We start from the raw sequence: 60,948 nt of genomic DNA, 5'->3' as shown, positions 1-60,948 counted from the left end.
ACATTGCCACCTAATTTTCCCTGGAAGGTGCTTTTCAATTATTTAGAAAAGCCTATGATCAAGAATATTTAGTTGTAGAGGTATATTCTTTTTGTCTACATTAGAATGTGGTATTAAATAATGTGCTGCTGTAAACTATTGAGTCCATCTCTTTATTACTGTGGTGACTTCCCAGGGGTGAAACAGTGAAGCCAGAAGGAAAATGCAGGCCTCAGACACCCCTGAAGTCAGGAAGAAAGGTACTAAAGAATTTGACAGAAAAACAGTAATATAATTTGCTGCTGCTTGTCATCAGCACCTCAGTCAGCTTGTCAGCTTGTAAGTCTGGATTGTTCTTTCATCCCAACAACAAAAGAATGTCACGAGGATTTCCTAAACATTGAAGAGTTCAGATGAAGGGAATCTCTTAAAAAAAATTATAGTACTCGAAAAAGCTTGAAAATAGAATGGTTCAAGCAAAAAACACATGCTCTTACTTACACACATACAAATGAAATAAAATAGCTCATGAGTGTTGGGCTTCAGACAAAAGTTTTGATTTTTTATTATAAGAACAGTGACATTTGAAATACTGAAAAATGTTGAAATAAAGCATAATTATAAAGACATCAAAATGTTTACAAGCAGATATAGAGAAAAAAGTAGAAGAAATCTGTAGTCCACCAATCTTGTGAGCTTTTCTTTATCTCTTTTTTTCTTTCTTTTTTGGATGACAGAGGTTATCTTCGATGCTAAGCAAAGGCCATGGACAACATCCTGGCCCCAATGAGGTCAATGAATGTTTTCCATTGGCTTTAGAGATAGCAGAACTTTGTTCATTACCCACATACTCATTACCACATCTTCTAAATCCTTGAACTTGCTGTATGTGTTCCTCCAGCAAGGCCATGTATTTTCTTGTTATGCATCTATTCCAAACCAGTTATTTTCCTGATAAAAGCCCTTTGGTCTGTTCAGTCCATTCATGAACTGCTAATATTTCACCTACACTGAGACACAAACACCAAGATGTACAGATCCTAGACAGTGGGCTGCTAAGTGGCATCAGTTAAGATTACCCCTCTCCTGCCTGTCTGAAACAGCCCTACTGTGCTAAATTTCAGGGCACACAGTACAGCTAACTACCCCAAAAATCACAGCACAAGAGAACTGCCCTTCAACATATAGTAGCTAAACTCTAAATACAAATACATTGCTGCAGTTAATTGCTTCTCTGAAGGGTACAGCTGATGTGGCAGCTATGCAACAGATGAAGGCCATCAGGGAAAAGTCTTGAGCTGCAAGTAAAGCTTAGACAAGCTGGGACTGGGGATCAGGGATGCAATGGCAGAAGCACAGAGCTCTCCTCTGGCTTCATGATGCAAACAGGAGTGCAGCTGTGGCAGTGTAATGCCACAGACATCCCTGGTTATTCACTGTCCTAGTGAAGAGTTTCACAGCATAAGCCCAAAGCCTACAAATGTGCACACATTTAACATGCATGTCCCCCACCATCTGCAAAGGCACAGAGTCAAATGCAGATGGAGATTTGAGAAAAACTACCTCATCCTTCGAGGCAGCACTTCTGGGATGGGTCTGGCACAGTCTCAGGACCATCTACCAGCTGTGGAAGGCCCCCCAGCTACCACCAAAGCTGCAGCTACTCTGGGGATAAAGGGCTTCTGCTTTTAGTGGTGTCAGTTCAGCATTATTTATAAACCACAGTATTCTATTGTAACACATTCTCCTCCATACTATGAGCCCTCTGACAAGGAAAACTACACACTCTTCAATAAATACTAAGCTGACTTAAAAATTTCATTCACAAATTTAGTTTATAGTAGAATATTCAAGTGACAAAATGATAAAAAAACTTCCAAACATTATATTAAGAAAAATTATTTTTAAAAGTTACCTCAATCTACTATAAGTACAAATGCAACATGCTTTGGACACACAGACTTTAAACTTTAGCCCACCATGAAATCCAAGGGGAAAAATGGGTTTAGACCATCTTTCCAAACAAGCTAAAAACCTCCTTTAGAATGTGCCTTGAGGAGCAAACTAGTTTAGATGTTCCCTGAGGAACAAACTAGTCTGATGTGGGGTAAAAAGTAAAAATATGGCAAGATAAAAGGCAAAGGTCTGACAATAGCAGCCACCAAGGATTTAAAAGAGTTAGGAGGTTGGAGAATAATCCATGTTATTCTCCCTTTTTTTCTGAAGAGTGCTTCCTTCTGTACATTACTAGCCTGTCGATGAGCGCCTCTGCAAAAGTGCCAGAGGAGACCAGACTAGCTGGTGGATCCTCCATGGGACCAAAGTACAACCACAGTCAGGTACAGCCTGACTATTTCTACAATGGCATAGAACACTACAAGTTGACAAACAACGTGACAGCAAAAAACTGAAAGGACTTAATGCAACCAGTCAAACCCCATTCAACATCTTCTGATCAAGGGCAGCAGCTTGCAATGAACAGCCACTCTTTGAAAAGCACCTCCTGTGCACAGCCTGCTCCCTCTCTCTGCTCTCACACACTCACGCTCTCTGGCTCGCTGCTCCTCTTCTCTTCCTCTCGCTGGGAGGTCTCCGGAGCCTCTCTTTGCCTGGGGCTCAGCGGCATCGCAGAAAGCAGAATCCTTGCAGCTCCTTGGCATGTCTGCCCCATCAGGTTGGCACTCTGGCAGCTACACAGCTCCCTCAAGTCTCTTTCTTCATTTTCTTCCTCTTCCTCCTCTCCTTTTTTCCAGGTACACCTGGCACACAAACAACAGGGACAATGCACAAACCTTCCACACGCAATTGTATCCCTGAGAACTGTTGGCTTTTTGCCTGATGAAGAGGATTTAAGGGTTCTTAGGTATGTTTTACAAGGGCCACCTATTTTCAAGGGTAATTCAAAATCATGGGGAGGACTCAAGGTTTTTAATGGGCTCTAACTCACTCATATTTGCTTCTGTTTCATGTTGAAAAGAGCTGTGCAAAAATTACGGTCACTATATGCAATAGTAGCTTTTTTTTTTTTTTTGCTCAGTTACTCTGAGAGGAACAGGAACAGGTATTTGTCAGAATAGCCTCTGAGTAATACAGAGCCTCTCAAAGAATTAAAATATGCAGCTAAAGGAGAAGCATTTCACATGTTAAATTAAAAATGCATTTGTGAACACTTCTTAGATTACACGTTATTCTGAAAATTCATCAGATGTGCAAAAACAATCACTTACCATTATTGGGTGAATTATTAACAATGTCCAAGGATTTTTCGAAGGAAGCACTGACTGCATCACTGCTATCTTTTGTAGATGTCAAGTCCCTGGGGCCTTCTTCCATTCTTGTTTGCAAACCTTGCTGGGGCTTAATTGAAACAATATGCTTCACTAAGCATATGAGTTAAACGAAGCATATGCAAGTACAAAATATGAGACAAAATGTCATTATTGTGGGGCTTTTAAAGAAACTGCAAGACAAATTATTTTTTACATGATTAGAATAGTTTGCCATGTTATCTACCTACCTCTTATTTATTTGTTTTAGAGGGGATTAAAGTGTTGAAATTGTCTTTCAGTGTTATTTCTCCCCTTGCTTTCCCCAGTGAACAGAAGAGCAGCAAGATATACTAAGATGGAAGTACTGTCATTGTGTAGTGACACTGAAGAGTAAGATGTGCCCAGTGACTGCTAAATTACTAGAGTCCACAGAAACTGTGGAGGGAGCACAACGAGTGTGATGAGCAACTTTGTGGATCTGGCTTCATATGTAATTTCATTTTTTATGTCCAAAAAGGACATAAAACAGTATGGCAGCACTCTGGGAACTGATAGGATGTCCTAATGATTATGTGGATTGTGGTCAGTGAGGTAGTTACAACCTTTCCCTTAAAATGAAAGCATCAGGAGATCTGGGAGCAAAATCATCTCAAGGATCATGAAAGACCACAGTGGGTGTGAGGGGAAGACAAATGCAAGCACTGGTCCAAAAGTCAGTCAACATTGTTCCTGTGCACTTCCCATCCCAAATGAACCGACATTCTCCACAGCCTTTCTCTGTTGCACTCTGAGACATTTTTCTCTCAATAAGCTTTTTAGTGCTAGAACAGTGGCCTTGTTTTATCTCCACTGACTTTTGGGAACCACCTTTTCATTACTGTTGATATCTCTGGGTGACCTTCAGCTACAGATGAAACACAGGCCAATTGTACACTAAATTTGGAGTGCATCTGGTTTTAATCATGGATGAAAAAATGTTTATGCAGATGCATTCCAAGTTTAGTGCACACCATTCTGTACTGCAAAAGCAAAGTATTTTGAAAATATGTTAGGGAATACCATGTTGCAAAACTCCACTGTTCACCATCCTCATAACTTCTTTTTATGGGAAGACAGGGAGAAAAGAGAAGAGAAAGACAGAAGACAGAGAGGAAGAAAAGTCCCCCTTAGGTCATCCTAACAGAGAAGAATTCCCCCATCTGCTAATGGAAAACCAAACACTACTGTTGGAATACAAAATACTCACATGCCTCAGTCCAGCTCCACCCTTTGCTTCCTTCACTTCCATTTTCTTCTTCTTCCGTTGTGTTTTGCTTTCAGATCCAGAAAGACAGAAACGAATGCCTGCCTTGCCTTTTGGCAAATCCTGAAATTGTCACAGATTTTTTTAAGAGGAGTCATGGGACAGCTAATTTTGTATTTTTCAGGAAAACTGATTACCTTCAGGAGTGTGTGCTGACAGTGTACAAGCAGGCCTGTCTCTCTGGAATGGGTACACACCTCAGCTGAACACGTATCTTTGCAAAAAGCTCAGCCTGCTCTTCCCACTGCTGCCCAAAGGGAACACTTACTTCCCTGGGCTTCTAGAAACCATTTAAACAGCAAGACTTCTGCTTCTACATCTCCACCCAAGATACCACTGTATCACTGTCACCAAACCCTCTTATCAGCAAACTTAAATAAATATGTCCTGGCTGCCTGAGATGCTGTGAAGGCCGTGCCAGCTCTGGACTCCAAACCTCTTGTAAGGCCTGGGTATTTGAGAAGGTCAGCAGCAATAGGGTGCAAACACCCACGGTTTGCTGCTTAGGACAGTGACACCAGGGGGATGATGAACTCCCAGAACCAGCCAGCTCTCCCTAGCCCATCTCATGCCTCCTGCAAGTGTGTTCCCCCAGCTCCAGCTGTCTCAGGTGAGGCAGGGACCGTGCCAAGCACTTCCTCCCAGCATGAGAAATCCCCCACAGCTGAAGGAGCCTGGCTCCAGGGCTGGACTGAATATCCCAGCGTGGATGAGTCTGACCCCAGTGGACCAGGTCTCCTTTGGCCATCAACAGCACTGCCTCACCTTCTTCTCATCCCTTGTCTGAGGCTCCTCGTCTCCAGTCCAGTTTCCCCACTCCTCTGTGGGGGCTTTCCAGTCAGAGTCCAGGTCAATCACAGAAGGGTCACCTATTAGGGCAAGCACACAAATGAGATATGTTCAAATCCATACTACTTCCCAGCCTCACATGAGTAGCACAAATGCTGCAAAATTACCTGATGTCTTCTTACTTGCTTATGTGATATTTGGATGTGCATGTATGCATGTCTTAAATGTATTAAAACATTTAAAAATTTATTTGAAAAATGTATAAAAGACATATACATTGACTGACAATTCACAGCACACTTCAGGACAGGAGAATAAGAAGGGCAGAAAGGCACATACAAAACCTAAATGTCTTCTAGCCTGCACTTCAAGGAAACAAGCTTTACAAAACTAATAGTGTGGCTTGTCAAATATTTCCTTTTAATTTTATGAAGAAGGATTGAGGCATATCCAGAAACACTGGCAGACACAGCAGGCTCTTCCATTCACTGCAACACACCATCCTCTGGGTGGTTATTCATATGGAAGAGTAATATTAACAAAGGATTTGTGCATTCATTATTGCTCTCATTGGTGTCTTCTTTCTCTACAAAAAATAGAACCAAGTACATTCTCAACTTCATCTTCCTTTTCTGTTTTCTTTTCTTGATTGTAAGCCAGAAAAGCACCATCCCAGCACTGATTTCCAAACCTCCTTAAGATACAACTCTAAATTGGCATGAAATAGGGAACATTTACTCTGCATCAATTCTGATAATTTCATGGGAACTGGGCAAAAAACTTTTCAAAATCTTTTAAGTTTCTCTATATTTCAGCATCTGGTACCTTTGAAAATCTGGCTGCAAGCCCTCAGCTGCCTCTCCACAAAGCACTGGCAAACTATCGTCAGTCAACAAGGCAAAACAGACCAGTTTAATTCCTTCACCCAAACTGAATGAGGTGCAAAAAAGCAGATAAATCAGCATAAAATGTTGAAAGGACTATTTGATTATTTTTTAGCAATTTGAATGTAACAATCTTAAGTCTTATCCTAACAGGAAGAATGGCTTAAAAACACAATATACGTTTAGAAACATAATAATAATTCTTAGTTGATTACTTTTCTTAAAAAAAAAAAAAATCCCAAACCGGATGGTAAAAACTTTTACTTGAAGCAGGGACAAAACCAAAAGCATGCTGGGAATGATAAAAGAAAACTGCCTCCAAAAAGTTGCTCCGACCAGTTTGCTGCCAAATGTTATAAACATGATTATAAACATTTTTCAAGCTTCTCAGTTTAAAATCCATGCCCTCTATATAGACAATATGTCTTTCATTCTTCAAAAAGGAAAGGAATAAGTAATTTTGAATGCATTCCTCAATAAAATTCCAGTCCAAAACAGAATTCAGCATCCTGAGCTTCAAGGCAGCAGCTCTGCTGATGTATATTCGCATGGGTGTGCAAGCAAAACAGACCATAACTTAACACATGGAAAGCCACAACTGTTGTTTTCACCTTTTTAACTTCTGGTATCTCAAAAAGTGCATTCATGTATATACTTCTAAACATGAAAATAGTTTTGATGGCAAACTGCCTGCGATGGGCCTATGTTAATGCTTCACTCTTGTCACACGTGGGCATGAAAGTGCCAGACAGTGGTGACTCTGCCTCATCTCAGAAATACTCTTCCCAAAGTATTATGTCCCAGGGGTGTTCAAAATCAACTCACTCTAAAATTAAGGGCAATATAAGATTGTTTAAAATTTGCTGGATTTGATGGGGAAATCAGATTAAATGTATTTATCCCAAAGCTCTGATTAAATGTACTTATCTCAAAGCTCTGACTTAAAATCTCTTCCTTTGTGTAGCATATTTCCCTTCAGTGACATCTCCCACAGTGTCTTTAAACTTTGAATACTCCCTATATTTTTAAATCTGATTCTCCTTGGGTCATCAATTATCTCACAGGCTAAAACTGATCAGTAATTTCTGTGAACATAAATACTAAAAGGAATGTGCCGTGCAGCAGCATGTCCCCTGCTCCCCATGTGGGTTTAGCCCCAACAGAGGTGATATCTCTCTCAGCACCAACACAGACCAACGTCTTGGCAATTCCTGCTGTTTATTTTTACAAAAGCAATGCTGTTGAATGTCATTTTCCAGCTAAGTTCTTGCTTGCAACACACCTCAGTCCTCCAGCAAACTGCACCCAGACAAAGTTGTACTCTTGTGTTGGCAGCAAACATTTGCAGGGTGCATTTCAAGGCCAAGGTGGTTTCCATGTACCCCATGTAATGAAAACACTTTTAGATCATGAAAAGCACAACATTGAAGGTGCCTTCAGAAATCAGGGAGGCTGCAAGCACCTCTGCAGGCAGAAAGTCCATCCCAGCACCAATTACCTGCATGTCCCCTGAATGTCCCCAATTACCTGAAGGTCCTTTGTCTCAGTCTCTCTCCTGTGTAAGGAGGAGCGGACAGGGAGCAGATGGCTGAGCCCTGGGGGGTGTTGGGAGCAGGCAAACAGGGCCCCACAGCAGCAGGATCTGGCCAAAAGGGACAGTCAGAAACTTCTCTGTGCCTGCTGATAGATAGGGTGGAGTACAGTACTGTACAGGCTGAACCTGATTATTTGGCCTGGAAAATTAAACCGGAAAGTACTGCAGTGAAACTCAGCCTGTATCACCAAGAAGGGGATTAAAAATTTTCTAATCTGGAGTTGTACATTTGGATTCTAATCTACCAGCATCTCTCTTGGCATGCTGTTGCAAAATATGGGCAGCAGAAACTTAAGGGAGGTTTATCTGAGAGGGCAAACCCCTCAGTAGGCTGCATATTGTCCATGGCAGCAAGCTTTTCTGTGGCTGCTGTAGAAAACCCATCTCTTTGCAAAGGGCAGTTTACTGTGTTATGAACACAATCCTAACCCAAATCCTGGCCAAGACATCACTCGTAGACTAAGTGTAATACATTCAGTTGAAATGGGTAGATAATTTCCAGTCTAAAGCTTGAATTTCTGTGTTACAGGTCAATAGCTGGGTGGAAGAATCCTTTATTTGGCACCTTCCTTCAGCATAATTCAGCAGAGGCAAAATATCAAATAAACCTCAGACTGAAGATTTCTTTTAGTGGAATAAAGCTACTGATTCCCAGAAAACAAAGGAATTACAACTGATTGTAACTCTGGGACAGAAGGAAGACTGGGAGTCAGGAGACGCAGAACTTTTCTTAAGGTTATGGGGAAATTTTGCTTTGGCAATCAAGAAGGATTCATTGGGAGAATGCCAAGACGCAGATAAAAAATTATTCTCGTGGTCATGAGCTGTTGCATTTGCAAAGCAGAATGTGGATTTTCTGAGATTGCACTGCGCTGTTGCCAAAGCACAGGTCCACTGCACTTGGAAACAGATGCATGGGATAAAATTAGTATTCCCTTGCCTTGGAACCAGAAACAAATGCTCTAAACCAGCCCAGCCCTCACTGTGTGGGTTACATGTTTTGCAACTGCAAAACCAGCCACAGCTTGCAATGCATTCTGTGGGACAGCAAAGCTCAAGTACATAAATGTCACCAAAGGGGCAGTGGCAGATGTGTGGCATAGATACACAAAGGGATTATTAGGAAGCACAGAAAAGTAAAGCTTCCAAGGCAGAGGCAGGAGGATCAGGAAAAACCCTGTAGAAGAAGCAAGAAAGGCACCTGGTGCAAGCAGAGCACTTCCTGGGCTCAAAAATGACATGAATTATGTCAGGACCAGAAGAGGTTCAGCTCCCTTTCTTTCTCTTTGTTAAAGGAATTAAAACTATGCAAACACTAATGATGAGTAGGGAAAAAAGATGATGAACAAAGCTTCCCACTTTGGGACCCTCTTCCCTCATGGCAGCGTCCTGGCCACCTCATCCTGCTGGTGGGACTGCTGGGACTGCAGCCATCAGTGCTGACCATGTGGCTTCAACTCCAAGACACTGAATGCCCCCAGCCTAACAAGGGCTTAGCGTTTGAATATGCAGAGAAAATGACTGACAACAGAATGAGAATTTCGGAATCAATGAAGTTGGAAGTGGCCTCTGGAGATTGTCTAGTCCTATCTCATGTCTCTCAGAGGGCTCAGCTACAGCAGGTTTCACAGGAATGCAGCAAAGTATTGAATATTTTGAAGGGTGGAAAGTCTGCAACCTCTCTGGGCAAACTGGTCTGCTGCCTGACCACTGTCCCCATACAAAAAAGCTTTCAGTTATGGGTAAGTGGAAATTCAATTCTTACCCATTTGCCTGTTCCCCACTCTCCAGGTCATGACTCCATCAGGTGTTCATACACTGGCATGGCTGGACCTTCTCCAGTCAAACACTGACTGTCTTGTACTGGACGCCCAGAAATAGACACAGGACTCCAGATATGACAATAACTGAGAATTAATCACTGGCAAGCGTGTATCATTAATGAATGTGACAGGAATCACAAACAAACAGGAGTGTCTTGTTTGGAAACCAGCCTGATTGAGAGTCTTTTAAATATTCCAAAAGTGACCGCCCAGTTCCCTTTACCACTAACTCCCTCTCTCCCTCTGTGTATATATACTTTCAGTTGTGCCAACACTTAAATCTCAAGCCTTTTGTAAGTGAGGGTGTTATTATTGCTGGTACTTCAGAAAAAGATAACCCGATGTGGAGCAGGGAGCAGGCCAAGGCAGCTCCACCAGCCAGACCAGAGGCAGGAGTCCAGCATCCAGCTCCTTTGGCTGTACCAGCCCAGCACAGAACACAGAGACTCATTACATGTACTGCTCTGGATTCAATAAAATGACCCCAGGTCATGTTTAGGCTATGAATGGCTTTTTTTTTTTTTTTTTTTTTTTTTTAGTTTCCAGGTCTGCAAGAGCTAACAGGCCATGTTTAACTGTCTAAGAGCTCATTTTGCTTGCAGCGCCAACCTTAATGCCAACCATTACCTCATCTAAATTCAAGGAATACATGTTCTTGACACACCCCTCCCCTGCATCAATAGCAAGGCTGATGATTCAAAGGAAAAAAAATACCAGGACAAAACAGCAAGCTGTAAGACAGACTGAATCCTCTAAAATCTTCTGCTCTGATGTTTGCAGAAGCAAGCTGCTGAATTTGCTCCTATCATTCTACTCTCAGACAGATATGGAGCTCCAAAAGCTTAGCTTTGCAAGTGCAGATCAAGGCCAGAGTGTGCCAAGTCTGACATGTGCTAAATGTAGTGCAAGGGAATGCTGCTGAAGAGCTGCCCACACTGCCTCCCTCCATCCCACGTGGGCACGACAGCGCTCCAAAGTTGGAAAGAGCCAGGCACGCTTTGCAGCAACGCAGGAGTAAAGAAACAGAGCACCAAGGGAAGGGAAGGCTCAGGGTTGGAGGTTTTGTTTTTATTCTTTTTAAAGCAAACTGTTTTATTTATAAAATCATGGCCAAAATAATGCATCTGCTGCAGAGCTTCAGTTACTGCTGGGCAGAGAAGCAAGACAACCACAATCTTTTCTCCTTAATGCATTCCACCTCTCTGGGTTCTCCTGCAGTTAAGCAATCAGAGCAGCTAGAGCACAGAGAGGTTTGCTCAGCTCATCAGCCATCATTCCTGCAAGAGCAGAGAAAGGCTTCTCAACAACAGGGGTATATATAAATACTTCACTTGATCCTGACCAAAAGGTCAGGAGAAAAGGTCATCTAATACCCACACTGTTCATGCCAAATTATTCCAGCAACTCAGGACCCATGCTTGTCTTTCTTTTAAAACTAAAAAACACCCATAACCAGTCAAAAAAGACTGAAATCCTGACTGCCACAATGCACTGGAGTTGTATTCTGCATCTGGATTCAGGGCATTTCCAAGGAAATTTAAAGTTTTGGCAAAGGTACATGGAGCTTGAAAAGCACCCTGTCCTCCCATGGCTCTCCCCCAGCCACCCCACTGATCTCCGGCTGCAGCTGCCTGGAAAAGGCTCACTCAGCTCCACCTTCCCACACAGCCATGGGAGGGAGGGAGGCAAACACAATGCTTCAGTTATGAAAACCAAACAGCTTTGAACTTGTTTCATAAATTCAGTAATCTGAGTTGACTGCTAACACATGGGGCTTTTTGAAACGCAGAGCCCATGCTGCTGCCTGTGGCTCAGGAAGTCCCTGCCCCGCTCTCTGCAGGCTGTGGGGAGGGATTGCCCTGTGCTTGCCCTGTGCTTGCCCTGTTCTGTGCTTATCTGCCCGCAGCTGATAGCAGTGCACTGCTGGAGAGCCTGCAGACAGCCCCCTACAGCTGCTGCTGCTGCCCAGAGCTCTAGTTACACTCTGCACCACTATGTAAGCACAAAAACAGACTGTACCTACTGCATTATTTGTTTTTCTTCTGAGGGAAAACAAATAAAATGTACTTTCTTGCCCTTCTCAAGGATTCCACATGGACAACTGCTGCCCTGAAGACTGAGCTCACAGCAGCTCTGGGCACCTGCTCAAAACCAGACCCACACGGGATTTCTCCCTGACCAGCAAATGAGCCATATGAAGTGGATCCTGATGTCTGAGGCTTAGGGAATGGACTGAAGAGAGTTCCTGAATTGGTGCACTTGTCTGTCTACAGAAAAAGGGCAAAGAGACGTACCCTGCCCCTGCCACGCATCATCTGCTGGGAGGAAAGTCGAGCTGCCATGCCAACAGCATCTGGAAGGACTGTCCTCAGATGATTTACTCTTCACATTATCTGCACACAGGAAAGCATCTTCATTACAAAATTAAATCAAAAAAATCCCAAATCCCAAACTTAAAAGCTAATGACATAGGTATATTCACATTATTAAAACCAATTAATCATGCCTCTGTCTGCTCACTATGTCACAATGCCTGGATGTTATGTAATTTAAGCCACACATTAATCTACGCTTCTCATCACTGTGGGTTTATTAACAAAGGCCGGACGAGGACACTACATGCATAAGTTATTAAAAGCAACTCACTCAGGAATGGCTAAACTAACAACATTCCTAAAAGTAAACTGCTGGCACATCTCTGTTGGGGGACCTAAGGAGAGAGCTGCAGTTCCTGCAGAGCAAAAGCCGCATCCAGAGTATCCAGCTCCAACTCCCACCACCTTCAGTGAGAAGGCTTCTGCTCAAGCTAACAGAAATCCATAATTACCAAATTAATTGCTCCATGAAAGAGCACAGGTAAGAGAACTGCTGGAGGAAAAAGTTCCTTTGATGATTACTTTCAGTAACTAAAGCAACAGTAGGATTCACATGCCTCCCTGAATGACTCCCCTTAGCCCCTTTCTAAGACCTGTACATAACAGACTTAGGGTATTCTTCACATCTTTCATAAATCACAGCTTTTCCACATCTCTGACTTTTCCTTTCTTCCTTTCACCTAATGCACTCTGAGGTTTGTGTTGTGTATCAGTTTGGGGTTTTTGCTGCATAAATGCAGATATTAAAAAGTATTTCTCCTTGTTGAGTACTTATACATTAGGAACAGCTTGAATCCCCTGACAAAGTGTTGGAAGACAGATGGTTAAATATGGCATGTGTTATATTAATTGCCTTATCTGGCTTCAGAAGCTGATTTCAGCATTCTGATTAACATCACATGCTCTGTTTTGTGCACAGATATCTATATGTATCTATGCTTGTCTTTAGCATCTCTAACAGATTCAGGACCAGACTCTGCATTAATCATACAGCTAAACTTTCAGTCAAATATGAGTTTCTGTTAGGCAGGGAATGTATGAACCAGGGGTGCTTGCAGTCAATCAGTGAAAACTGACAGGTGCAAAGATGCAAAGTGAAAGCCAGAAATGAGGCTTAGCTCAGTGCAAAACGAGGAGATGCTCCATCCTTCTCAAGGCCACACATGGAGAGGCTCCGGCAGGAAATCCCTCACTGTGCTGGATGAGAAGCTGCTGGCTAGGCAGCCTCTAACACAGCCTGTCCAAGCTGGACATTCACTCCCTCCCTTGGTCTGAAATTCTCTGAATTTGTTGGTTATCAGAGCACAACAGAAACATTCTGTGTGAGTCAACCTAACAGAAAGAACCTGCAGGGGAGGCAGTATTTTTTTTTTTTTAATTTATTCCAAGATGAGCACACGAGTTTGGAAAGTGCTCAATAAAAGGTTCTGATGTCGCTCCCTAAAACTCTGATGTGCTGGATTGCAGATGCAAGCAAGTTCTGCAAGGGAGAGTGACTAATGAGATGTGGCTCCAGGGGAGAAGACCCATGTGTGATCAGTGACAGCCCTTTTCAGCCAAGCAGCTAAGAAAGTGACATAAGAATTCAGACAGAAGTACAACGAGAGGCCACTCACCTAAATCCCTGGAGAGATCTGACAATGTCCCAAAGGTCACAGGACAGGATTTTACATCTGCAATATCCCATGTTCCTGAATTTAAAATGCAAACAAACAGTAACCCAAAATCTGATGTCATGTTACCTCATGCTCCCAAGCTTATTACATCCCTTCCATGTTCTCTTAATTCCAGGCCTACATCCACTGCTGTTGCTGGACAAGCATCAAGCAAGGAGAAATCACCTTTATGGACAGAGAGAGTCCAGCCCCATCACCATGTATACCTTCTCAGACTTTTAATGTGCATGTCACACCAGCGTGGCACTTCTCTGGACTTAAATTCTTCACTCATCTGAACTGATACCCTTTATGCACTGCTGGCAAAGTTGTCATCATGTATTGGAAATGGCCTTTTGAAAGCATTAGAGTAAAAATGGTACTAATGCCCTCCCCCATCAACCCTGTAGTTTGCAAGAAAAGGACTCTAGCAGAGAAGGTAACTCACATGAGGGCAACCTAAGAGCATTTTCTGAATCATCAGAGTACTGGATTAATGCTACTGAAGGTGAGTCATCATGCGGCCTTATTAAATTCAGCCACCATGCTCAATCAATCACTGAGAATGTAGTCAAAATCAAATGCTTTTGATTTAGGAATACCCTGCCTTTTCCTTTTTTGAAACACACAGATATACCCTGCAGCCTAACTCTGGCCAGGTGTGAGCATCCTCAGAAGGCAAGACTTTGGTTGTAAAAGACACAAATAGTACCTGTGGGTAGAAAACAGCTTGCACCCAGCAGGTAGTCTACAACACAAGGAATTTCTGCCATAAAGAATCCTCTTTTCACATTGCTGGGAAATAAATGACACCTAGCAGGGTCCAAGGGGGGGTGGACAACACTATGTATGCAGGATGAATATTGGTGGGGCTGCACTTTGATGAGGACACAGCAATTTGTGAAGCTTCCCCTCAGCAATATTTGAATGTCAGCACTCACCTACATTGGAGAAAACATCGTCTTCTGACCTGGAGGGTGCCAATTCTGCCCGTAGGGCTCCTGAGCCCTTCAGCACAGTCCCACACTCTGCCTTGGCAAAGAAAGCACCTTTTCCACCACCACCAGTGTCCTCTGTGAGTGGCCACACCGCTCCCTTCTCGTCCCAGTCAAAGGCTGGCTCAGCTGCTGAGCTACCCAGAGATGCTCTGCCGGGGTCTTCTCGGGAATAAACATTACCACAGGATCATCGTTACAACAGGATCATCATTATTTTTCATTACAAGGAAGAGTTGTTCAGGAGAGAAAACAGAACAAAGCCTGATCTAAACCCATCAGACTATTTCCAACTGAAATTATTTACAGACATGGTGGCAGTGAAACGCAGCTCCTGGGATGGGGCACTGAAGTGGAAAACAAGAAGGCCAGTGTGAGAAGGATGGTGCCACAGCAGCCTTGGGCATCCCTCCCTGGAGAGGAGGCTCAGGGCCTCCAGGGTTCTGCTGGGGGTCCACAGCAGTGAAGGGAGAGAAAGAGAAGAGCTGGACCTCCAAGAAAAAAGAAAGCAAACCTCTTGGATGTTGGTCATTCAAGACTGCTAGAGAAATCAGTGCAGGCATATGAATATTTTAAAAAATGACTGTTATCTCCAACAGTTTTGTTCCAAAGGACTCCTCAAGTGTTTCATGACTCCAGCCTTCAGAATAGCAAAGCATTTTCTGAAGCTCTGGTGAGGAGGAGACCACTGCTGACACCAACTCCACCTTCATATACCTTAATGATGATGCTGCTCTTTCTCCCCTGCCAGGGAACAGCAGCCAGCAGTCATCAGGGTTAGGGCTTCTTCCTAGATCACATCTCACTACCCTGTAAATGCCCATGCCAGCACGATCCAGGGTTCATGCACAGACTGCAGGACTGCACCAAAGACTTCTGGTGCTTCAAATGAGACTTGGAGCTCCCTTTCCTGGGTTAGCAAAGCCTTTAACACCTGCATGACCTTAGGGTTAATCCCTGTGGGGTTCTGCATGTGGAGCTGGCACCACTGATGACAACAGGTCAACTTACATGAAGAAGGAAATATGGACCCATTTACTGGAGAGAAACTGGTGACCTCAGCACCTCTAGCCTTTAAAGACCCTTGATAAACCAAGAGTCAAAAATCTAAACTCTTGATATTTAACTCTATATAATCCAAAAGATAGATAAAGTGGTCTCAAGGTTTCTGTATATTTTTCTATTGAAAATGTTCTCTTACCCTTCAATAGAGTACCTGAGAGCACTTTAAAAGCCTTACTGCAGACAGTGCACTAACTCACACATATCCAGCTAAATTTCCTAATCCAGCTATGTCTCTCCAATATCCAAACCCCTATCTTAGCTTCTAAATTACTCTAATATTATAAACCTAAAGGTTATTTTGATCATTTTATCACATATAATGAATATACTTCCAAATGTTTTAATTCCATGATCTGCTTTCATATAGTGGTTATTACATATAACCACTATGATTTCTGCTGTATGATTAGCAGAGATGTATATAGGCATAAGCGCACAGCAGACACCTTGAAATCCCCAGAAAAAAAATGTGGAGTGAGCACAAACTGTAATTTCATTTTAACTCATTAGGAAAAGAGCCTATTCCTATTATAGTTCTTTAGTCTGGACAATCCTGGACTAAAGAACCTGTTTGGAACTGAGAAAATTATTCATGTTTTTACACATCCATTATCAAAAAACCTTTGTCAAGCCATGCAAAATGAACAAGCCCACGTGACACCAAGCCTTTAGCAGATCTATGCTCTAACAGACATCTGCTTTCAAAGTCCTGTGGGTAATGCTGTGTGCTCTGCTGTGTGTTTTAATGAGAGCACAGAGTAAAAGGCAAGCTCCCAAGTAAAAGCTCCCAAAGCTGTCTTTTCTTAAGTAAATAGCCTCAGTGAGTGCATGGATTTTGCTCCCAAATGATGAATAGAGCAAAGAGACACTGGGCTGTGGGGAGGGGTAACAAGCCCAGCCAGATCAGGTGTGCAAATTGAGCCTGTACATTTACCTTTTTGTTTCAGCCTTTCCTTCCTTAAGTGTCTCTTTTCACGGCTGCTGATCTTGGTCTGCCAAACTCCTATAACAGAGAGCAATGTCCATTTTTAAGCTATCAAACAACTTTCTTCATTGCCTTTACTGCTTAGCACCAAGGTAAACAACAATCTGAAAGTTTCTGATGCTGGCTGTAAGAGAACATCAGACCTTGTGCAGCATGTCCCCTGTGTGCAGCCTTTGTTTCCTCTGCAGAGATGTATTATGTAAGAAATCCCCATCACAGACCTGTCTGTGCACATATTCTTCTGTCCTGTGTGTAAGCCTGATGTGACACCCATTCCCTTGGGGGAGATGCCACAGCAAAGCATCAACCACCTTATATATCTGACAGGGGGGAGAAGTTAATGAAAATCTTAACCATTAAATAAGGCTTCAATTTACTGAGTTCCTCTATCCCTAGACTTGTTCTGCAATGTGGACACCCTCTCCTACTCAGCTGCTTTACACACACATTCATCCACACCCGTGGGGCCACATCCTGTCTCCATCCATGCTCTCCATGATCCAAGAAGTCAGAGGAGGTGCTGGCAAAAATGGTAAATGAAGGGGAAAACACAGCCCCTGGAACTGACCAAGACACTTCCTTTCTCTGAAGCATCCCTGAAAAACACATAAAACAATTCAGCTGGCTCATCCATTCAAAAAATTACAGATCTGTTTGCAGAAAGCCTCTGCTGTGTTCCCTTCTCCCCCAGCAGCCTCACGGGCCCCAGGAAGGACTCTGGTCCAACAGCAGCAAGGACTTCACCACCACACTAATCACATTGCAATCTTTTAAGCCCAGAAAAGCTTAGAATTTGTTGTTTTCAGTGCAACCCTTGGTGGGGGGGAGGCAGAGAAGGGCTCATGGGATGCAATGGATTTTCCAGTGAAATTCTAGCTGCCTGAGCCTTGCTGGCCTCTGCCAGATTTCTTTGCAGATCTGCTTGCAAGCAAAGGTCTTGGCTCTGCTCACAAGCGTGCTACAAGTTGGCTGTGAATTGCCCCAGCACCTTTACCAGCCTTAGTCATGGGCACAACAGTGTGCTGCTCCATCTGTGTATCAGCAGGGCAGAGGCCACAGGATTAGGGGAAGTACTCTGCTGACCACAGGGCCTCTGACCACTTCAGGGATCCTTCCTCACCTGCAGATTTGCCCTCCCTGTGTACACAGTCGAGACTTGGGGGAGTGTGGCAGGAAAGCACATGGCTCCTGTCAGAGACTGAAATTTTATGGCTTAAACATCTTTATGAAGGACTTTTGCCCATTACAGAAAAAGAGCATAATGAAGCTGCACCACCGAAGGCCACCCTGGATGGGCCTCCTGACTGAAACCCTGGACTGCGAGTTAAGCCCATAAGGCAACTTGAGATAAGGAAAGTCACACTATTGTTCAAAGCATCTGGAAGAGCACCCACAGCCCAGCACAGCACCTGCTCCGAGGTGGAGCCACAGCCCCAGGTTTATCAGCTGCCAAGCTCACACAGACCCTGCACCAAAGGGGGGAGGAGGAAAGGTTTTGGGTGTGTGGCACAGCCTCTGGCCCGAGGCACTGAGTGCCCACCCGCTGCTGTGCAGACCAGCTCAGGAAAGCCAGACCTAAGGGACATCCTAAGGGACGTGTGAGGGACAGCAGAAAAGTGTCATGGTCCATCAAAGGCCCCTCCCAAAAAGAGTCCCCAGACCCTGCACCAGAGCACTGCACGTGATGTAAGAGATCCATAGTGTTGCAAGGGACAGTGTCAAACTTGCCCCATCAGGGGAGGCACACGGACATTCTCATTTCCCCAAATGTATATTAATCCATGGCACTTTATACTTTAAGGTAGGGAACCCTCACCACCAAGAAGACCAGATGGAGGGAAGCAACAAGGCATTGTTGGAACCCATGGAGTGGCGATACATTTCTGATCTTTGTCACTCTTCCTCTTCCCCCATACACCTCTTTTCTATTTTTCTTTATTTCTTTCTTTTCTCTTTGCCTCTTACTATTAAATAAAATACATCAATTTTTTGATCTCAACATCTAAGCTCATTGGTTTGAATCGTGTTTTTGGGCATATTCAAATCTTCCAGGGTTCGATCCATTTTATTCACAGGGAATTAGTTCTCTTTACTCCTCTGTAATTAAACCAGATCACAACAGCACCTGTCCACGTAGTTACATGTGGAAAGGAGCAGGTGATAGAAATAACTCCCAAACTGGCAGCTTTCCCCACTGACACAGAACTCTAGAATTGCAGAGAAGGCCTCCCTTTTGACATATTTCATCCCATGTTATTATATGGTAATATGAATCAGATAACAAGAATCAGATCTTTTGTTACCTTCTTCCTCTTGCAGTTTGTCTTTTTCCACAGAAAGCAGATCTTTTGGCACGTTCTTCTCTGAGCACTGGGTTTTCCTCTTCTTCTTAGGCTACAGTATAGAGGAGATATAGAGCAGAAAGAGAAAAAAAATATTTGTTATGTTTCATCTGGAAGAAAAAAGAGTCAGGACATTAGTTGTGAAATGGAGACAACCCATGATACTCAGAGAGAGTAGGGGGGTGCTGGAGTCTTTTAAGTGTGTGCAAAAGTCTTCCTGAACAGATTTTATTGCAAATTCCAAACCAATAAATGCTATTGCTTTGGACCTACAAATCCTATCTACTAGATTAGAAAGTTCGCATTTTAATTCAGGTACCTGCTCTATAGTAAGATTTGCATTCATTTTTCCTAAGTTCTTCCTCTGAAAGAGGAAAGTCTAAATTATTTACCCCTGTTAAAATCAGGAGTGCTATAATCAAGAGTTAGGACCCTGACAATGCTTAACAAAAAAAAAACCCCAGCCCTCCCCTTCCCTTTCCAACCATGGAGCTGCCTGTTTTTAATGCAGATATCTGTAGTTTGCACTAATCTGAAGGGCTCAGGAGTAGCTGAGGCCATTTGCATACAGCTTGATGAAACAGTAGTGCTAACCCTAAACCATAAATTTTGAATGTTCTATTTAAACAGCGATTCTTGACTCTTCCAAGGAGGGAAACCAGAAAACATACCTCCCTGCCCAGACTCAGGGGCTGCTCCTCACTTAGAATCACAAAATCACAGAATGGTTTAGAAGGAACCTTAAAGACCATCCAGTTCCAACCCCCCTGCCACCTTCCACTAGACCAGGCTGCTCAAAGCCCTATCCAGCCTGGCCTAGAACACTTTCAGGGACAGGGCAGACAGCTCCTCTGGGCAATTTGGAACTTGCTGTAAAGCCTTGGAAGCTCTTTAAAGCATTAGCCTCTTTCTCCACACCAATACAAGTGCTCAATGCCCAAGGTAAAACCCTTACACAGACCCAAGGAAATGTCCCTGTCAGAGCTGGAATGGAAATACAGGAGATTCCAGCACCCATTTCTGGGCTTGGATGACGAGACCATCCCCCTTGTGGTGGCAGTGACAAAAACTACAATGTGGCTGTGCCAGAAAATTACATGGTCTTATACTACTGCAGCATCTCTTAAGTGCAGCAAACCAAGGAAAAGCAACCTTTAAGAAATTAACATTCTTAAAACAACTGTCTCTTGAAAGAGAATATGAAAGAGAATACTCTAAAACTTTTGCTGGTACCTTGAGGAGCTTTTTCTCTCTGATGTTGACTGATGTGATAAGATGGCCATTCACTGGAACCTAGGAGGTGGACAATAACAAAATGAATTATAGTACATAAACATGTATGTGTGTGTATGTGTAAATATATATTAAAATATATTTATTTCAATACCTTCCTAAAATACATATAATAGTCTGAAAGATACACCTAAGTAACCCCCTTTACGAATCTGGGCTAGAATTTGTGGCCTTGTTCCAACTGGAGTAATTAATTCCAAGTTAATTAACGTATGCTAAGCCTTTATGAATGTAAGTCCAGAAACTCCACAAAGATTTATTCCAAAGCAGACATATTTGTGGTCTATGATAAGATTTGTCTAGGATCAAAGTTGTTTTTCAAATAGGGTAAGCCTTTCTTAAAAAAACAGCATAGACATGAGAGGGCTTATTGTAATTCTTGTTTCCCAGTCGGGGTGGACCTTATGTTCCCTCTCAAGTCTATCTGACCAACTAAAATAATGGATTTTATGCTACCTTGATCCAGTAAAATAAACAATAAATGTTTAAGGATTTTTCAAATTATAGTTTGACTAATGTCTCAGCTGTCTCAGAATTCCCCAGGAATTGCCAGCCACCAGCTACAGGGATGGGAGGGTGTAAATCTGCAGCTGGGCCAGCAAGGGCTGTGCCAGCAAGGGCCACTGCACACTCTGCAGAGCCAGCAGCATCCAAGACAAGGCTGAAGCTCCCTCCACAGGTGCCTCTGTTTCTCCCTGACACACACAGCAGCTCATTGCTGGTTGTATGGCACTTCTCTGACTTTTCCAGGTTGTTCTCCCTGTGCAATGCAGCTACTGCTGTTCAGCACTGTCCAGGCTTCCTTCAGCCCATCAGACCTGTTGGGCTGCCCAGTTGACCCCACATCTCCCAGAAGGGAGCCTTACTCAGGCTGTCACCCTAATCCTTGATCCATCCTCTGCCAGGGGCAAAGAGATCCCTGGCAGGTGAAGGCAGCCCTGCCTGGAGCAAAACCCATCTGATCCCTGTTGAATTCAGGTGCCCATTCCTCTTGGGGAAGGGAAGCCAGCTGATGCTGCCTCCTGCCTCCTCCCTCTCCCATTCTCACAGGTCATCTCTGTCCCTGAGACACTGGGGCCATGATAAGTTAACAGCAGATAAAATCCTGTGGGTCACTGCCCATGTCTCTCCCCAGCAGACCCAGTGGGGCTGCAGTCCTTCAGACTCTTAATGGTCATCTCTTTGATATTTTGGGGATTTTAGAGCTATTTTTCACAAGTCTCAGAAAGGTCTGGTTTGAAGTGCATGACAGACACCTGTATGCTGGCAAATGTTTCATCCCTGGAGGTGTTTTCTTGGAATTCCAGACCAGTTACAAGCCCATGGTGGACATGGACCCAGCAGCTGGTGTTCATCCCAAGTTCTACAATGATTAGGAGAAGAAGCCCCAAAATTGTGGATTTTGCACACAGACAATACTGATTTGGGGTCTTCCAGTAAAACATCACAGGAGTAGGAGGCAAAACCCTTGCCTATTATATCAGTAATTCCACCAGCTTCACATTATAAGCTTATGCCAAAATCTCCTGTGTCCCCCTTGGCTGTCAAATGCAAACAATATAATTGTTTACAATTATGTTATTCTGAACATTAGTAAAATAATTACTTCTCTGTTAAAACCCAGCAACATTTGTTAGTAGCTAGCAAGGCTGTCTTGTTTTTTCCCACAGGCACTCTCTTCTAAGCCACTCAGGTTCATTTACTAGAGGCACTTCATAAATCCCACCACAAAGCAAACTGTTCTCTATCTCCTGCTCTGCTCAAGGGAAAAATCCCACTCTACCTTCCGCAGGGAGGGAAGCAGCTTCTCACAAAAATGTGGGATATAAAATACAAAACCAGGGACACTTTGGTGAAAATTTGAACCATGTAGATATGGAAAATCTTGAGTTTATATGATTCTTTCTTTCCCAGTATATGTTTCTGTCCATTTAAATGTGTGAGAATACAGATAGATCTTGTCTCAGTGGACAACAATTCCTATGCAATATAGAATCTTGGGGGAATGACTTTAAATTTTATGACAGTGAACTTCAGGAAAATGGAATTTTATTGGATGAATGCAAGAAGAGATGACTGGGGGAAGCCAAACAACATGTAAGTGGAATATTCCTTCCTGATGTCATCAGACCCTAGTGATTTCCCAGTTTTCATAATGAAACCTTCACTGTTTTCTAAAGGCTTTGCAAATGGACCTCCCAAGTGAAGGCAGTTTGAGCAAGACTGCCACCATGGGCACAGAAATAGCAACACCAGCTTAGGAGGCAAAGAGGAGGATGCTTTTTTGCCGTCTTTCAGAAACACACAGATAAGAGGATAAAAGACATCCCACCTCCTGTTAGCCTCTCTTTATACCAAGATGCTTCTGTAAGCATGAGGGACTGCAGGCAGAGAGGGACATGTCAGGATTAAGGGCATGAAGCTGCCTTCCTCCCCCAGGCTGGCACAAGCGAGCACAGCCCGAGGCTGAACAGGGCTCTCACACAGGCAAGAACTCCAGAAGGAAAACGCTCAGTGCAATACAGGATTAGGGGAGATGCAAAATATATTGGCTCTGACAGACTCGTCTCATCTGGGGCAGGATCACATTCCTGGACTTTCTCTCCATATAAATGACATTAAGCAAGGAGCTGGAAATTTGCAGCACTTTGTTTTAGTGCTTTGCCAACCTGACTGCTGCGTACTTTTACCAGACAAGCACAACGTTCACTACTGAAATGATATTTCACCTGCTAGACAAACATCCCCCTCTCTCTCCATCACTGACTAGGAGGTTAAATAGTCATTTATTATATCCCAGGGGTCTTCATGATGACTGACTGGCTATTCAGCCCTAAGTGCCCACTTGGGACTCCTGAACCTTGTTGCATCCTTCCTAAAGAGCAGCTGAGGGCAAAAAAATACCAAACCTGACCACTGACTGATTCTCAGCAAATGTCCCACCACTGTGGTGATGCTCTTCTTTTGAACCTGAAAGACCTGCTTCTCTGCCATCCTTCAATAATACCAAGAACTCCCTTTCTTTCATCACCAAGAATTTTTACTGAGTTTTATTTCCTTTCAGTGGAAACGTATTATGTTAGCCTGACCTTTTGTATTAAATCCTGCCCTTATCCAACCCTTTTTCAGGCAGTAAGCTGGCCGTGTGGCTGAGGAACCCCACCCTACCCTATTCTTCCCTTTTGAAGCCCTTAGGGTAGGGGATTAGTCATGCCTCTTTATCGTGCCATTTGGCCACTATGAAAAGGAAAAAGGAATTTTCATTATTGTATTTTATTTAACCTAATGGAATCATTACAGAGAAATTAATATTTTCAGGGGAATTTTTTTCTTAATGAAAAATGTAGTTTTGTACAGGGAAAATACATCTAAATCCACCACATTAAATGACTATATTAAGTGCAATTCCAAATACATCAAATATATGCAGAGAAACAGAATCAGGACTTTTAGTGGAATCAGACTTAGCATATTAATTTCTACTCACATTCTGTGGAACAATAGAAAGATTGTTTTTAGTTCATGGTCATTTGGTTCATGACCCGTGGAACAGGATTTCCCCCCCACCCCCTGCCTTTTTTTCATTTTTTTTATGCAACCTAAGGTTATATTTCTGATGATTGTTCTGAAACTAGCAATTTCTGATTCTCTTGAGCTAGTTTTTAATTTATTTTATGCTGTTAATATAGTTCTACATAAAGTCACAAAGAAAGGAGGCAAAGTGACACATCTCCAAGTGCCCAAAAATGCTGGGTTTAGTATATAAACCTTGTATTCAAAGCATAAAGCTGTATGCCTAGAGACTTACCTTTATGAATTTCAGTTTTGTTAGACTAGTCATTTTTATAAAACCCAACACCTTTGTGTCTATCAGATCAGGCTGCCTGCTTTCACATGTCAGTGCCACCAACTGGTTAGAGGAGTAATTAAATATCATGAGAATATCAGCTTCAGGTTCACTAACTGCCCTTTGTCCCTCTTGGGAAAGGTGCTTAAAATTGCCTTCCTTAGGAAGGCACTGAAAGGTTTGCCCAGTAGAGGGATACTAGGACAAAATAAGCTCAGCCTATGAAACCCAAAGGGAGCTATTATATGCTTCACACATTGGAAATCAGGAAATTCATTTAAGAACATGAATAAGGATTCAGAAAATTGTTCTCAGCTACCACTTTCAGAAAACTCAAATTAAGTGGGTTGGACACTGGAAATGAAAGGAAGCAAAACTACCCCATTCTGGCAGGGGGTCTGTGAACACAAAACCATTTCCAGATTTAAGAAACACTTCAATTAAATTGTTTCTTAGTGCTCAATTCCAGTGGGAGAAAAAAAAGAAAAAACAAACAAAAAACAAACCAAAACCTGGAGGTTTTTTTTCACTTTATGTTACAACACAAGAAAAATATCGTGGACTTAGGCCAAAGGGCAGTACTGGTATGAGGAAAGTAACACCCATATGCACTAAATTAAATTATTAAGGAAGGGAGTGGGAGAAAAGAACAAAAAGAAAAGGACTTTCTTAGCAGGGAAATAAATAATCTCCTTTAAACATGCTCTGTTACAACTGAACAAGGTATGACTGCACTTTTCAGCTTTCTCAGTAGATCTTTAACAAGCTGAAAAGTGAGCAGGAAGTCTTTCTTCATCCCTCTCAGCATCCTCTGGAAGATCCAGTCTTTGCTCCCTCCACTGCATGCTCTGAGTCAGATTATTTGCAGCACCACTTGCAGTTCACTGTTGGCTCTCTGCAGGTGGGTTCCTGTCTCCTGTGCACAGAAGCATGGGGAGAGCAAACCCAAGTGCTGCTGCTGCTGCTGCTGCAGCCAGACAGGGCTCCCGTTTCTGCATCCACAGCCAGCCAGCAATCGGCGAGACAAACGTGTTGGGAAACAAAGCAGTGCTGGCTTTCATTAACTCTGGTCCATAAATGGAAGCAGACATCCTGGCCAGTCTGGCTTTTTGCCACATGGTCTTGTCCTGATGATGGACTTTGCTCAGGGAGACCTATTCCCTAAACCAATGGGAACCAGGTGAATGGGAAAAGACAAGCCTGCATTTGTCAGAGGAGAAAGGATGGGGTTTAGGCAGAGGCAGAGGCCATCAGAGAAACAGGAGAGTACCAGCTTCAAAGGAAATCACTCATTCAGTTCTAACAGCTAGAGAAAGGATAACATAATGACAACTGCTCAGGTGACAATGGAAAGCCAAAAAAAAGTTGGGTTTGTTAGCAAGGGAAACTGAGTGGCTCCCCATGCATGGCAGAAGGACATAAAGGAACTTCTCTGGGACATGGCTGCTCACAACACTACAGAGGCATATCTGCAAAGGGGAGGGAAAAGAGAGCAGAATCCTGGTTTTTGATCAATACTGTAAGTACTAATAATCTTGTTGTTAATAGCTGTTATCGATATGTGGCAATGCAAAGTTTTCCCTGTCAAAATCACTTCAGACAAATGTGTTCCCAGTAGGAAAGAAGACTGTTGGAAAAGAAAATTACATGGGAAACACATGCAATGAACAGACAGAAATATATAGAACTACACACTAAGAATATGCAAAATTTTCCCTTTCCCTTACAGCACCTAATGTAGAAAAGAAAGGGGCAGTTCTCCCATCAAATGGATATTCCAATAACCTTGTGGAAAAGGATCTGGGCCATCAGCACAGAAAACCCATTAATCTGCACATATTCCCAGGGATGTAGTTGCCCATGGGGACCCCTTGAGCACAAACACAGGTTGATAACAAGGAGTGGGAGCCAGAACTGCATATGTAGCCATTCATATCCAAAAACAGTTGCACAAGAAAATTTAGGGAAACATCCTTAAGATAACGCTGCCTGCATTACATGTCTTCCAGCTGGCCAGCCTTCCCTGGACACATCAGAAGCCACACAGCAGCCATAAACACAATCACACCTGACATGTATCTGCTTTGGTTTAGCTGCTCTCATCATCAGGGGAAAAAAACATATCTGGGGAAAGAGTTTCTGTAGCATGAGTAGATTAAAACTACTGTTGTGAGGAGGGAAGAAGAAATCAGTTTCCTGGCATCTTCTATTCTGATTAATTAGAGCACCATCTCAACAAGGGATAACAGCTCCATTTTAAGGAGGCAATTACCAAACTCCAACACCTTCCAGGATACTTTAAAAATCAATTCTCATCCAAGATAGCTGTATAACAATAATTGTGCAACTGTGTTTCATTGGCAGTGAAAAATACTGTGTAACCTGAAAAGGTAAAAAACCCATCTATTTGGGAAATTCTGAAGCTGAAGGGATGGATATGTAGTTCTGGTACTGTTAAGCAATCCTGCAAGAAGCAAAAAGTATCTCCAGTTTATAAAAACACTTCAGAAAAGCATAAAGCTTTCTTTTGGAATGTATCAGATAGCACATATTTTTAGAAGCTTTTTAAGGAAGATGATGTCACTGCATTTGTAAAAAATGCTCTTCTTTACAACTGACCAATTTGCAGAACAGCTCAAAAACTTTGAATAAACACAAACATCTCAAATCAAAAACTGCCATTCAGATCAGTTGGCTTCCAGCAAGTCCCATTAGCAATTTCCCAGAATTAGGGAAAAGGCAATCCTGAAAAAGGCTAAACACTCTCAGCATAATTTCCAGACTTTTTTTTTTGGTGTGTGTGTGGCTATGTGACAACAGCCAGAATGTAACTTGTTTTGTTCTATGCATAATGAGATCACATTCAAAGTGTGCTTGCATGGTTGTGTGGAGGCCATGAAACCATTGGACCACAGTGGTGGGTGAGAGGTTGGACATGACACAGCCACGTGTTCTCACAGCCCAGAAAGCCAAGTGTGTCCTGGCTGCACCCAAAGCACCAGAGGAGGGGGGATTCTGCCCCAGGGCTCTGCTCTGCCCTGCTGAGACCCCACCTCCAGTGCAGCATCCAGCCCTGGGGTCCCAGCACAGGAAGGACATGGAGCTGTTGGAGTGAGTCCAGAGAAGGCCACCTAGCTGATCAGAGGGATGGAGCCTCTGCTATGAGGAAAGTCTTGAGAGAATTTGGGTTGTTCAGCCTGCAAAAGAGAAGACCTCAGCGTGACTGCCCTGGTTCTGGGCAGGACAGGGTTAATTTTTTTGCGGAAACTCTGAGGGCCAGGACCCGGAGCTTTTTCTATCCCACCTTACTGTCATTAGCTGGGGTGCCAAGGGAAGGGACTCTTTTGGGGAGAAGGGAGTCCTTCCCGTCTGGTATTGTCTACTGTCAAGGGGTTTTCTGTGTAAATAATTTATTTTCTTGTACCCTGTGTCATTCGTATTATTCCTTTTCCTGGTTTTTTGGTGGTTTTTTTTGGTTTTTGTTTTGTTTTGTTGGGTTTTTTTTTGTGTTTTGTTTGTGGTTTTGTTGTTGTTGTTTTTGTTTTTTATCTCGTTGCTGTTTCCAGTAAAATGATCTTATCTCAGTTTAAGATCTTTACCTTTTGTGCCTCCAAGTCTCAAGTCCATCCCACTGCAGGTGGGAGGGGAAAAGCTTCGGAGCAGAAGGGAGGAGCGTGTGGTTTTGGGGAATCTTGGTGGGTGCACTAAATTGGGGATTACCATTCGTAGACCAGAGATCCAACTGAGGCCTTCCCCTACCTGAAGGGAACTTCAAGGGAAGATAGGGCATAACTATTTATAAGAGCATGTAGTAAGAGGACAAGGGGGAATGAGGGAATGAGTTCAAATTGAAAGAGAGGAGGTTTAGATTAGATATTAGGAAGAAGTTCTTTGCCGTGAGGACGGTGAGGCACTGGAACAGGTTGCCCAGGGAAGCAGTGGGTGCCCCATCCCTGGAGGTATTCAAGGACAGACTGGATGGAGCTCTGAGCAACCTGGTCTAGTGAAAGGTGTTCCTGCCCACAGCAAGGGAGTTGGAACCTGATGATCTTAAAGGTCCCCTTCCAACCCAAACCATTCCATGATTCAATGAAAGTCTGTTCAACAGACTGATCTCACATGGGCTGTTGAAGCCAATCTGGCTGGGTCTAACAGGGACCATGGCTCCTGGAGAGTGTCTGTCTGCCTATTGCAATGGGGAGTAGGGACACACAAAGGGAAGATCAGTCCTACATCATCCTGCAGCCAAGTAAGAGCAGATTTCATGGGAAGGCAACCAGACAGCCCACCCCTGGGGCAGCAACTGGGAATCACTGGTAAACATGCATTCCCAAACTGAAAAAATAATTAACCACCTAGGTTCTTTTAATTAAGATCTTGACTTATCCACCACTCCAGGATATGCAGATGTTTGGCTGCTGGGATGTATCAACACACCTGAGCACTGGAGGCAATTTGTGTCTTGTCTTTTTCATATCTCAGCAGGCAGCAGAGAGGGGGTCCCATCCTCCCATCCTGCAATACCTGCACACCCCATCTTATCACATTGGCCATGTGTATGAATGGGAGACTTTGTTATTAATGGCACCTCTGCTGCTGCTTTGGTGGAGATTTTCATATGCAAATTTCAGCATATCAAAGGTGTTTCGCTGTTCTGGCATCCTCCCATCAGCTAAGTGCCAAAGCAGGGCAGCATTTTACACTTAAATAAGGAGATACAGTTTTTGCCTCAAGGATATGATGTTCCAAAGACAGAGAGAACCTGATGGGAAATGACAAGGAGCAGTGGAGAAGGTATGATGGGGAAAAGAAAACAAAAGAGACAAACAGAAAGGAAAGGGCATGGTACTGTCATGGGAGAACAAGCCTTCGTTTTTCATTTCAGCATGCAAGAAATTTTCTCTGGGTTATCTATCTTTAGGATCTTTTAAGTTATTTTTCTTGATCATTCTCTTGTCGTTCTCCACCTCCTCAGGACTATGTTTTCCACACCCTGCATGATAATCAGGACGTCTCATACAGAAGATGATGCTACTGTGTAAATGCAACTGCTAGAGCCCAGTTCCTAAAGAGTAGGAATTGCTCAGCATTGGAAAAGATGAGATTAATGGCAGAAACTGCACATGACTGTAAACAAATTTATCCCTTCAGGTTATCATTCCTGTTCTTTGGTTTCTGTTACTTAGGCCTGTGAGATGCAGCATCTCTGACTAGAAGATATCTATTCAAATCAATGCCATAAGCTTGAACTAATAACCCTGCCACCATCACAGCACCTGGAATGTCTCTGACACATTTCTGTTCATGAAGAACAAAACCACTTATTTTATAGCAAACATTTAAAAAAACCCCTGCAAATTCATTTTGTTTGTCTTTCTCAAAAATGAGACCTAGGAGATAATAGTAACAGATTAAACAATAAAGTGGGTTTCTCCCCTTTCTGTCCCACACAGCCTCCAGTATTGGCAGCTCTGGAAAATTTCCATTTGTTCTGCAGACAACTCAAGTCATCTAGTATTGATGATTATAAAGGTATGATAAAATTGTTACTGAAATCCTTCTTTACCCCTTGACACTGGCAGCTCTGTTCAGATTGGTTTTGGATTTAATTGTTCTTTACTAATTCAGGGGTACTTGTGCTGCCAGGTCAAGATTCTTCTCTGACTGATGAAAGAAAAAATGATCTAGAATTGAATCATTTTTTAAAAGATAACTATAATACAACTAAAAGCTAAAGCATCCATGACAAAATAATAAACCCTTGAAAACTAATAATAGAAAGCCTGACACATTTCTGTTCGTGAGGAACAAACCCACTTATTTTATAGCACACTTAAAAAAAAAATCCTGCAAATTCATTTTGTTTGTCTTGCTCAGAAATGAGACCTAGGAGACAATAGTAACAGATTAAAATGTTTAAAAAAGCTCAGTGTACTAATTTTAAGTACATACTTATGTTTGGTAAGTTATTCTGAGAGCTTTCCATATTGCACTGCCTCAGTGAAATTGTTTTCTGTAATTTACACTGAGATTTTCTGCTACAGACAGCTTATAGTGCGTCAAAGCAACCGTCATGACAATGTCATACAGAAACTTCAACACTGTGCATCAAATCAAACTCACAGCATATATTCAACAGGGTGGCCATGGTCATCAGCTCACAGTATTCATACACTAACACTAACAGAGCTTTGATTTGGAGTAAATACACATAATTAGCACATTGATTAACACCGTAGTATGGATACTAATCTTGTATATTGCTTCTTAATATGATGGACATTAACTGGAGTTTTCTTAATTCCCTGCAAAGGGGATCCATCTCATATGGAGTTACGCTGTCAGCCAGAACGGCGGATGAAAGGCCAGTGTCAGCAGCCCCCAGCCAGGTGCTCGGGCGACCTGCTGCCTTTCCCTGTCAACCTTGTTGGCACCACAGGGTTAACGGGAATGCTGAAACCCCTAACCCCTAAATCACATCGAGAGGTTCGGGACGGTGCGTCCTGGGCGGCACGGGATGATATGGGATGAGACAAGTGAGATGGGATGGCAGCAGCCCGGTGGGGGCCGCACACAGAGGGTGCAGGAGTGTTCTCTACCCCGAAAAGATGCCGGGGAGCAAAGAGGGAAGGATGCTCGCCCCGTCCCGGGGAGCGGGCGAGGCGCGACCCCCCACTACCCTTACCTGCGCCGTGCGCCTTTGTTCCTCCGGCTGCCGCGCCGGCAGCGCCCCGGCCGCCCGGCCGCCGGCCCCCGCGGGGCCATCTCCCTCCTCCTCCTCCTCCTCTTCCTCCTCCTCCTCCTGCGCCTCCCCGGCGGCGCGGGGCCGGGGGGGTCCCGGCGCGGCCCCTCGGTCCCGCAGCCCCCGCAGGACGAGCAGCGCGGCCGCGGCGGCCGCCAGCACCAGCGCCGGCCAGAGCAGCGCCAGCAGCCGCCCCGGCAGCTCCCCCGCGCCCAGCGCCATCCGCGCCGCCGGCCCCAGCCTGGCCGCCCGCCCCCGCCGGGGACGCTCCGCTCGCTCCGCTCCCAAAGTTGGTGCCGGAGCCGCGCTCGCCGCCGCCGCCCCGAGCGGCTCCGGTGCGGCTGCGGAGCGGCGCGGGCGGGGGACCGGCCGGCCGGGGCGGGGATGCGGGGGGGCCCGGGGGGCGCGGACACGTCGGTGCTTACGGGAGCTTCGTGGCGAAGGGCGGGTGCGCCGAGCGGGGGGGGCGGGAGTGGGACCCCGGGCGCGGCCGATCGCTGGTGCGAGGGGAGGAAGGGGTTAATGCACGGATTGGGTCTCCCCTATGGAAGGATGAGTGGTACGCGATGAAAGGTGAAGGCGTTGCGATTCGAAGCAGAAGCGTTGTTTCGAGAGCAGATGTTCGCTGAGGATTGGGATATGCAGGGATGCTCACAAGTGATGCTTTTCTGCAGAATTCCCCAGTCTAGACAGAACAGTGTTTAGGGATGTACTTCTGTTGTCAGGCAGCGCTACAAGCACGTCGTTATCGAGCACCATGGCTGTGATGATGACAAGCGCTGCCATGTAACGCAGCGCGGGCTGCGCTCTCATCTCGGGCTCATCCTCCGAGAAACAGCATTTTACCGCCGCCAGCAGAGCGCGGAGCAGAGCGCCTCGAACCACAGACCTCTTCGCCGTGCAGGATGGAAAATGTCTTCAGCCACCTGATGAACAAGCACAGATGATGCTCTTAGAATGTCTTTTTTCAAAGTCACCGAGTTTCTTTTTAAGTGGAAAGCTGAGTTTTTGCCTTGCTCAATCTAGGGGGACAACCTCTGAGCAATTAATAAACGTTGAATAGCAGTGAAAGGAAGGAGTGAGCTCCTTGTTCTCTCAGCATGGTTGTGTCTTGCACCTGGCACAAACACCGTGGGACTTACCAGGGGCCATAACAACAACAAAAAACCAAACAAACAAAAACAAAACCAAACGCTTATTTAAATAAAACAGCATTAAAAGTCACGTTTGTAGTAAATCCAGCACAGGAAAAGGCTGGTAAGGGAATGACTTTTATCTGTCATTGTTTATTTCACACCCAGCAGGGAGTGCTCTCTCTTGAGTGTGGATCCAAGTGCTGGAGCTCAAACTAAACCCACTGAAAAGACACCAGTGGGGAAGACTCATTCCATCCTTCCATCCTTCCATTGCTTCCATTGGATTATCAGATCTTCAGGGATTAAAGATTTATTATTCCCATGTTCTGGGCTGAATTACAATTAATCCTAAACAAGTCTAGGTTTTGAAAGCACAGTAGGGTGTTTATAACACTCTAGAAATTTCCAGATGAAATACAGGAGAATTGTGAATAAAATGATATGCTGAATGGCCTTATGAGGAGAAGAAGGTTTTGGGAGAAATGCTTAATATACAGGAGGGTGCTGTGGGGGTATGGTGGTGCTTCAAATATTATTTGATAGGAAACTTCTGCTTAAACATGGATCACACAAAGTTACCATTTTCTGTCTGTATCTCATACTGCCTATCTTCTAAAATTCAGCACTGAATAATCTTGTGGTTTAAAACCTCAGGAATTTCTGTTCCTGTTTCTGTTCCTAGGCCTGATACTGATGTCTTGTGAGAATATGTCTATCTTGCACGCATCTGGAGCCCTGAGCTGATAACTGAGTAGTCATGTGCAAATGTCAGAGAGAGGGGGACTTCCTCCATAGTTAAAAATTGCAGTAATGTGGTTAGTTTAGATACTTGTATTTTATTTTTCTCCTTATCTTGATTTTTATTTTTTACCCTTTTTTATTTCTCTGTTTGTAAAATGAAGATACATCTCTCCAGGTCTGAGCTGTTAAAGTGCATACAATCTGTATCTCAGCTCATACATAAATTCACTACTTTCAGCTCATCTAAATTAGTTTGTTTTTCTTTTCCTGGGGAAACATAAGCTGAAAGACATTTCAGGAGTCAGCATTGCTTAATTGAGTATGAGATTACTGCTTTGCACCATTCCTTTCTATTTCTTTTTTTTTTTTTTCTTCAATGGAGGCAATTACTGTGGCTGGCCTCTAGATAAGCATAATCACATTAGACCTTTTTTTTTCCCTAGTATTATTACTGGCTCATTGGCAGCATATCTCTTACACTATTGCTCTATGAAAATAGCACAAGTTATTATCATGTCATGTTATATGGAAAACTGAAATTTTATTGCAAACGTGAGGAGATATTTTTCCATTTATGTGTGACATGAGATAATTGCAAATGTCAGATGGGGAATTGTTCTCCCTTCATACCTGGACAGAAAGTCCAATAACTAGGAGCTGGATCCACCTATCTGTCATAGATCAAAATGTGGTGGATTTCCACTGACAAAATAGTGCAGACTCTAATGCCTGATGGGTCCTGGTCAAACCTGTCTGCTTCTGTGCTGAGTTTGTCATTCAGGGTGCTGAAATTATGAAGGTAGGCTTTGAGAAGTTTTCTGAAGAAAAATCAAGCTTTATTAATGTTTAAATATTTAATGAAAGCTGTTTGATTTTGACAAAATCATACAGCAACTGAAAAAAAAGGCAAAAACCTTGGTTTGGGCGGTTTTCTTGGTAAAGACAAAGCAGAGTTTTCTAGCTGAAATTAAGGCATTAAGTTTATTTCAATTTTCTATTGACTCATTAAAAATGAAATTTACTAAAAAATGAAGAAATTAAATTATTTTAATAACATTTCACAGAAATTATAAGGTTCTGACCTGATGTATTAACAGTAGACTTAAGGATTCTCCCAGAAAACTCAAGAGAAATGCCCTACCCTGACACTACTCATGTTTAATCAAGACATGATAGAAACATTAGTGATGTCAAACAAGTCAGAGATACAGATAGGAAGCTTTTAACCTGCCCCAGCAACCCCTCTTTTGAGGCCCCATCAAAACCACCTTCTGAGGGCCAGTGAGGAGACCTCTTTAATCAAACTCCCTAACCTTAAGGAGTTCAGCAAGCTGCATCTGGAAGAAGGCAGGTGAGTTTTGTTTGTAAGCAGCTGCTCAGAAATCCCTGCATCACGGCAGAGCATGAGCTGTGCCTTCCCTTGAAGGAGCCCTTGGTGCTGACCAGGCTGTTCAGAACAGACCTTCATGTAGGATCACAAGGCTTTGCTTTCCACTCTCTGAGCCTCAGGGATTTGGGGTAACTGTGGGGGTTTGCACCTATTTAAGTGACATGGAGCAATCCCTGTGTTTCTGAGCCCACAGCTGGGAGAGGTTTCAGGGGAGCACTGAGCAGATGTGGGCAGAAGGATGTTTGGACGTGGCTGAGATCAAAGCATAGGTCTCTGCTTCAGGCATTCGTGGGCAATGAAATGCTGAGTGAGGATGTGTCCCCCAGCAAGGCTGCTGCTGCGGCCCTGCTGTGGGCTGGGACCCTCCTGCTCTGCTGTAATGAAGCTCATTTACAAGCTGAGATTATCTCACAACCTTCTTGTTTACAGGCTTGAAGGGACATTTGCACCAAGTCCTGATGTCCATCTGCTGATGTTCAGGACAAGTATTAATCACATATTTGTGTAATTTGCAAACATCTCCCGTCTCCCATTTTTCCTCCTGTCTGAAGCCCTGGTGCAGCAGAGACTTTCCATGGACATGCCTAAAGCTGATGAAGTACTGAGCTTGCTTAGCCTGTCGATGAGGAAACTGAGGAAGGTGGTGGCTGCACGCCTGGCAGCAGCGTGACAATGACCAGTAATGAGAGAGGAGTGCTCCATCTGTTCAGACTATTCAGCTCTTTTGCACAGCTGCCCACGTGGCCAGGTATTTGACATTAAGTAAGATGATTCATTCCTTGACAGGTTGGTATCTGGCCTAGCAGTCCGACATTTCCTTTAGGCATCTGTGGCTGCTTTGAGGAATGCAGCTTTATAGAATTTCACTAATTATCTAATAGCTTTTCAATCTCTTGTTTCAGTACAGGGAACTGCTGTTAATTAATTGCAGATCTTCAGCATACCATTCTTAACTGATTCCCCTAGTAAATATGTTTAACACTTGCCTTGGTTTCCTGTACATGATTCATTCAGTTGGTAAGTGATCCATCTTTGTTTGCTGTCAAAGTCTTTGAGTTGGAAGAAGACTTTAATCATGTTACTTGGCTTTCCTGAATAGAGAGAAGAAATGGAGTCAAAAAAAAGCACGCAATGGTAACACAGTCAAAAAAGACCACGGCCTGGGTTTCTTTCACCAATAAAAAAGTTGTGTAAGCTTCAATTTCCCTTTCATTTTCATAAAGAACATACTGGAAACATCTATTCAGCCAAAGACATGAAACTAAAACAAAGAAACAAAAAACATCTTGAAAGGAGGAAAGAAGGCACTTTCCCAGCTTATGCATTAATTAAGACCAGTCAAAGAAAGCGGCTTCAAAGGAAGGAGGAAGCCAGTGGTAAGCAGGGCTGCAACTGCTTTTAATGGGCTATAGCAATGACATGCATGGCAGGCAGAGCCAGAGCAGGCATCAATGCAGCAGTGGCAGTTCAAAGGCGACAGAGAAAAAGTTGGAGGCAGAACTGAAGTTCCTGAATAGCAAAATTGTTTCACTAGCAGATTTGTCAGCCACCCTGTGGGACAAAGGAGCTTGTTTAGCAGAACACATCATCTTGAGAACCGTAAACACTGCTGGTTTAAAGATAAAATCAAAGGCCTCGAGAGCAAAGCAGAAGTAGACATAAAAGTATGCATAACTGGCTGTCCTGGAGGTGAAGAGGTTTGCATCCCTGTCAAACAATTCAGAAAGAAGCTGTTAAGTGCCCCAGGTCACTCGCACCCTTAGCACCCATTCTTCCCCTGGGTGGAAGCCTATGCAGAGCTGCATGAATATACAGCAGGATTGATAGGTTTTTTGCACATCTCAGTGGTGATCTGGGAGTCTGGCAGAAAAATTTATGCCCCTCTAAAAAAAAAAAAAAAAAAAAGCTGACTGCAACTTACTACATACTATTATAAATATTTTATACAAGTAATAAATGTATTTGTTTGGCAGCAAAAGAGAGGGCTTTATTAGGTTCTTTCCATGCATATTTATTCTCAGTGCTTTTCAGCCTGTGTCCCAAATCCAGCTGTCTGGGAAACCAGCTGGTAATTTGCTGTTTCTTTTGACAAACACTTCAAGCTCGTGCTTTGAAGACTTCCTAGGTCCCTTCATCAGCAACCAGCAGCACGTGTGCAATTTTATAGGAACATGATATCTACAGAGAAGTCTCCAAATTAAGATGTCTCTCCTTGCTTTAATCCAAACTGGCACACGACGCAGTGAGCATGGAGTAAATGAGTGATGACACACAGTTTATTGCTATCAAAACCAGCATTCAGAGAGATGCAGCTGACACACTGGAGGGAGGGTATCACTTCCTTCAGGGAGATTTTAGTGTCAAAAGAGTCTGAGCACACATCCACTGGTAAAAGTGTGGCTACACTGCAGTGCTCAGGCAGTTTCACATTCTCATGAAGTCCGAGTATCAGAGGCTTGGCTGTCCCCAGATGTGCTCAGATAAACTTTGCATCTGAAGAGGATCTTCCACTTTGATTGGAGATGTGAGGTCTGAAAAATGTACCACATCCACCACATCCTCCATGTTTTCTTCTCATGTTTAGTCATCTTCCACAGGAAAAAGCCTACATCTTGTTGCTAATTTAATGTTATCTAGTTCTGGTTTCCCACCACTGATTTCTGTGACTTGCTCTGAAAGCGATATAATTCTCATGTTCCTCCTGACAAAGTGCCTCACTGTCACATGCAGGTTACCTCTTAGACTGACTTCTGATAAATAAAAGATATTAAAACTGTATTTCTCACCAAAAGGCATTTCTGACAGGTATCATGCTGGTTTTGGAGTCTCTTATTTTGCACATTCCCTCGACATCCTTTTTCTGCATTGTCTTTTGGAGATGTACCATTCAGCCTTTGTAACCTATTAATTTGACCCTAGACACACGGTGTTGGGATCATTTTAGCTCTCTTTTCCTCATCAACATATGAGGGGCACCAGTGGAGCTGGCTGCTTATGTTTTTTATGCTTCCTAGCCAGTTTTCTAATTTCAAATAAATAAAATTTGACCCTGGTTCCTTCAAAGGAGGTGTCACAGTGAAGGGCTGAGTCTCCTCCATGGCTGGCAGTTGCCTGTGCTTCCAGTGCACATAGGTTTGCTCTAACAAGGGCTCTGTCCTGTGAGCAGCCAAGCCATAGGGCTACAGTAATCACAAAGAAGATTCTGGATCTGGGTTTTTAGCAGAAATCTCTATTAGCAACTAAGTCCTAAGGTTTTTCAAGCTACCATTTTGTCTACATCCCATGACTGTATCCCTGAGTTATGCCCCAAAGATCCAGACAATCAGGATTTGTTGGGGTTGTTGCTCTGCTGCTCAGCCTACACAAAAAAAAAACCTCCTCAGCCACTTGGGATAAACCCCACATTTATAGTCTCTTTCCCCAACCAAGGGTGCCAAGATTTCATCATAAGGCATGTGATAATAATGAAATAAATGACACTGATGGTTTCCCATTTTATAATTGCCATAGCAACTATATTGTGACTTTTCTGATAACATTTAGTTTCTGGGGCTGTATCTCTCACAACATTGCATAATTTAGCACTCAGAGCCATCCCACCAGCCTGCCAGCCACACCATACAGCAACATGTTGTCGCAGCAGTGCTGCTGGAGACTCCCATGCACAGGGTTACTTGTTCTTCCAGATTTCTACCCAAATAATGCAGCATTTTAGAAGGGAAGGCTGCATATTTGGTAGCTGTTTTTCAGAAGGGAGTACATTGCAATTTTCTGAGTGCTTGCAGGAATGTGTGTTAAGCCAAGTTCAAGTCCTTTAGCAGCTCCTTACAATTCATGTTACTTTCATGTAATGTTGTTCTAAATTTAGGGTATTGAGCTTAAATTCACTGCATGAGACATCTCCAGAGATGAAATGTGTCTTTTCTCAGCCTCCAAAAGCTGTGCTGCCTGCAGCTTACCGTGGTCATTAGATACCATGCAACACATGCTATTCAAACATGCAAACCAGGAAAATAAGATCTGTTTACCTGGCATGGATCAGAGGCAGTGCTAATTTTAAATCTACCTTGGGAATGTGGGAAGCAAAGTGTCTCAGGAGGCAATCCAGGCTGGAAAATGTAGGCAGTAGCTCAGTTTCTTTATCTGAGTGGTGCTGCTGCTGGGCAGAGCTGTGCTGGCCTGGGGACAGGCAGGAGAGGGCAGCTGAGGCTGGAGCCCAGCTCCATCTGCCAGGTCTGCCCAGTGATGGCTGGACCCAAGGCCTCCCTCCAGGAGGAGCTCACTTCATGTCTCACTCTCACCCAAGGCCTCTTGGTCAAAAAATCACAGCTACTTTTACCTCCTGCTTTCAGCCCTCCTGTTTCATTTGTAGTCCTGCTTCTGGCTTGCTCTGAGACCTTCCAAAGCCAGGAAAACTGGGAAAGGTCTTCAGCATCTTGATCTCTGTACACCTCTCCTCTTATTAGCCTCAGGCTGCAGGCAGTATTGGGAGAGAGCAGCTCCCACTGAAAAAGGGCTTGGTGTGAATGGTGTGTCCTGTGGGAAAAAATCAGATCATGGAAGGAAATGCTGGCCATCATTATGTCAAGGGTCTCTACTGACACTTCATCATGTTTCTATCTGAAATGGAATAATTTGCTGCTATAAACAAATTTTAAAACGATTAAATGAAGCAGAGGAGGAACACCAGTATTAGCCACATTCTCAGTCTGCCAAAGGGATTTTCTACTTGTGTTCCTGGTATTTTCTGTTTTATTTCTCAACTAGAAAACAAACCATGGTTTACATGACCTTTGGGGGCATGTTCACTTCCCAGCTCTGCTGTGTAATACTGGCCAAGTCATATCAGCTCAGGAGCTAATGGCTTTGCTTTCACATCCTTTATTTGCTTGTATTCTCAGACCAGCATTCCCCAACTCCAACAGCCCATGGTCTACACAAGGCAACACCACCCCTTGCTCTCCCTGTGAGCTTTGGTTTTAACTTCAGAATGTCCTGTGCCTGTGAGTAGCATTGGGGCAGGTTCCACAAGCCACAGACTGGTGTGGCCAGCAGAGTCAGCTGGTGTGGCCAGCAGGGTCAGCTGGTGTGGCCAGTGGTGTGGGCTGGCATGGCAGGTGGTGACATTTTGGTGCAGGAACTGTTCATGGTAGGATGGACACCTAAAGCCTTGGGATAGGTACTTGGAGGAGCACTGGTGTCATGCCAGCTGTGAGTATTAATGATGCTTGTTGATCTGGGAGTTCTTCATGCTGTTGAGAGAAAAACAAGCCTTAAAAACTGCCTTAATCCTGAAGCACAACAGGGTTTAAGGTGCATGTCTGAGGATTTCTAATGAGCTTATTGTGTGGTGTGCTGGCCATTCTCAGTTTGATCCTTAGGCATATACATCCCCCTCATTAGACAAGTGCCAAAGGTGCCAGGTCCTATTGCTCTCAGTAACAGAATCCTATTAACTAACTGCTCACATAATTCTGTGTATAAAATGTAAGACTTTTCCTTTTTTAATAGTGTAAGTAAATAGGCATGTTGGTGATGTGAGGCAGTCAGATGCAGTTATAACAGGAAACAGGAGTGGGATTAGATGTTCCAGGTCAGTTGTGTCTCTCAAAATGTGGTATTGTTCCCTTGGAAAACTCATCCATATACCAACTGCCTCATTTTTGAACTGCCATAGACAGGCATGGAGCACAGCATGCCTATTCTGCAGCAACTACCAGGAAAATGCCCCATGTTGAAATGTTAAACTTCAAAATGCATTTGGGAATGTTTCCCTGCCAATCTTTCCTGGTAGACCTTTGAGCTCAGAAATGCTTCTGCAGAAGATGTGGGTCACCCTTGTGAGGAATCTGAGTACCCAGTGCACAGTCATTTTCAGTTTTCCCAAAGCGGTATCGCTTTCATGTTGGCACATAAGAAATGCTTGTGGTTAAGAGTGTAATCCAGTTTCAGTAGCAGAATAATATCTCTATTGTTCAGTCTAGTTTTTAATAGCTCTGTGATCCCACAAGCATATAAACAATGGGAACTAAAGTATGAGACTGGGAAGGTGAAATTGCCCATTAGTTGTCTGTGCACCTTCTCTGTTCATGGAACTGAAGAGCAGAAGAAGGTTCTATTTTCTGCTAAAATCTAATATTGTAGACTATGACTCTACAGCCCATGTGTGTCATACCACCTTTGATACTTCTGAGCAGGAGGGGAAAATGGAAGCCCTTACATGTCCGTGGCAAAGGAGAGCCCTTCCAAGTGGTGAAATAAATGACCCTGGGAAGGTTGAAGCCTCTGACAGGGATGGCAGTCACTCTACAATGTGTCCCCCACCTGGGACAAATCACAAAAGGAGTGAATTATGTGTGGCCAGGCCATCGGAGCTGACTGCTGCAGACTTTGCGGACCCAGAGAAATCTCCAATTCCAACAGCAGATGGCACAGTCTTAAAACTAAAATCAGCCTGCAAGGGGAAATGCTGTCTGGGCTGACTCTGAGTGTTCCTTCAAGGGGATCCTGTGTATTTGTCAGCCTAAGCACACTGGTTTTGAAAACAGTGTGTTTTCTCTTTAGGAGAAATCATTATAAAGAAACTGCATATATGAGACAATCTGATAGCAGAGTTTCATTTAAGATTCTCAAGTACAGCTGAGAGCTTAAGTGTAAGTATAAGCTTTTTGCATCCATGCCTGGTAAATCACTCTTTTGATCATCCTTGTATGATCTAGAAACCATTTACAGTGGTCATGGATACAAAGCAGTTCTATTTACTGGAAAGAAAGTGAAACCCCAGAATGAGTTAATAGAACAGTAATGTCTGAAATTTGCTTTTATGTGGACACAATCCTTTTGGGATTCTTAAACATCATCCAGAAAAATACCAAATTAGGCAAAAAAAATCTTCTGTTACTTTTGGAATTTCATGAACTATGTCAGATATGGGTAAATCAACTCCATAATTCTCAGCCCTCCACATGTGAGGAAAGCACTGCAGCAGATTTGGCACTTTGGTTCCATCAGCAATTAGCATTTGGACAGGCAAATACACTTGTTTGGCACTTTTTCTACTAACTTACAGAATAAAACCTAGAGCTCTTCCTCCAGTAGGCAATATGGTAAGCCTGGATGTATAATACTGGAAAACCATTTCATGATGTTGAAGGAATTAAGAAACTAATCCATCCTTTTGATGCAGTAAGGAATTGCTAGAGGAATTGTCTAGTGGTTATAGCAGGAAACTGTGAGTCAAGGCATCTGTTCCCCCCTTTGTCAGTGAATCATTTCCTGTTCTTTGGTCCCACAAAACAGCCAAACAGAATCTGTCCCCAAGTAAAATACACCCTTTACTAGATCAGGTCCCCAGATAGCTCCCAGGCTTGTGGTAGAAGCTTTCACGTTAGAGTCAGAAAGATGTCAAAATACAAAGATGTCTTGTAGTCCTCTACATGAATTTTCCTTCTGCAGGCTTCACAGAGCCCAGAACTCTGTTATCAGCTGCCCTGTAAGAGCACATGGAAGCAGCAATCTCAGCACAGTCCTCATTTTAGTAGATGTCAAAGTGCAGAAAAAAAGAATTTTCCAGTCGTGAGATTCTGTGTTAGCAGTGTTTGTATTAGGAATGTTTAAGGAGTGAATTATCCACTACTGTAAAGTATCTCATGACTTTCCTGCAGTTAGAAAGAGTGACTGTTGTATTCACGGAGAGATTCAATCCACAAATTTTAAATTTTTTCCTTGGGATAGGATTAATTATTTTCTGTAGCTGCCTGTCTCCACTGTTTGCAGAAGGAAATGTCAAGCAATTTTATTGATAACTTATTGCCTCAACTCAGTGCTTAAGTGGGCATCCCAAACTCCTGCCATAGGAGTCAGAGCACATTAATTAGATATTCTTCCTAATTAGATATTAGGAAGAGATGATTTACTGTGGGGGTGGTGAAACAGTGAACAAGTTGCCCAGAGAAGCTGTGAGTGCCCCATCCCTGGAAGTGTTCAAGGCCAGGTTGTATGGGGTGTTGGACAACCTGCTCTAGTGGAAGATGGCCATGACCATGGCAGAGGGTTGGAACTCCAACCCAAGCCATTCTGTGATTCTGTGGTTCTGTGATTCTGTGATTGAGCACCAACTAAGTCTAACAGTACTAGTCACTGTGTTGTACTTTGAACAGCTGCAGTTGTTGCTGCTGATTTTGTATTTGCCACACTTTCCCTGCCTCCCACCACTTCACACCAAGCACTGCTGCTGCTCTTCTGCTCAAGGGTGTTTGCCCAGGCACCAGCACCTTCCCCGAGGCAGCCTGAGGCAGCAGCAGGGAAACAGCACAAGGCTTTACTGCCCAACACACCAATCTCTCATCCTCTCCCACTGCTAATCAAGCAAACAAAAATATGTGCTCTCAGAGATAACAGGGATTAAAGGTTTTGCAGTTATTTCCCAGAGGGATTCCAGGCATTCCCATGTTTGTAGTGATCCCCAGAAGTTTACATCACAGTTGCCTACGCAGGGAAAGCAGTGGTTTTCAATATTCAGAGAAACATGAGCTCTAAATTAAATAACTTTGCAGAAATATCCCAAATATTTGAGATTACTCCTTCAAAAATAATCTGTCTGACACAAGAGGAGATTAACCTCACCTAAATACAGCTTTCTAAAAGTTAGGCATGTAAGCAGGCATCCCCAGTAACTGATGGAGGCAGGGAAGCAATCTCAAACAATGCAAGTATGAAAGAAATAATGCCTTAAACAAGGGAATAACAATGGCCTATTCTGTTCTTCCTCTGTTTGTCTTAAAAACAATTCCAACTGTAACTTTCTCAGGGAGAAAATAATTTTCATTTTCCGTTCTCTGTTAAAATTAAGTTTGCATTTTCCTGATTTCTCCCAATTGGTATGGTTTCTTCCTACTCATCTGTTGTCTGAGGCTGTTGTGGTTCAGGTGCATGAATGTAGGTACACAGATTGTAGATGTTTACATCTGATTTAGCTATTTTGAGCTCTGATTGCAAATACTTCTGTGAGTGCTATTTCTTGTTCTAAGGTAGAGTAGGCCTAATGAACAGCACCCCAGAGATGCTTATTTGTTCTCATTCATAGTGGGGAGAGCCTGGGGTCACTAGCTCTGGTGTAGGTATCTGCACTGCAAATGTCTAAAATTAGGTGGGATAAATCTCATGCAAGGAGCTTGATACTTTAAGCCCCTGTTCAGCAAAGCACTTACTGACAGCATAAAATGAAGCCTGAGCTTTCATGCTTTGCTGAGCTGAAGCCTCAATTACTTAAGGAATGAGAAGACAGTCGTGGGAATCATAGCAGTCAGGCTTGTGCAAGGTTTATGTTGGATTTCCACCGAGCAGTCCTACATACCACTCTACTCCCCTACAGAAAATACTCTTCTTCCTTCAATTTCCTCCTCCAAACACATTTATTTCCCCCTCCCCGGGCTCCCTCTCCCTGGCTGAGTCACCCACATTGTGTAACCCAAAACAGGGGCAGGCGAGCCAGGGGCACCGCGGGCTGCCGGGATCCGCGGCTCTGTGCCACTGCCTCTCACTGCTTCTTAGCCTTTGAGGGTTTTGGCTTCAGTGTTAAGCATCAAATTCTTCACCACCAGCTGAAAACTTTGCCTGAGAGTGGCAAGGCTAAATAAATATCCTGTGGTGGGCTGAGTGAGCTTCATGTAATTTGGGGCTTGTTTTGTAGCTACCTCGGGAAGGTGGCTGGAGCTGGAGGTCTGACCTTGTCGGGTGTGTTGGCACCAGCAAACTCCAGGCTTGCAGGGCACAGCTCCAGGCACAGGCACCAGTACCTGTTGGGATGTTGTTCTAGGTCACCAAGCTGTCCTGCACAGCACTTGGGCACATCCAGGCCCAAAACACCCTCCATGTCCTGCCATCTCCTTCTGGCTACCAGGAAAACCCGTCTGTGGGAATAAACCTTGAAATTATGCTAATTCACACAATCACAGAATCCTTTAGGGTGGAAAAGACCTCCAAATCATAGAGTCCACCCATTAACCAGCACTGCTAAGTCACCCACTAAGCCATGTCCCTGAGCGCCACATCTACATGTCTTTCTTTTAAATACCTCCATGGGTAGTGACTCAGTTATTTTTGTAGCCACCTTGAACCTTTAGGGCAAAAATCTAATCATCACTTTTGTGCAGAAATAAGTAACATTCATCTCCTGAGCTTGGCCAGGGATTTTGGGTGCAAAAAATAAATAGTGGCAGAGATTTATTATTGTTGTGCTTATGCTGTAAAGACGTCAGAGGAGAAGTCAAAATGCTCAAATCAAATTGACATGCTTTGTTTATATGTGCCATCACTCTGCTATATAGGAAACAAATTAAATTACTAAACTGAGATCAGCCACCAGAATGAATTGCTGCAACCCTGAGGATGTGCAGGGCATAGACTAAGTGGAAAGTGATAACTATAAAAATACAGGGACATCAGTGTGATACTTTTTCCCCCCATTACCACAATTCAGGCTCTGTACTTCTTGCTGGTTAATAGAATCAATGGAGACTCAATCCTGAGTATTGAGCAATACTGGTATTGATAATCACAGTCCCTTCAGTTCACACAAGTTGTTAACTACTAGTAAACCAAATAAGTGAATTAAACTCAGCAGTGGCAACAGAAATGTAACTGAGAATTCAGTTAAACCCAGTGACTGTCACTGCCATGGGCATGGGAACTATGTTAAGGGACAAGGGGGACCACGGTCAACATTATTTGAAATGCTCATTTTTTCTGGCCTAGTGTACATTATTATATTTCTTTCCGTAACTCTGCAGAACTGATGTTCACTTCCTTGTGTTGAGTGCTTATGCCATGTTTACAAGTGCAAGCATGAATCATTATCAAATGCTTTTTTGCTTGTTTTTCTCCTGATATTTTCTATAAGAATGATTGCAGATGTCCATGTAGAAAAGACAAAACCCAAAGCATTCTGCCTTTCACTCCATTAGCACTCAAAACTTTGGTAGATAATAAGGTATACTTAAGTTTTTGGTTTTCCATCCTGAATTTTTAAATGAGAATTTTTTTCTTCCAATTAATTGTGTCAAGTTTTTATTATTATGTTTTCATACATTTAGCAATAAATATTGTATTTTTACTTTTTTTACGCCTTTTGTTTGCAAGAAACTATGTCAATATTCCCAGTAAACTGTAGGCTGGAAAATAGATGTGTGCATGTTATAACTTCCAGAAATGATTTCTGGTAACATAAATAAATACTTTTGGAGTATTTCAAGGTGGGAAAACCTTTCTAATAGAAGTAAAAACACTGCTAATGAGAAATGTTTAATCTCTTTGACAAATTCTCAGGAAGAAACGAGTGAATAAGATTTTTATTAGCTTTCCTTTTTCATTACATCATGTATGAATTAAAATAAGCTTATGGATGGATTTAACTTTCAATTGCTCTAAAAGCAGTATCAAGGACAAATTTGCCTGCAGTTCTTATTTCTAATTGTCAAGTACTTAAAATGTAATGAGTAATTAAAAGCTACAAGCAGTGCAAAAAATGTACAAATTCAATAATAGTAATTAAACTCCCTCCTTGCATAACTCCAAGGTTTCACAATGCTCTAGCATTTCTCTTTTATATAAGACAACAACTGAGTCAGAGACTTCAACACATTTTTATACGTTCAGTAGGTACATGGCCCCTGTTTGGTTCCCAGCCATGGTCATGAGATGATCTACACCCAGTTAAGGTTCACAAGATATTCATTACACAACCCTGGTGACTGTGTGCTGCAAAATTGCATAATGCCTGTATAAATCTTATTTGAATGAATGAGCCATTGAATTTAAAAGTGACGTAAAGCTCAGCCCCGCCCTTTCAGATGTTGTATTTCATGACGAAATTTTGAGAATTAGCAGGTGGCAAGATGAGCCTTTGCTTTCCCCATGACAGCCTGGAGGCAATGGCTGGGCACTCAGGGTCATACTCAGATTTGCTATTTCTCATAAAAGCAAGGTATCCACTGAGGAATCAGAGTTTAGGCAGTTTATATTGCAGCACTTATTCCCTTGGCATTTACTTTTGTTTAATTATATTAATCTGGGGGGCTCTAAGGTTTCTGCCCACAGAAGGAAATGTTGTAAAATCTAAGGATACAATAATATGCACGGCAGCATCCTGGTCCTACAAATATAGGGGAAGCCAAAACTTTTTTACTATTTTATTAATTTGTAATAATCTGTGGCATGTGGTTTGGCTGTGAAGCTGGAGCTCCCATGTGCACCAGTGCACCATGCTGCCATTGAAAACCAGCATGCCTGAAGCTGAGGTAATGTAAAACTTTTTGTTTTGATGATACCGTAGGGGCAGGAGTGAGCATTTATTAAAATAACCTTGTCTCTTCATGCTAGTCTAGATCACAAGGCCCCTAAATTGCCTGCAGAATGCCGTAGCACACCACTCTGTTACATAAAATTGCATCCCTGGCGTCGCTCAGTACATTTCCAAGGGAAGAAAAAATAGTGCTCGCTGACCTGCCTTTGGGTGTGAGCTGTGCTGAAAGCACTTTCAGCTGTTGACAGTGAGCCCTCAAAAACCTGTCCCACTTGAAAACCAGTCCCTGGCCTTTTAACAAGAGCAAACAGGCAGAGCAGATCAAGGCAGCGATTTCAGTTTGCTGTCCTCTGACTCTGCAGGAGTGGCAAAATCGCCGTAATCCTGCTGATATTACTCACAATACTGTAACTGATATCCAGCTCAAGAAATTAAATGTGTTTTTACCTACAGGTAGCTCGCCAAAAGTAATACATTAGTGTTTAGTTCTCTTCCTTGGATAGTGAGAGCCTCAAACCTGGAGGACAATTTTTTCTTGCTTCCCTCAGGAACTAGTTGCCAAGAGACCGCACCACTGCCTGAGATAATTCCTCTATCACCTCTTTCTTTCATCTGGTGAGATGCCAGAGGATTGGAAAGTGCACAGGGGTTTGCTGATAGTCTTCCTGTTCAAAACTGCTCCTATGCCTTGGCCAGGCATTAAATTAGAAAGAAGGTTTGCAGCGGAGTTCATCCTGCTGGGAGACAGGTCACAGCCTGGCAAGAAATCCGACTAGAAAACTGATTCCTTGATTCACCACAGGAGAAAACCACTATTTTTAGAGATGAAAAAATAATAGGAGTGAGGGAGAAGCCTCTTACCTACTTCAGCATAACCAAATGGTCACAATCCTTATTCCAGATGCAGTGAGAGAACATGGAAGCTTTCTAAATTCAGTTTTACAAACAGTATGCTTTTTCCTGAAAAAAAAAAAAGAAAAAGAAAATCCACCAAAACTCAAATAAAAAAATCCCCATCAAAATCAAAAGACCTTCAGAAAGAATAAATCTACTTACAAATCTGGCTTAAGTTTGGCAAAAAATATTGACCCTCAAAATAGAGGCATATGTTTTGGAAATATTACTTTGGTATCCCTTCTTGGCTTTTGCTAAACAAAACCTTTTACTTTTCACTGCAGAAAGCCATCTTGAATTTTAAAATTATCTTAAATTTACTAAAAAATGCCTTTGAGGGTTTAAATTCTATCTCCCCTAAGAGTCATGTTGGTTTAGATCAAAAATATCTTAGATAGAGAAATACAGAAGTATTTCTCATCTCCAGAAACCCTAAACTTCTGTTTCTTAGTTCAACCTAAGGGAAAATTTCTCCTCTAACTGTTTATTCAATCTCTGCCTAAACAGGAAATGTTGTTTTCATACTCAGATATAGATTGTAGAGGAAAAGTCAAGTCCCTATTCTCATGTCCAGATATTTGTAGAGAGGACATTGGAATTCTGGTCTAGGCAAAGTCTAGGCAAAGGTCTCTTAGTTACCTTTGGGCAATAATTTTCTCCTATGTTAAGCAAAAAATAATTTCCTTTTATCCCCCCTCCAAATCAGATATACATAGCCAAAAAAATAATTTTGGTTCATATTAACCAAAATTTTCAGATAGAGAAGGTTTCTGTAGGAGACTTTTAACTCTCTTTAGTTGCTGTCGTACTTGTGGGGTGATTTTCTTTCACATTTCACCAATGGAAACAGCTGATGCAGGGGTGAGAAATTAAGAAATTGGTCCAAAAAAGCAGCCTTGCTGAGGGAGGCAGGGATTCAAACCACCTAGACCCTGTGGGAAGGGGGCAGAGAGGCAGCCTCAGCCCTGTCTGTCCTCAGCAATGCAATCAGAACTGTCAGGGAGAAGGATTGCTTAAAGCCTCTTTAATTTTTAAAAAGCTTGACTTAATAAGTATTCTCATGGTAGCATATTCCAGCACAATGTGGGAGTCAATGAGCCCATGAAGCAATAACACATTATATATTTTAAAGGTTTTGAGAAGTAGTGGGAGAAGCAGAAGACAACCTGGGTAGAATTTAAACCACATTTATGGCAAAATACCCTCATAATTAAAAAGAGGAATTAATTGTCTGACAAGCAGAAAGGCTTTCACTTTCTTTTCTCATATGTAGGTAAGAAAGAGAAATTAGGAGATGAGTATCTGAGAAAGAAATGGTAAAAATGCTGGGTTTATTTCCGTACATTGTTGCTAACTTTAAGCCATGCAGATCCAGCACAAGTTAGTGATATCATCACAGCCATTTAGAGAAGGGAGAGAGGTGGGATTTATCCAGGGTGGTTCTTCTGCTGATGGAGAAGCAGATTTCAGTAAGATTTATTTCATGAAGACACTTCAATTGAAACAGGATCCCAAACTGCCAGATTGATACTGAAAGGTCCCAAAATGTCTACCTGAGGAAGGGACGGAGGAACAGAGGCAAGGTTGGGGGTTTGTGGTTTTGTTGTTTGGGGCTTCTTGAGACATTCCCTTTGATACAATATAAGTGAATTCTCAGGTGTTTTGCCCTTTCCTGTAAAGTAAGGATGTATAAAGGTCAGCTATATGAGGCACAGAGAGGACAGACGACGGGAAAACAAAGATAAGACATCCTTTAATTTGTACTTAAGCACAAAATGTCTGACGCCTGCCCCAGCCACGGGGAGGGCTGCTCAAGAATCACATGTAAATTACAACAGGGCCAAGCCAGGTATGTGACAGCAGACTGACATTATTTTTTTTTTTTTTTTTTTTTTCAATGTGAATCCGGACTCTTCCACAGGGAAAGTCACCATTTCATCTCACAGCTCTTCCCTGCTTTCTGCGAGAAGCTTGGCGCTGCCCCTCCATCCTGATGCCCGGGGGCTGCCGGCACGTCCCCGGCCGAGCCCAGCCCTGGCTGCTGAGGGCTGCCGGGGCTGCTGAGGCTGCTGAGGCTGCTGAGGGCTACCGGGGCTGCCGAGGCTGCTGAGGCTGCTGAGGGCTGCCGGGGCTGCCGAGGGCTGCCGGGGCTGCCGAGGGCTGCCGGGGCTGCTGAGGCTGCTGAGGGCTGCCGGGGCTGCCGAGGGCTGCCGGGGCTGCCGAGGGCTGCCGGGGCTGCTGAGGCTGCTGAGGGCTACCGGGGCTGCTGAGGGCTGCCGGGGCTGCTGGGGGCTGCCGGGGCTGCTGAGCGCGGCTCGCTGCTCTCCTCGCCCACACCGGCCTCGGACGGCCCAGGCGTTTCCTGCTCCTGCGGAGCCCCGCGGGCCCTTCCGCGCCGCCAGGAACGCGGACATTCAGAGTGAAGGGCCCGCAGGGCACGAAACCCACAGCATTTCTTGCTGTGACAGGGTGCGGGGAATGTCAACTATTTCACATTTCCCTTGATCACTGTTATTTTTTCCCCTGTGAGACGGTGCGAGGAATGTTAAATATTTCGCGTTTCCCTGGGTTAGCGAATCTCCATGAGTCAGCTCCTGTGGAGCGGGGCAGCCCAGCTCGGGGGCACGGAGACAGAAGGAGATGTTCCCTGCTTGGTGCCAGCATCCCTCACACGCCCTTATCGAGAGCGCCGTGTCTCGGCTGGCCGGGCCCGGAACCCTGCCCACAGCCCGGCACCCTGCCCACAGCCCAGCACCCTCCCCACAGCCCGGCAGCCCTCCCCACAGCCCGGCAACCTGCCCAAGCCCAGCACCCTGCCCAAGCCCAGCACCCTCCCCACAGCCCAGCACCCTGCCCACGGCCCAGCACCCTGCCCAAGCCCAGCACCCTGCCCACACCCAGCACCTTGCCCAAGCCCAGCACCCTGCCCACACCCAGCACCTTGCCCAAGCCCAGCACCCTGCCCAAGCCCAGCACCCTGCCCACACCCAGCACCCTGCCCAAGCCCAGCACCCTGCCCACACCCAGCACCTTGCCCAAGCCCAGCACCCTGCCCACACCCAGCACCTTGCCCAAGCCCAGCACCCTGCCCAAGCCCAGCACCCTGCCCACACCCAGCACCTTGCCCACAGCCCGGCAGCCCTCCCCAAGCCCAGCACCCTGCCCAAGCCCAGCACCCTGCCCACAGCCCGGCACCCTCCCCAAGCCCAGCACCCTGCCCAAGCCCAGCACCCTGCCCACAGCCCGGCACCCTGCCCACAGCCCAGCACCTTGCCCACAGCCCGGCACCCTCCCCACGGCCCAGCACCCTGCCCAAGCCCAGCACCCTGCCCACAGCCCGGCACCCTGCCCACACCCAGCACCCTGCCCACAGCCCGGCACCCTGCCCACACCCAGCACCCTGCCCACAGCCCGGCACCCTGCCCAAGCCCAGCACCCTGCCCACAGCCCAGCACCCTGCCCACAGCCCGGCACCCTGCCCACACCCAGCACCCTGCCCACAGCCCGGCACCCTGCCCAAGCCCAGCACCCTGCCCACAGCCCAGCACCCTGCCCACAGCCCAGCACCCTGCCCACAGCCCGGCACCCTGCCCACACCCAGCACCCTGCCCACAGCCCGGCACCCTCCCCACAGCCCAGCACCCTGCCCAAGCCCAGCACCCTGCCCACAGCCCGGCAGCCCTCCCCACAGCCCGGCACCCTGCCCACAGCCCAGCACCTTGCCCACAGCCCGGCACCCTGCCCACAGCCCGGCACCCTGCCCACAGCCCGGCACCCTGCCCACAGCCCAGCACCCTGCCCACAGCCCAGCACCCTCCCCACAGCCCGGCACCCTGCCCACAGCCCAGCACCCTGCCCAAGCCCAGCACCCTGCCCACAGCCCGGCACCCTGCCCAAGCCCAGCTGCGTCTCGGGGTGTCACAGCAGCCTCAGCTTTGTCCCGTGTCCCTAATGGAGCGCTCCGGCTCCGCACCTCACACGGGAAGGAGCACGCTGGAAGAAACAATACCCACTGCCCATTTTTCAAAAATCTGAGTGCTGTGAAGGGCTCAGTTAACCCCGTACTTGGTGTGTGCAACACGGAGTTTCTGTAACATGTAGTAAGAGGGAGAATATATCCTGGGACCCGGGAGGAAGGTTTTGGAGAAATACGAGTATGGAGTGTAACAGCACTTGGCAAACCTGAACCAAAGGCATTTCGTTCTTGATATAAGAACCTTCAAGGCTTATATCAGTACAAAACATGCTGAGGGTGGAAACAAGTATTTCCAGGCTCTTTTGGATGTCACTAGCACTGGGGCCATTGTGGCTGTGCAGGCAGGAGATGTCCTAGCCTGCAGCCCCCAGGTCACAGATTGTGCCAGTAGTGAAGACTTGTAGGGGAAGGAGGAAAAGCGCATTTTCCTCTGGGAAAATGAAATATTATGAGTAGGAAATGGCTGCACCATGTCGCAGATGGTCTGTTTCCCTACCTGCCCTTTTGACCCATTTCATATCATGTGCTCTGCCTACTGTTTTCTCTCCTTGTTCTCTTTCCTTAGCTCCTTTTGTACCATTCTTCCCCCTGTACCTAAGCACACATCCCTCTTCTTGGGCATCAGGAGGCAGAGGGATATCATCCCTTCTTGCACCCCATCACCTCTGGCCATTAGGTCGAGTTACAATCCCCTCACAGACCAGGTGTTACTGCACCACAGAAACCATCTTTGTCACTTGCAATAGTAATACCTATAAACTTTACAAATTTATGGCCTTGGTACAGTGAAAACACATGGTAGGAAACAACTGCTGCACCCAGGAGGCTTGCAAACATGATCCTGGGTGTCTTAAAAGGTGTAGAGTTCACTGGCCCCATTGGGGAGCCTGGAGAAAAGGCATCTGCAGCTTTTCAAGGGAGCTGCGGGTGGATGGCCCAGAGGTGACCCAAGCAAGTGATTCCTGTAGAGGGGAGCAGGTCCCTGCTATAAGCAAGAGCTGGTACTGCATGAGCCACAGCACTCCATGGCAAAACCTGCAGCTTGGAGGCTATTAGGCACCAGTCTAGGGCAACTGCATTGTCCATGGGATACTCAGAGCCCTGGAAATGGCCTGAGCAAGCATCCCACTGTAACACCCTGAGCACAGGCATGTTTCAATCTGACTGGGACCGGGCAGGAGGGCAGTGCTGTCCCTTTGTACTGTCACAGCTGCAAACAGAAAGAGGAGTCCAGGCTAAGTCTTTTATAACTCTACTGAGAGTCAAGCCTGGGGCTGGCTGGGTGTTAATTCAGATTTCCCCAACTGTTGCTTCCTTCTGTTTCCTTCCCTCTCTTTCCTCCAATAAAGTTCTGTTCATTTAAAGCTTTCTGCTGTGACTGGTCAAACATTACCTAATACAAAGTGCACAGAGGCATTTAGTGTCCCAAGTTTATTAAAGTATGATTGAGACAGGGGTGCTCCAGTTTCCAAGGACACATGGTTCAAAACCAGACCCAGCTTAGCAGCACATGCTGAAAGTGTTACAGAACACAGAAGACAAAACCTAAAAAATGGGATGACAACAATGAGGTGAGGGATGCTCCCAGGATCTCTCATCACCTCAAGACATTCTATAACCCAGCTGTGGGTCCCTTCCAACCTGGGATACTCTGTGATCCTGTGATACAGCAGGCCATCAATGGCAGAGTGGAGATCTCTGAGATCTCAGCCTGCCTGACAGCTTGTCCCTCACGAGACTGGACATGGACACGGATGTGTCCTGGCGGATGCTAGGTCATGTGTTCAGGCTCAGTTTGGCTACTCTGAATGTGCCCAGTGTCTCTTACTCATTTATTTGCCAAACCACTCTGTTCTTACAATTGTCCTTTTGTTCGTTCTGTTGGAAGTTCTCACACTGCAGAGCCTCAGGCTGAGAAATCACTGTCACTGTCATAGAGGGGTGTAGAGTTGTGTTTGCACTGTATATCCCCTCATAATGGTTTGTCCCTCCATATCCCCTCTGTACCTGTCTGGTTCATCCCACCTTTCCCATCAGTACGTGTATGTCCATCAAACCCCAACCCATCCCCCTGTCTCCTCCCAGGTGATGTGTCCATCACCTGATGACCCTCTCCCTTTGTCCAGATCCTTCTCCCAGGGTCACCAGGTAGCTGGACCCATGCTGGGACTCCTCCCCCAGCCCCTCCTCAGGGTCACTCTGAGGCCTTGCCCCCCCGAGAGCCGCTCCCATGTCCTTCCCCCATTGCCTGCTCGGGTTTCCCGCCCCCCCATATCTGGCTGCTCTGGGCAGGGACACCCTCTCTCTTGCTCTAGATGTCCTTCGAGGTCAGATGTGGCCTTGGATCTCCCCAGGCCCTCATTAAACTTTGAAACTAATCCTGAGGGAGAGCGCCTCTTTCCTTTGCTTGTGGGACCAGCTCGTCTTTGGACTCACGAGGGAGCTTCTCCAAGCCCCCCGGGATCCAAGGAGAAATTCCTTCCGTCCGCCCGCCTCGCCCCACTGCCCAGCTGGCCGGGCTCCACAGGGGTTCAGTCCTCATGGGTTGGAGGGGGAGACACAGCAGAGGGGCAGTAGCAGCATAGATATGTCCTAGGAATTTATCCCCACATTTGCTTTCTGTGCTCTATAAAAATATTAAAAACACTAGAGACCAGTGCTGCATCCAGAGACATGATCCACCCATGACCTTCTCTGAAAACACAATGCCATCTCACACAGGCAAAATTTCAGTACCTAGAATTGCAGAATGAAGAATAATACAAATAATGAAAATCCACACTGGTAGCCCTTGATACCTGTGATACCTCTGTATGCTTTGAATAAAACAACTAAGAGTAGCATTTCAATCTTTATAATTATCTTGATTAAAAGACCAACATATTATTTTATTTGTCTGTATTTTTAAATTAATTACTTTTATTACAAATTTAAAAATCAGTCCTTAATAAGTTTGGGGTGGGTTTCAGCTCTGTATTGAGGGGCTGTGGGCTCAGCTCCACTGGCCAGACACATGTCCTGGGATGCACAAGACTTTTATGTGGTGCTGTGGGAATTGACACAGCACAGTCCCAAATATGTTTGCACTGCTATCTAGAAGCCAGAGAGAGCACCAAGGTCTCAGGTGATAAAAACAACTTCTCCTTTACCTTATGTGTTGACACTTAGATGCAGACACCTAAACTTAATGTAATAAATTTAATAATGACTATTTCTGCTAAGTCCTGATGTTTAAATTGTTTCAGAGAGCTTCATTTATTCCTTTACTCTCATGTCCTGGCAAGATAAATCCTAAGATGTCACCACTGTGACTAAGAAAGTAGTTCTAGGACTCATGCTGCCCCATGGCCTAGAGTTGTGGCATTCCTCATGACCACACAGGTAAGCAACCTTGTCCCCAAAATTGAGTGGCCCCATCGTAAGCGCCTGTTGGCAGTGGTTCAGCTCCTGAACTGTGCCTGAGCTGTGACTGCAGGAGCACAGGCTGGCATGGGATGAGTGATGGCAAACCATGGGCCTGTCTACACCTCGCTCACATATTTGTATCATCTTTTCAGAGTTCTGCTTGTCAGTGTTATATCCACCTTTTATGACAACATAATATTTTAAGGCCCGCAAGAAATGTGAATGCAATTTTCTAAAATAAGCGTGGTCTGTATAATGAAGTGAAAATCATAACCATAACATTGCTTCACTTAATCCAGAAGCTTTTCACAGATATCCTGCAAATGGCAACTTTACTCAGCTAAGGCAAGCTTGCTAAGCCCAGGAGTGCCAGATTTTCTGAGAGTTGACTGTGTTTTGCCCTTTCATCCTACCTTGGCTTCACATTGTAAAAGTGCAGATGCTTAGGAAATTGCCTCCAGGTGTTGAGTGATCTGAGTTTCACAAAAATAATAAACCTTAATCTGAGATAGATGACCTTCTTGTCAGCATAGGATCTTCAGGCTTGCAGAAGAGAACTTAAAAGGGTCTTTTTCCATTCCAGTGCTGCAGCTGTGAGCTCTTTTGGAGAGTCTCAGAGAGATTCAGAATTGTTCTGTTTTCTTGGGCAAGAGATTTTTGATACATGCCAAGAAAAAGGTGGATTTGGGGAGATATGGGAACTTACGCTAAAGTCCCTCATTCAGGTACTGTCTGTTAACTTAGACATGGCACTTCAGTACTCAGCACGGAGCAAGACATCTCTTATGGACACGTGGTGTCTCTGCACAAAGGCCTGGAATGGAGACCTGTCCTCCAGTTCTCTTTGTACATCTCATGGACCTAAAGCACCTGGTCTTTCTGCCTTCATTTCTTACACTAGAAAGTGGCAGTACTATTTTGTTTTCTCTTGAGGGTTCTGTGTTGGTTGATTTATAAACAGGGATGAAATCTGGAAGTCTTTACATAGGGGCTTGCTATAATTCCAGTCCTTTGTCCCATGTCTTCCACTAGACAAACTAATGCATTAGGGGCCTCTGATGTCCACAGCAACTGCTGCTCAGCTGTCTTTATGACCCATACAATATTGACTGTGCTGCCAGGTTCAACAGTGCTGGAAAAAATTAATTGTAGATGCAATTTTACTGTAGAAATTGTTTAGAACCTACTAAAGCTTTAGCCAGAACATATGGTATTTTTTCTTCTATAAAAAGCCTGAGGGTTAGTGTCTGTTTAATATTCAGGAGGCAAGAAATGCTTCTAGCACTCAGAAACAGTGAAAAGCATCCTTGTGGGATCCCTGAGATGAGATACTAAATCCTGAACTTGCACTCCTTGTTCTCCTATTACAGCAGACATCGAGGTATAGCCCTTGTGTCCCTGCACATCATCACCAGCAGCAACAAAGACATTAACTCAGTGCTGCTAATGAGGGCCGGGTGAGCATGGAATAGGAAGCTGTGTTGACATTTAAAAGATCCCAGCCATCAGGCTCCATGTTGCCTAATTGCCAGGGCTGTGTGGGAAGCACTGCTTCAATGTCTCCATCTAGTATGGACATGACGGGCAGGAATACACTACTCCTATGGAATGTCAGTTACTTCAGGAAACAATTAGCCTTTCTGAATATTCAAAATATGTCAAAACATTCTTCCTTTTTCCATTTTAGAGCTCTTCAAAGCTGTGAGTGTGTCAACATCATTCCACCTACTTGGAGGCGGCTCTGGAATATTTGATTCACAGATGTTTCTCTTGGTTGGTGTCAAATCTCGAGGTGCTGTAGCCAAATCAAATCTTTGCAAGTAATACAGGCAAAAATGGATCTTGCCAAAGGGTGGTCTGGTCAGCATGTACGACTATTATGTTCCTTTCCTCTCCAAAATACAGTGCCTATGACCAAATTTCTTGTAACCTTGGACTATACTTGTTCCCAAACAGTGCTAGGTGTGTCTGGGAGAGGGTCAGTTTACCCTGGTCAACAACATATGAAGGACTGTCCTAACAATTTAATAGCATAGGTGATCATGCTCTGGAGTCTGGGCCTGGGTCCTGACACTTTAATTTACTAGCAGTGATAGAGCCAGTGGGTAGTAAGAACAGGATCATCTACTCAACTGGTCTGATGGTGTATCACAGACTATTATGTCTCACCTTGCTTCCCTTTCATAAGGGTTTGCCTGAGGCATCTCTACTAGGAAGACATCCAATCTTGATCTGAAAACATCAAGAGACAGAGAATCCAGCCCTACTTTTGGTAAGTAGTTCCCAGGATTAATTGCTCTTACTATTAATAATGCATGCCTGGGTTTCTTTGTATGAATTTGTTTGGCTTCGGCTTCCAGCCGTTGATTCCTGCTATGCTCTCTCCACTACATGAAGAAGATCTTTTGCATATGGTATTATCTTGTTGTGGTGGTACTTGTATGCTTTAATCAAGTCATCAAGTCATGTCTCCATCTTTTTGATAAGGTAAGCAGAGAGATTCCTTCCAGGCTTTCACTAGAGAGAGACATTTTTCTCTCATCCTCTCTCTGACCTGTCTCCAGCTTTTACAATTAAAATACAAGGCACCAGAACTTTATGCACTTTGCCAGTATTAGTCTTACCAGAGCAGTGAGGAGAGATAAGATCAGCTCCCCACTCCTACTCACTACTTCCTTGTTCATACATCCATGAATCACATTATCCTCTCCTGCTTTACAGTAGGAACTCACTTAAATTCAGTCTGCGGTCCTTGATTTCCATGGCTGCCTGCTGTCTACACAATAGGCTCATTCCCTGGTCCTACAGCAGTGTCTATGTTAAGACATATCTTTAAAATCAGGTTTTCTGCATTGTCTGTGTTATAATGTCCCACAAGCGTGTTCTGAAGTTAAATCCCTGTGCTGCTCAGTTAGCATTCTTGTGCATGGAATAAAGAGAATAACCAAAAGTTGTTCCTTAGAAAATGAATGACAAAATTCCCCTTAATGTCAATTGGAGTGGGAAAAGCTCATGGCATTTGTTCATCAATGCGAATCTGTAACTAAATTTTCCTCAGAAAATGTGAAAACCATGGGGTTCTAATACATTTTCATATACAAGATCTTGTAACTGCTGTAACCAGTGAACACACATTGACTCCTTCCCACTGCTACTGACAATATTTTCTCTTCTTAAGAAAAAAATAAATCAAGTCTAACCTGTCTTTCCAGCAAAGATTTTCTGTTCATTAAAATCTGAGCACTGCTGCATGGATTTTGGCTCAATAGGCAGAACGTACCCCATTCATCCCAAAGGCAAGTGTAGTCTGTGTGGCAAATCCAGCATTATGAAGCTTTTTTACAGTCAAATCAGAGATATTCTTTGAAGGACTGTGATTGTGCAATCATCAAGGCATTTTTCAAGTTAGCAAGAAAAGACACAAAGCAAACTGATCTGACACATTTTAACAGGTATTTTTTAGATATGGAGATTGAAAGAACAGCTCTGAAACTTTTACATGAGCAATTATTACATCTTTGGCCCTACTGATTTTGATGAGGTTTCTGGTTGGGAAAGGACTTCAGGATTTGACTTGTGCCAATACTTTCAGCCACTGATTTTTCCATGTAAATATGAGGTCACATTGATGTCATAAGACTGAGAAATCAGTCTTGTGGGCTCATTAACAGGGGACAAGCATCTAGAAGCCTACAGAGTTTTGTGGCTAGCCAAAGATTACAGTGTGGAACCAACATATTAATGTATGAAAGAAGAAAGTACATTTAAGTCCATGCAAAGCTCCCAGCTCCTGTGCATGATACACTTTATATTAAAGCTCAAGAGCTCACAAACACTGCCATTTAGAACAGGAGCTGGTAATTCTGAGGAACACTTCAGTTTGTGTCTGAAGCTACTTTTAGAGGCTACCTGTGATTAATGTTCATGGACCAGTCATTGCCAGATGGTCACATGAAATTAAATTATTATTCTTATTATTACTGAAGAGCGGGGATGCTCCCTGCCGAACTCAGGAGGGGGGAATGCTTCCCCACGAAGCCATGGCTCTCGTTGAGGGCTGAGCATGAGGTTGGGGTGTTTGTGAAGACTTGTACCTCTGCAATATGCATCTCACTGCGGTCTGTTTGTGCTCCCAGGTCCCTGCAACACACTCTATGTGTGAATACCTCTCAGTGATGTATTAAACGAATCACCTACCTGTCACATGCATCTCAGATGCAGGTCTGCAGTCAGAGAGAACTCGCCCAGCTTTGGGCCAGTCCAGCACGTTCCCATGCAGGCACATTCTCTCTGCACTTCCTAAATGTTTAAAACGAGCAAGGAAAGTCAATTACGTTTTTTATAAACACAGCTGGATCATGAGCATGAAAATCCGAGTTAATAACAGTCTGACCACGAAGCATTCCGTGAGCAGGGGGTGGGATTTTTGTGTCAGCAGAGCCGTAGCTGTCCCAGTGGCTGGGTGGCAGTAAAGGTGCGCTGGCCCGTGGGAAACTTGACCCGGCGAGTTCCCAGGCAGGTGAGCGAAACGCGGTCACGCTGCCGGGTACCTGTCGGGAGAGCAGCCGCACACCTCACCCCGCTGAGTGCTGGCTGCCAAAGCACTGCTGCCTGCCCAGGAAACTGTTAGAAACAGTGGTCGGATTCCCCAGCTGCCTAAAAACTCTGCTGAGAGAAGAATCAAAATAGCCATATACAAAACATCACTTCCCAGTTTCTGTCAGCCATTCCTGGGAAGGCGATATGTGGTGTTCTGCAAATGCATCATGGAGAAACCTGACCAGCAGAGGTCAGATATGGATTTGAACAGTTAGGGAGAAAAAAACTTCTCTGAGATATTCTTTGGCTTGATATTGTCTCTTGGTATTTGAGGATGGAGAGGTGTTTGGTGCTAGTGTGCAGAGCTGGTATGCCTTGAGCCACTTTAGTTTATTGCTGTGGTTATATTTCCATCCTTATAGTATTTGCTGTGTTACTCTCCTTTAGTACATTTTTAATGGTAAATTTCATATATTGACTCAGTAATGAAAACTAGATTTTAAGGAAAGTTATAATTTTAAAACATGATGTATGTATTTCCCTCCTTTCCTCTATTCTTTATTTCTTTTTTCCTCATTTCACCTTTCCTTTCCTTTCCTTTCCTTTCCTTTCCTTTCCTTTCCTTTCCTTTCCTTTCCTTTCCTTTCCTTTCCTTTCCTTTCCTTTCCTTTCCTTTCCTTTCCTTTCCTTTCCTTTCCTTTCCTTTCCTTTCCTTTCCTTTCCTTTCCTTTCCTTTCCTTTCCTTTCCTTTCCTTTCCTTTCCTTTCCTTTCCTTTCCTTTCCTTCTGTCTCTTCCTTCTCTTCAATCTCTCCCCTCTGTTGTCTATTCCCTCTTTGTCTCTCTATTTCTATGCCCATTTTTCTCAGGCTCACAGGCCTGTTTTTTGGACCTGGCTGCACTGGATGATAGAGTTACACCCACAGATTCACCCTCCCTAAACTCATTCACAGTCAGACTTGCCACTGCATGTTTCCCTCCTTTCTGAAGGAGGGAAAGCTGAACAAATTGCACAGAAAGAACTGAAACAACTTAGATTTCTTTTCTAGCTTCTTAGGTGCCACAATAAGTGAGATTGAGTTATTCTTTATTTACTCTGCAGATACAGAGAGCAGTACTCATTGCACAGAGGGGGAAACTGGGGTGGGTTAGTGACAAGCAATAAACACCCTGTGGCTGTTCCAGAGGGGCTGGACTCCAAATTGCCCCAGCCCTGGCATCCTGGCCAGGGCTGGGGCAGGGTCTGGACACCCACCAGCAGTGCCCAGCCATGTCTGCTCAGCCTTTGGGCTCATGAATGCCAGCTTCTCAAAGCTTTGTTTGAAAGTAGCCTTGAAGAAAATGAAGACAATGTGCTATAATAAACATACACTTTTATATATGTAAGTGTCAGGTATTGGTAAACATCATACCTGGAAGCCAAAGCCATTTACTATTTGTACTCTGTTGACAGAAATTAAATGCTTCTGGTCCATAGGTGGTTTCCTTTACATCAACTTCAATCATATCTACAGTCCTTTGTGCAAATATCTACCAGCAATAGTTTTAAAAGTTACATTTCTGCTGCAGCTATTTCCTTCTTTCTTCACACTTAGCATCTGTTCTAAGACAGCAAGAAAGATGTTTTT

General features: G+C 44.2%; 1 protein-coding gene across 1 annotated transcript; it reads right to left on the bottom strand.

Moving 5' to 3' along the window:
- Positions 1-514: 514 nt before the first annotated feature.
- On the bottom strand, positions 515-31,177 carry LOC110467986 (uncharacterized). Its single transcript, XM_085574503.1, has 11 exons — positions 30,884-31,177; positions 20,292-20,351; positions 19,020-19,110; positions 16,666-16,734; positions 14,613-14,828; positions 13,633-13,707; positions 11,936-12,034; positions 5,317-5,420; positions 4,495-4,614; positions 3,207-3,336; positions 515-2,738 (listed from the first exon to the last, which is right to left on the bottom strand). The coding sequence occupies exons 1-11, from the start codon at positions 31,160-31,162 to the stop codon at positions 2,683-2,685; spliced, it is 1,299 nt and encodes a 432-aa protein (XP_085430629.1). The 5' UTR covers positions 31,163-31,177; the 3' UTR covers positions 515-2,682.
- Positions 31,178-60,948: the final 29,771 nt, after the last annotated feature.

Source organism: Lonchura striata, chromosome 3, assembly GCF_050655825.1.
Source record: "Lonchura striata isolate lonStrDom1 chromosome 3, ASM5065582v1, whole genome shotgun sequence".
NCBI classification, from domain to species: domain Eukaryota; kingdom Metazoa; phylum Chordata; class Aves; order Passeriformes; family Estrildidae; genus Lonchura; species Lonchura striata.
The sequence above is the reverse complement of the archived record's forward strand: the minus strand, read 5'-3'. Positions and strand labels throughout refer to the sequence as shown.

What these genes read in the sequence shown, in the direction of transcription:
- LOC110467986 (XM_085574503.1), bottom strand. Translation starts at nt 31,162, where the DNA reads ATGGCGCTGGGCGCGGGGGAGCTGCCGGGGCGGCTGCTGGCGCTGCTC. An exon ending in CGATGTTTTCTCCAATGTAG is followed by an intron (nt 13,708 to 14,612) that starts GTGAGTGCTGAC and finishes TTTTAAATTCAG; the next exon opens with GAACATGGGATATTGCAGAT. An exon ending in TGATGCGTGGCAGGGGCAGG is followed by an intron (nt 5,421 to 11,935) that starts GTACGTCTCTTT and finishes TTGCCCTAATAG; the next exon opens with GTGACCCTTCTGTGATTGAC.